Source organism: Phaseolus vulgaris, chromosome 4 (assembly GCF_051622355.1).
Source record: "Phaseolus vulgaris cultivar YP4 chromosome 4, ASM5162235v1, whole genome shotgun sequence".
In the NCBI taxonomy this organism is placed as follows: Eukaryota; Viridiplantae; Streptophyta; class Magnoliopsida; order Fabales; family Fabaceae; genus Phaseolus; species Phaseolus vulgaris.
In genome coordinates, this window is record NC_143501.1 from 47,807,450 (window position 1) to 47,878,066 (window position 70,617).

Sequence of the window (70,617 nt, forward strand, 5' to 3'; positions counted from 1 at the left end):
GTAAGTTCTAAATACCCTATTCACAAATTTCTTTCTTACTCAGCTTTATCATATGCTTTTAAAAACACTATTCTTTTTATATCCTCACACACGGAGCCTCGCAATTATAATGAGGCCTCCAAGCACGACTGTTGGCAGCAAGCGATGCAAGAAGAGCTTGATGCTCTTACTACCAATCATACCTGGCAGCTCATTCCTTTCCCCGAAGGGAAAACCACAATAGGTTGTAGATGGGTCTACAAAATCAAACACAAATATGATGGCACTCTTGATCGCTACAAGGCACGCTTAGTGGCCAAGGGTTACACTCAACTCGAAGGTCTTGATTTTCTCGATACATTCGCTCCTGTCACCAAGCTCACTACCTTACGACTCTTGCTTGCGGTTGCCACTGCTAATGACTGGTACTTAAAGCAACTAGATGTCAACAACGCCTTTTTACATGGCGATCTACACGAAGAAGTTTATATGCAACCACCTCCTGGCTTGTCTGTCCCTACATCTCAACATGTTTGCAAACTTCAGCGATCTCTTTATGGACTTCGCCAAGCTGGAAGACAGTGGTATGCTAAGTTATCCTCTTTTCTCATTTCCCATAACTATATCTTATCCTCTGTCGATCATTCCCTTTTTTTGTAGCGAGATACAAACAAACTAACTCCTATCCTTGTCTATGTTGATGATCTTGTACTTACTGGAAACAATATCGAGGAAATCAATCACATTATTGCCACACTACATCAACAATTCAAGATCAAGAACCTTGGAGATCTCACGTACTTCCTAGGACTTGAGGTTGCTCGAAACAACAGTGGTTTACATCTCAGTTAACGAAAGTATGTTATGGATCTTCTCCATGAGACAGGAATGTTAGATTCTGCTCCAGTGCCTACTCCAATGATCCACTCCTCTCGACTGAAATCTTCTGAAGGCATTCTCCTTTCTGAGAAAGACTCTTCCACATATCGTCGTCTGATTGGCAGACTTATTTATCTTACCAACACAAGACCAAACATCACTTTCAGTGTAAACAACCTCAGCCAGTTTCTCTCATCTCCAACTAAAGCTCATCAACAAGCTGTTTTTCGTGTTCTCCGCTACCTTAAAGGCAATCCGGGTTCTGGTATCTTCCTTCACCGCAACAACCCCATACATCTACGTGCCTACAATGATTCGGACTGGGCTACCTGTCCTGACACCAAAAAATCCGTAACTGGCTTCTCCATTTTTTTGGGAGAGTCTCTCATTTCGTGGAAATCGAAGAAACAACAGACTATATCCAAGAGCTCGTCCGAGGCTGAGTACAGGGCACTTGCCACTACCACTTGTGAGTTACAGTGACTTACTTTCCTTCTCCAAGATCTTGGAATTCCATACACTCAACCAACGACTGTCTTTTGTGACAATCAATCTGCTATCCAAATCGCTTCCAATCCAGTCTTTCATGAGCGTACCAAGCACATTGAAATCGACTGTCATATTGTTAGAGAAAAGGTCATTACTGGGCTCCTCAAACTCCTTCCAATTTCATCTTCTCTACAATCCAAGCTCGGAATGAAAAATATTTACTCCCAGCTTGAGGGGGTGGGGGGGGGGGGTGATAAAGTAGGTAGGTAGTTATTTTGGTTTGGGTTGTTAGGTTTAGTTTATTTCCTTGGCCCATGTCTTTGGCCCATGCTCCCTTTTTTATAAGGGTACCACTGTAATTGCATGACCGTTACTAAAGTAAATAATTATTTTCACCTTACCTTCGTATCTGTTTAACAACTTATCTTCTTCTTATGCATCTTTAGATTTAGGGTTCATCAAGACCCCTTTTCTGTTCATTCTGGTTTGCTTACAATATTGATATTGCAGCTCCTCTTTTGATCCAAAGTGCAATCGCTTTGATCCTCTACACAGACTCTCTTTTGCACCGATTGGATTGAGGCTACAACCATCTCCCGCAAGACGTTTCTTCAATCTCAGTTTTGCATTGATTGTGTTAAGATTAATAATTGTTTAAATTATTAATTTAAAGGCTACACTAAAAATAATATTTAAATAAATAATAATATAGAAAATCACATTAATAATGTATTAACTAGACTGTATTAGTAAAACTGAAGAACAGATGGCTGTGTTAAGATTTGTGAAGTGTTAATTAGAAATTTGTAATACCATGTTTAGAAACTCTTATATAAAATGTATATAATAATTTATGTAATATATATTAAAATAAGAGTTCACTTGTAGTAAGTAAAATTTCGGTCATCAAATGAAAAAAAGTTATTATTAATTAATTAATTTGTGACTCATTTAATGGTTAATTTGTATTAACTACTAGATGAAATAGAAATGGCTAAATGACAAAAATCCATTATAAAGTTAAGGCTATTTTTAATTTTTGGAAATATAGTGAAATTTTTATTTTGAACTTTGATGGAACCATGCAAGTAAAGAAAAAATAATTAAAAAAAACATTAATTATTATTAGCTTACGACATCACTATTACAAGAAAATTATGAAATAGAAACCAATATATAGATACCAAAATAGTTAGTTGCAATAATAACTAAAATAGATACTATTTTCAAGTTTTTAAATTAATTTATATTATTGTTAAATGGTTTATAAATTAGTATCTACTTAGTCGTCAAAGCTTTTCTACCAAATTTAAAAACTAAATATTTGGTAGTCAAAACCTGATTAGTAATTAAATACAATTTAGAAACTATTTAACAATAATAGAAACTAATTTATATATATTTTTTTTAATTTAAAAAATAATCTCTAATTTAATTACTATTATTAATTTCTATTTTATTATTTTATTACTTGTTTAATGTTTTGATGTATACCCAGTTTTTTTTCTATAATAGTTTAGCTGGCATGACCAAACATTATTATATTACTTCTACCTTCATGGAGAACTGTGAAAGTCCCACATCTACCTGTCAACAAAAGAGCTGAGCAGGTAAGATAATAAAGTTCCCACCAATTGTCTTAGGAACAATAATTTAGTGGATTGGTTAAATAAGTGTGGATGATCCACTATTCAAATGAAATGATATTAAGAAAGAGTGGATTGTCCACTAATCATATGAAATGGTATAAATAAGAGTGGATGATCCAATTATTAAATGAAATGTTATTGAATGATATATGATGCAGATTGTTATTGAATAACACTTTTGTTTCTTTGAGATTACATTTTTATTGTAGAACTTGTTCAAAATGATTGGTGAAAGGGATTGTCTGTGACATGATGGCATCACTGAGGAAGTGTACTATCATACCATGTTACCTAATTGTATTCATAACTCATTACAAGTCATAATATTATGTAGATAAGGTACTGAAATACAATTTCAGATATTTCTTATCAGATTGTAGAATCCATTAACTCATTACAAGATACTTAATAAAACATTCAAGTTCAACTATTGAAAACCATGAAGTCCAATGATTATGAAAAATTACTATAAATGGTGGAAATGTTGTTGGAATGCATATTGCAGTCCATTCCTCACTTGAAAATTTACAGTGCAGTGTGTGCTTGTTGTGAAGTAAAATATTTGTATTATCATTGTCATCTCCAATAGCTTGAGTAGCATCTCATAAGTGAAAACAAATAAATAGATTTGAGGAACATCATGATATAAAAGAGATGTTGGTTAAACAGAACATCACCAAATATTTCTTTGGAAGGAAAATAACCAGAAGAAATCAGAATTACAAATATCTTTCAACCATATATAACATACTTTTCCTGCCAAAGAAGGATACCAAAACTTGCATTGCTTTAATTTCACAAATAAAGTTTAACTCAGAATGTGCAACTGCAATGATATTGCACCTTCATGAGACTAAGCTTTCTGGTGTTACTGAATTATGGACTCTATCTGTGGCTTCCTTTGCCTGTATGAGTTTAAAAATAGAGGCATGTCAGTATTGAAAGGACCAAAGCAAATGAGAATTAAGAAATGCAAAGTTTCACCTGTTGCTCCCAATCAGTACGAATAGTAATGATCATTAAAGAACACACTTGAACAATTAGTGCACAAATGATCCCCAACCAGAGTCCCTACATGAAGCAATTAGTATGGAAAACAAAGATCAGGCAATTGCAATGTAAAATTGATCATCACACATTAATATCAAGGTTATGGTACAGAATGATGAACTTCTGTTTACCTTCCCACCAATATGCAATACAAAAGCCAATACAACAGCTGATGGAATTCCAACCAAATAGTATGATCCCAGATTCACAAATGCACCAATTTTCTGCCAGCCGCATCCTCTAGCAGTGCCTGAATTATTGTTGACAAAGTGAAGAAAGATTATTATACATCATCTAGTTCATTCTTGATTGATGTTCAAGAAGTAAAATGTGAGTTCTACAGAAAATTGGCCACAAAATGAACTGATCCTGTTTAAGTTTCAATTGAAAGTGTGTCTCACAAATTTAAGCAATATGCATTATAAAAGTTTAAAACTAAAGAAAGGAAAATCAAATCTTATAATTGTTTGACTGAAAGCTTTAAATTAATATTCTTATTTGTAGTTTATCTGTACTGTGCACAGTCAAGTTCCTTATGGGATATTGACTCATAAGATGTCAATTGAGTGCTAGCTAACATTTAAGTGAAACATTATATTTGAGTCTAAGCTAACACTATATGATGGGGAAAGAAAAACCTGAAAGAACACATTGGATTCCATCCAGAAAGTTGGATGCTGCTAGAATTGGCAACATAACTGCTACATATTTGACCACTTCTGTTTCATTGCTATATGCATAGCCCCAGATGTTGCGTACAAGTATCATCACTGTTCCCATTAAGATGCCCTCAATAATGACTATTACTAAGACAACATGAACTGCTAAATTTGCAATCCATGGGCGACCAGCTCCAAGTTCATTTGACACACGAATGCTGCAAGAACCATGCAAGAATTGATAAAGAAAGGAATTTTTCAAAAAGCAAATTGAGAAGTGAACAGAATGTCTGACACATGCATGCTTGAGTGAATTTCATAAGTACCAACCTTATTGCTCCACTGAGTCCAAAGGGAATCATCCAAACAGTTGCAGTAGTGTTCAAGCTAGCAAAACAAATTCAAGTGTGCAATAATGTCAAGTGGAGTGTAATACTTATGAAAATAATGAAGCATATGTAACAAATGTTAAAGAAATCTCAAATATGGAACCAACCAGATGGAAAGAACTGATGTTTCCAACTTTGGATTTGGAAGAAGACCAGAAAGGAGAACCATCATTTCGAATGACCACATTTCCAAGCTGCTCACAATAATAATGGTTAAAAAATTTGGAAACAGAATTAGGATTTCAAAAAGAATTGAAAGGCAAGGTTAGAAAAGTAACAAAACTATAAATATTGGTTTATTGTAAGAGGTGCTAAGAGAATGCAATTACCAAACCATGACAGCTGAAGGAATGGCAAGCCTTAAAAATGTGAGAATGTTATGCAATGCCTCTTTGGAAAAGCCTTTCCAAGTTTTTGCACACGAAGGAGAAAATTTGATATAGAGTGAGAGTATAGTAACATTCAACCAATAAGATATGGCATTTGCTACAGCAGCTCCTTTGCTTCCTAGTCCTGATTTGAACACCAGAATCCAACATATAAGTACATGTAGTAATGTGGTAATTCCGGAGCTGCACATCATTGGAAATACAATATTTTGTGTTTGCAAGAATCTGTTGAGGCATTGTAGAAGGCCATAGGCAAAAAGGCTTGGAAGCATAAACGTAGCATAGATTCCAGCTTCTGCAGCTATTTCAGGATCCTGGCCAAAGAAAATCAGAATGGAACTTGTGTTTGCCCAAATAACTGCAAGTGGGATGCTGACAGTCATGAGAATGAACATGGCTCTCTGCATGTGTATGCCTAACATGTGGTACTGTTTTGCTCCATATGACTGGCCACAAAAGGTGTCCAAGGCACTCGCCATTCCTACCTATTTCAACCAAAAACCAAACAAAGAAAAGAAAAATTGTTTGTAATGCAAATCATCATGTGTAATCCTTGACAAGATATGTTTGCAATATAAACCATGGACCAATCACTAGTATTTTTTTTCTGCTTAAATGATCAGCTCAATTGTTTGAACCAATAATGTTGACTTTCTTAGCCATATCTAATCATCCTATTTTCAAGCAATAGAATACAATATATAAAACCATGGAAGAATGAAACGTTTGTCTTCCCCTAACTCCTGGAATTGTTAATTCATGGCAGAGTATCAAAGCCACTCAGATAAACTGGTCTAGAATTTGATCCTCGTATGATTTTTGGAATGAAACAGTAATTCCATCAGTAAGATTTTTATTTGGATAAATTTCTCATAAACATTGAAAAGTAGAGAAGATTATTTTAATTTGTGAGTAATGAAGAATAGAAAAGTAAAAAGATGTGTTCAATTTATACTTCTAGACAGCTAGTTGAGTTGTTGACTCCAATTTGCAGATGTAATATGATTTGCAGAAAGTAAGTGAAGAACTATCTCTCAGAACTCTACTTTCAATAAGTCAGCAGGTCAATAATGACCAATTATTTTGAACTAATAATGTTGACCTTCCCTGCCATTTCCAACCCTAGAAAAACTTCTCAAGTTTTAGAGATGTACTACAGAACCATTTAAATTTGTTCTGATCCATCAGTTTAAACTTCTGGAATCATTGACACATACATGGTATGAAGGAAAACAGTAGTAACATACCAACAAACTGAAACCTGTGACAGAGGCAAAAGAAGTGGCCATGGAAGCACCAGAGAGAGCCAACTCCCCAAGATGCCCCACAAACATAACAGATATAACATTGAGGCAAAAATTCAAAAGGGTCACTGTGATCAAAGGCCCTGAAAGCCATAACTGTTTCTTCACTTCTTCCACAACATCTTTTCTTTCAATTCTCCTCCAACTGCTTTGCTTTTCGTTTACTACGGATCCATCCTTCAGCCCTGATGAATATGAGTGCTGAATCAATGGAGACTGAAGATATGCACTTTGGTTTTGGTCTTCTCTCTCCATTGTCTTCTTTCTTGCTACTCAACACACAGAACACAAAGACAAAAATGTTGCATACTTCATATTGCATGGTGTAACTAGATTATAAAAGCAACACCTTGCAGGGTTTTTCTTTTCCCATTTCACATTACAAACAACACTATTTCTAAGATACAATTTAAATTTATGATATATTAGTTAAAGATTAGATTTATATATTTTTCCCTATAAATTAATATTACCATTTTGAATTATTATTATTAAAAGATTAAAATTATTATTATTATTATTATTATTATTATTATTATTATCAAATATTAAAAGGTGACGAGTGATGATAATGACTGTGTGGTTTGAATTATGGAATGGAAGAAGAGAATTGGGGCACGTCTATCACAGCCATGTGAGGTGGAAAATTTGGTAAGTTACTATAAAAAAAACAACACCTTAAAAAATAACAAAAAATGTAAGAAAATATATCTTTTTAAATTACTCTTTTATTTATCTACCTAAGAATGAAAATTTGATGTTTTTCTTTTTTAAATTGTTGACTATTTAAATTTTTTATTTGCATAGCATCATAAATAAGGAAAAGAGTTGTTCTATAGTATAGAGACTCTTTTATTAAGGAAAACTTTTGTATGAAAAAAAGGAAAATTATATTTGGACACAAAAAATAAATTTTTAATTAAAAATGTATAAATGAATTATTGGAGAGAAAATGTACTATAATAATTTAGAGTACCACTATCTTGTTTCTTTACTTATATTAGTCTCTTTCATTCTTTTTGTACCTTCTTCCATTGTTTTTTCTTTAATGTTTTTTTTTTCTTGAAACTTGGAAGTTCCAAGAGAGAGCAAAATTCCAAAATAATTTATATTGTTGTATTTAATGATTTTTTATTTAAATTTAAACCAGTAGATATTTACAGTTTGTTAATTATTTAAATTAATGTTAATTAACATGTAAGCTCACACTTAAAAAAATAAATTATTAAAATAGAAACTCATGAGTCTGTTAAATTAGACTAAAAACAGTGATTCATTATGGTTTACAAGTTGAACACTTGGACCACCTCATTTATTGATAGCTATGTTCTTATTCAAGTCAAAATAAGAGTCAATTGTTTAACTTAATCCAACACTATTAAAATATGAAATAAGTGAAACCGAATCAAAATTGAATTCTCTTACTAATATAATAATATATTATTTTATTTCCATGCATAATTAAGCTCTAGAATAGAAAATATAAAATTTCAATCAAATTATACTTTATAATATAAACATAATTTCATTTTAGAAAAAATATTTTTATTATTATTATTGACCTGGAATAGTTTAATAAGTTGAAATGACTTCAAACAAATTCAGATTTATTTTTAAATTTACCTCTGTTTAAAATAACTTGGATTTTCCTTTTGGCAGCAACTTGTTTCTCATCTTATTTTATTATATTATATGGTCATTTATGTTGACATTTCATGTCTTGGATCTTGTGAAACTCTCCATTCAATGGTGGTGGGTAACTTTTGGAAAAAAAAATTCATGCTTTGTTTTGATCAAAAGATAAAACACTCTCTTAGATCAAGACTTTCTCACTTAAAGAATTAAGATTATGATTTTTTTTATTTCTTAAGTTTCATTAATCAAGATTAAGCAGAGTTAGTCAATGCAGGATTCATTATTCTATTTCTGGTATTTACAAAACAAAAATAGTTCATCTGAGTTTTCAATAAGTTCATGTGGGGATGATCCATACAAAAATATTTGAACCAGTTTACATCATCTTCAGTCAGAGACTTTACATGACATTCTTCAAATTCATTTTACTCTTTAAGTGATGCAAGAATCAATAACATATGAATTGGTTGATGTATTCAAATTTTTTTGTCTGATATTTATAGCTGACATGATGAACAAAATATTATATTACAGGGAATGTAGTTTTCAGCATAAGAGTCCCACATCGACCTGTCAACAAAAGAGCTGAGCAAGTAACATAATAAATACATAGCAATTTACTTCCTTGAACATCTCTGTCTTGAATCCTCAGATATGATAAGAAAAATAACAGATTTGTTAGTTAAATGTCTAAATCTCAATTATTATTGTACAGTGTCAAATTAGTTAGTTTAGGGTGTCATGTTGTGTGTGTCTTGATCGTGAAATGATTGAAGTAAACAAATCTTCCACATTCTTAACCTAAAATCTGGATGTGTGTATGTGTAAAATTGAGGTGTTCATATCATGCAAAAATAAGTCTTTCAGCAGACAGTCCAAAACCTCTTTGAAATTCTGCTGTGAAACATGAAACTCCAAAGATAAAAACATGACCATAGAGATAAAAAAAAAACATTGATGTTTCAAACTTTGAATTTGGAATAAAACTAATATTGATGTTTCAAACTTTGAGTGCATATTGAATATTTTTTAAATGGTTATTTTCTTTTTTTGTTCAGTTTAATTAGAATAATATTGGAAAGAATAACAGATTATTATGTATAAAAAAGTGAGAGTGAATATTGATGCAGTAGTTATTTTTATACTAGAGTGTATATTGAATAATTTTTATCTCAATTTATAGAAAGTTACTATTTTATTCTATTTGTTAATATATTATTTTAGTTATTAAAATGAAAAATGTGGATACACATAACCAAAACACTTCTACCAACATAACCAAAACACTTCTACCAATACAATTTTCGAACTATATAGTATACAGAGTAATATTTAGTTATGAATATTTTTTAATTAATTTTTTAAAATATCAATACATTGCTTTTTTTTTAATGTTTTTCTGATATTTAAAGTTGGACCTATCTAATAATTGTCTTGATCCAAAGAAAGATATGATGTTACAAACAAATTAATGTATTAGACATAACAAGCAGATACAATCAATAAGGACTTTTGGAACCAAAGAAGGCAACTTATTGATCAAAATCTTCTTAATAATTAGCTAATGCAATAGGTCTAAAATTCTCCATCTTATTAGCTCCAGATTATTTAGGGATTAGAACAACATTAGAGCTGTAATTGGAGGTAATCTATCATTCTTTAATAGCTGTAGTACTGTTGCATAAACATCCAGATTCACTGTTGTGCCAGTATTTCTGAAAGAAAATGCTTCCAAAATCATCAAGTTCCAGTCATTATCATCTTCCACCTTAAGAATCACATAAGCAACCAAGCCATTCTCAATGTATTCATTATCAGTAGAAAATATATTATGTAAGTATTTGACAATATGATCCTCCAATGCTTACCTTAAACCCAAGGTCAAGATAAAAGTGATTGCAGGAACTGAGTTTTGCATTGCAGAAGCAAAAATTGGAGAAGCATAGTATAATCCCAACAAGTAAATGTGTAAGGAAATGTAGTGATCCTTCATTGTCAATGTGTAAGGAAAGAAGAAAATATTATAACTCAAAGGAAGGAAATATGAGCATGGAAATCTGCAACTTGGATACATTCTTACCCCAGTAATGCAAGTAGGAAGAACTGAACCAGTAATGCAAGTAGGAAGAACTGAACCAGTAAAGAGAAAGTGAGAGGTGGTCTTTGATTCCTGATTATAAAGATATTGACATTTCTCCATGTTTTGATGGATCAATTTTTTCAGAAAGAGATTTATGTAATTGGATATCATGACCTTGAGAAGGCAATGATCACGTTATTGGCCAAAAAATGAGGCATTGAATACCATGCAAGTTAAGAAAAAATAATTAAAAAATTTAAATTCATTTTACTCCTCCATATATTTATCAGTTGTGCAGAGGGAATAAATCAGGAACCACCACTCCAGCTGGCATCACCAACCATTACTATATTACTTCTACCTTCATGGAAACTATGAGAGTCCCACATCGAACTGTCAACTTACATAGTACACTCATCATGATAATAGATTATTTAAAACTACAAGGATCAATCCATTCATCATGGAAATAAGGAATAAGGCGGAATAAGGCGTACTAAGTTCCAGACTGATAGTGAGTAAACCTGGTTTTTCGAAAACAAAATGTTTTGGCTTTTTTTTTTCTGTATCTTTTTTTTGTGATTCGTTTATGGACGAGCTTTCTTGTATGGATGCAAAGCACATACGAAAGTATTTGTGTGAATTTTTTTCAGCGCAATACGGACCCAGAATGAAATTGTAAAAATTAGACCGCAATTTCACAAGTTTCGGTAGAGGATAACCTTGGTTTGCACAAAATTTCTGAAAAATTCTCCCGAAATAGTTTTTTCATGAAATTCCACCCAAGAATCTCCACTGAATTTGGGACAAAACACGACAAATTTCAGGTCAAACGGATGAGTATTCACCCACGAAAAAAATCAAAAAGTTTCACACAAACGAACCTTCCTTTCAGCCCTGGCAGTGACGAATAAAAAGTTTATTGCCAATCTTGTGGGACGAATCTGGGGCTCAAACCTCAACCAAATCTCAATAGAAACAGCGACGAATGTGTGGTAAAAATTTCAGACCAAAATACCCAAGGAGTAAGGCGTAGTAAGTCCCAGACCGAGACTGAACAAAACCGGTTTTCCAAAAACAAAACGTCCTGGCTTTTCTTCCCCGTATCTTCTTTTTGTGATTCGTTTATGGACGTGCCTCCTTGCCAAGGTGCAAACAACATACGAAAGTTTTTGTGTGAATTTTTTTCAGCGCAATACGGACCCAAAATAAAATTGTAGAAATTAGGCCGCAATTTCACAAGTTTCGGTAGAGGATAGCCTTGATTAGCACAAAATTTCAGAAAAATTCTCGTGGAATAGTTTTTTCTTGAAATTCCACCCAAGAATCTCCACTGAATTTGGGACAAAACACGACAAATTTCAGGTCAAACGGATGAGTATTCACCCACGAAAAAAATCAAACAGTTTCACACACAAACGAACCTTCCTTTCAGCCCTAGCAGTGACGAATAAAAAATTTATTGGCAATCTTGTGGGACGAATCTGGGGCTCAAACCTCAGCCAAAACTCAATAGACACAGTGACGAATGTCTGGTAAACATTTCAGACCAAAATACCCAAGGAGTATAGCGTAATAAGTCCCAGACCGAGAGTGAGCAAAATCGGTTTTCTGAAAATAAAACGTCTTGGCTTTTCTTCCCCATATCTTCTTTTTTTGATTCTTTTATAGACGTGCCTGCTTGTCTGGGTGCAAAAAATATACGAAAGTGCTTGTGTGAATTTTTTTCAGTGCATTACGGACCCAGAATGAAATTGCAGAAATTAGGCAGGAATTTCACAAGTTTCGGTAGAGGATAGCCTTAGTTTGCACAAAATTTCTGAAAAATTCTCCTGGAATAGTTTTTTCCTGAAATTTCACCCAAGAATCTCAACTGAATTTGGGACAAAACGTAACAAATTTCAGGTCAAACGGATGAGTATTAACCCATGAAAAAAATCAAACAGTTTCATACACAAACGAACCTTCCTTTCAGCCCTGATAGTGACGAATAAAAAATTTATTGCCAATCTTGTGGGACGAATATTGGGCTCAAACCTCAGCCCAAACTCAATAGACACAGTGACGAATGTCTGGTAAAAATTTCAGACCAAACTACTCAAGGAGTAAGGCGTAGTAAGTCCCAGACCGAGAGTGACGAAAACCGATTTTCCGAAAAAAAAACGTCCAGGCTTTTCTTCCACATATCTTCTTTTTTTGATTCGTTTATGGACGTGCCTCCTTGCCTGGGTGAAAACAACAAACGAAAGTGCTTGTGCGAATTTTTTTCAGCGCAATACGGACCCAGAATGAAATTGAAGAAATTAGGCCGCAATTTCACAAGTTTCGGTAGAGGATAGCCTTGGTTTGCACAAAATTTCTGAAAAATTCTCCCAGAATAGTTTTTTCCTGAAATTCCACCCAAGAATCTCCACTGAATTTGGGACAACAGCCGAGAAATTTCAGGTCAAACGGATGAGTATTCACCCACAAAAAAAATCAAACAATTTCACACACAAACGAACCTTCCATTCAGCCCTTGCAGCGACGAATAAAAAATTTATTGCCAATATTGTGGGACGAATCTGAGGCTCAAACCTCAGCCAAAACATAATAGACACAGTGACGAATTTCTGGTAAAAATTTCAGACCAAAATACCCAAGAAGTAAGGCGTAGTAAGTGCCAGGCCGAGAGTGAACAAAACCGGTTTTCCGAAAACAAAACGTTCTGGCTTTTCTTCCCCGTATCTTTTTTTTGTGATTTGTTTATGGACGTGCCTCCTTGCCTGAGTGGAAACAACATACGAAAGTGCTTGTGTGAATTTCTTTCACCGCAATACGGACCCATGGCAGTGACCAATAAAAAATTTATTGTCAATCTTGTGGAAGGAATCTGGGGCTGAAACCTCAACCAAAACTCAATAGACACAGTGAAGAATGTCTAGTAAAAATTTCAGACAAAAATACCCAAGGAGTGAGGCGTTGTAAGTCCCAGACCGAGAGTGAACAAAACCGGTTTTCCAAAAACAAAACGTCCTGGCTTTTCTTCTCCGTATCTTCTTTTTGTCATTCGTTTGTGGACGTGCCTCCTTTCCTGGGTGGAAACAACATACGAAAGTGCTTGTGTGAATTTCTTTCACGCCATATACGGAGCCAGAATGAAACTCCAAAAATTAGGCCGAAATTTCACAAGTTTCGGTAGAGTACAGCCTTGGTTTGCACAAAATCTCTGAAAAATTCTCCCGGAATAGTTTTTTCCTGAAATTCCACCCAAGAATCTCCACTGAATTTGGGACAAAACGCGACAAATTTCAGATCAAACGGATGAGTATTCACCCACGAAAAAAATCAAACAGTTTCACACACAAGCGAACCTTCCTTTCAGCTCTGGCAATGACAAATAAAAAATTTATTGCCAATGTTGTTGAACGAATCTGGGTCTCAAACCTCAGCCAAAGCTCAACAGACACAGTGACGAATGTCTGTTAAAAATTTCAGACCAAAATACCCAAGGAGTGAGGCGTAGTAAGTCCTAAACCGATCGTGAACAAAACCGGTTTTCCGAAAAACAAACGTCCTGGCTTTTCTTCCCCGAATCTTCTTTTTGTGATTCGTTTATGGACGTGCCTCCGTTCCTGGGTGGAAACAACATACGAAAGTGCTTGTGTGAATTTCTTTTAGCGCAATACGGACCCAGAATGAAATTGCAAAAATTAGGCCGGAATTTCACCGCCTTGGTTTGCACAAAATTTCTGAAAAATTCTCTCGGAATAGTTTTTTCCTGAAATTTCACCCAAGAATCTCCATTGAATTTGGGACAAAACGCAACAAATTTCAGGTCAAACGGATGAGTATTCATTCACCCACGAAAAAAATCAAACAGTGTCACACACAAACGAACCTTCCTATCAGCCATGGCAGTGACGAATAAAAAATTTATCGCCAATCTTGTGGAACGAATCTGGGGCTCAAACCTCAGCCAAAACTCAACAGACACAGTGACGAATGTCTGGTAAAAATTTCAGACCAAAATGCCCAAGGAGAGAGGCGTAGTAAGTCCCAGACCGAGAGTGAACAAAACCGGTTTTCCGAAAACAAAACGTCTTGAGTTTTCTTCCCCGTAACTTCTTTTTGTGATTCTTTTATGGACGTGCCTTCATGCCTGGGCGCAAACTACATACGAAAGTGCTTGTGTGAATTTCTTTCAGCACAATACGGACCCAAAATGAAATTGCAGAAATGTGACCGGAATTTCACAAGTTTCGGTAGATGATAGCCTTGGTTTGCACACAATTTTTGAAAAATTCTCCCGAAATAGGTTTTTCCTGAAATTCCACCCAAGAATCTTCACTGAATTTGGGACGAAACGCGACAAATTTCAGGTCAAACGGATGAGTATTCACCCACGAAAAAAATCAAACAGTTTCACACACAAACGAACCTTCCTTTCATCCCTAGCAGTGACGAATAAAAAATTTATTGCCAATATTGTGGGAGGAATCTGGGGCTCAAACCTCAACCAAAACTCAATACACACAGTGAAGAATGTCTAGTAAAAATTTCAAACCAAAATACGAAAGGAGTGAGGCGTAGTAAGTCCCAGACCGAGAGTGAACAAAACCGGTTTTTCGAAAACAAAACGTCATGGCTATTCTTCTCCGTATCTTCTTTTTGTCATTCGTTTGTGGACGTCCCTCCTTTCCTAGGTGGAAACAATATACGAAAGTGCTTGTGTGAATTTCTTTCAGCGCAATACGGACCCAGAATGAAACTCCAAAAATTAGGCCGAAATTTCACAAGTTTCGGTAGAGGATACCCTTGGTTTGCACAAAATTTCTGAAAAATTCTCCCGGAATGGTTTTTTCCTGAAATTCCACCCAAGAATCTCCACTGAATTTGGAACAAAACGCGATAAATTTTAGGTCAAACGGATGAGTATTTACCCACGAAAAAAATCAAACAGTTTCACACACAAACGAACCTTCCTTTTAGCCCTGGCAGTGACGAATAAAAAATTTATTGCCAATGTTGTTGAACGAATCTGGGGCTCAAACCTCAGCCAAAACTCAACAGTCACAGTGACGAATGTCTGGTAAAAATTTCAGACCAAAATACACAAGGAGTTAGGCGTAGTAAGTCCCAGACCGAGAGTGAACAAAACCGGTTTTCCGAAAAAAAAACGTCCTGGCTTTTCTTGCCCGTATCTTCTTTTTGTGATTCGGTTATGGATGTTCCTCTTTGCCTGGGTGCAAACAACATACGAAAGTGCTTGTGTGAATTTCTTTCACCGCAATACGGATCCAGAACGAAATTGCAGAAATTAGGCCAAAATTTTATAAGTTTAAGTAGAGGATAGCCTTGGTTTGCACAAAATCTCTAAAAAATTCTCCCGAAATAGTTTTTTCCTGAATTTCCACCCAAGAATCTCCCCTGAATTTGGGACAAAACGTGACATATTTCAGGTCAAACGGATGAGTATTCACCCACAAAAAAAATCAAACAGTTTCACACACAAACGAATCTTCCTTTCAGCTTTGGCAGTGACGAATAAAAAATTTATTGCCAATCTTGTGGTATGAATCTGGGGCTCAACCTCAGCCAAAACTCAACAAACACAGTGACGAATGTCTGGTAAAAATTTCAGACCAAAATACCCAAGGAGTAAGGCGTAGTAAGTCCCAGACCGAGAGTGAACAAAACCGGTTTTCCGATAACAAAACGTCCTGGCTCTTCTTCCCCGTATCTTCTTTTTGTGATTCGTTTATGGACGTGCCTCCTTGCCTGGGTGGAAACAACATAAGAAAATGTTTGTGTGAATTTCTTTCAGCGCAATACGGACCGAGAATGAAATTGGAAAAATTAGGCCGAAATTTCACAAGTTTCGGTAGAGGATAGCCTTGGTTTGCACAAAATTTCTGAAAAATTCTCCCAGAATATTTTTTTCCAGAAATTCCACCCAAGATTCTCCACTGAGTTTGGGACAAACGCGACAAATTTCAGGTCAAACGGATGAGTATTCACCCACGAAAAAAATCAAACAGTTTCACACACAAACGAATCTTCCTTTCAGCTTTGGCAGTGACGAATAAAAAATTTATTGCCAATCTTGTGGTATGAATCTGGGGCTCAACCTCAGCCAAAACTCAACAAACACAGTGACGGATGTCTGGTAAAAATTTCAGACCAAAATACCCAAGGAGTAAGGCGTAGTAAGTCCCAGACCGAGACTGAGCAAAACCGGTTTTCCGATAACAAAACGTCCTGGCTCTTCTTCCCCGTATCTTCTTTTTGTGATTCGTTTATGGACGTGCCTCCTTGCCTGGATGGAAACAACATACGAAAGTGCTTGTGTGAATTTCTTTCAGCGCAATACGGACCCATAATGAAATTGCAGAAATTAGGCCGGAATTTCACATGTTTCGGTAGAGGATAGCCTTGGTTCGCACAAAATTTCTGAAAATTTTTCCCCAAATAGTTTTTTCCTGAAATTCCACCCAAGAATCTCCACTGAATTTGGGACAAAACACGACAAATTTCAGGTCAAACGGATGAGTATTCACCCACGAAAAAAATCACACAGTTTCACACACAAACGAACCTTCCTTTCAACCCTGGAAGTTACGAATAAAAAATTTATTGCCAATCTTGTGGAACGAATCTGGGGCTCAACCTCAGCCAAAACTCAACAAACACAGTGACGAATGTCTGGTAAAAATTTCAGACCAAAATACCCAAGGAGTAAGGCGTAGTAAGTCCCAGACCGAGAGTGAACAAAACCGGTTTTCCGAAAACAAAACGTCCTGGCTTTTCTTGCCCATATCTTCTTTTTGTGATTCGGTTATGGATGTTCCTCTTTGCCTGGGTGCAAACAACATACGAAAGTGTTTGTGTGAATTTCTTTCACTGCAATACGGATCCAGAACGAAATTGTAGAAATTAGGCCAAAATTTTATAAGTTTAAGTAGAGGATAGCCTTGGTTTGCACAAAATCTCTAAAAAATTCTCCCGAAATAGTTTTTTCCTGAATTTCCACCCAAGAATCTCCCCTGAATTTGGGACAAAACGTGACATATTTCAGGTCAAACGGATGAGTATTCACCCACAAAAAAAATCAAACAGTTTCACACACAAACGAATCTTCCTTTCAGCTTTGGCAGTGACGAATAAAAATTTTATCGCCAATCTTGTGGTATGAATCTGGGGCTCAACCTCAGCCAAAACTCAACAAACACAGTGACGAATGTCTGGTAAAAATTTCAGACCAAAATACCCAAGGAGTAAGGCGTAGTAAGTCCCAGACCGAGAGTGAACAAAACCGGTTTCCGATAACAAAACGACCTGGCTCTTCTTCCCCGTATCTTCTTTTTGTGATTCGTTTATGGACGTGCCTCCTTGCCTGGATGCAAACAACATACGAAAGTGCTTGTGTGAATTTCTTTCAGCGCAATACGGACCCATAATGAAATTGCAGAAATTAGGCCGGAATTTCACATGTTTCGGTAGAGGATAGCCTTGGTTCGCACAAAATTTCTGAAAAATTTTCCCGGAATAGTTTTTTCCTGAAATTCCACCCAAGAATCTCCACTGAATTTGGGACAAAACACGACAAATTTCAGGTCAAACGGATGAGTATTCACCCACGAAAAATATCACACAGTTTCACACACAAACGAACCTTCCTTTCAACCCTGGCAGTGACGAATAAAAAATTTATTGCCAATCTTGTGGTACAAATCTGAGGCTCAAACCTCAGCCAAAACTAAATAGACACAGTGACGAATGTCTGGTAAAAATTTCAAACCAAAATACCCAAGGAGTAAGGCGTAATAAGTGCCAGACCGGGAGTGAACAAACTCGTTTTCCGAAAACAAAAAGTCCTGGTTTTTCTTCCTCGTATCTTCTTTTTCTTATTCGTTTATAGACGTGCCTCCTTGCCTGGGTGAAAACAACATAAGAAAGTGCTTGTGTGATATTGCTTCAGCGTAATACAGACCCATAAAAAAATTGCAAAAATTAGGCCGGAATTTCACAAGTTTCGGTAGAGGATAGAATTGGTTTGCACAAAATTTTTGAAAAAAATTCTCCCATAATAGTTTTTTCCTGAAATTCTACCGAAGAATCTCCACTGAATTTGGGACAAAACGTGACAAATTTCAGGTCAAACGGATGAGTATTCACCCACAAAAAAAATCAAACAGTTTCACACACAAACGAATTTTCCTTTCAGCTTTGGCAGTGACGAATAAAAAATTTATTGCCAATCTTGTGGTACAAATCTGAGGCTCAAACCTCAGCCAAAACTCAATAGACACAGTGACGAATGTCTGGTAAAAATTTCAGACCAAAATACCCAAGGAGTGAGGCGTAGTAAGTCCTAGACCGAGAGGGAACAAAACCGGTTTTCCGATAACAAAACGTCCTGGCTCTTCTTCCCCGTATCTTCTTTTTGTGATTCGTTTATGGACGTGCCTCCATGCCTGTGTGCAAACAACATACGAAAGTACTTGTGTGAATTTCTTTCAACGCAATATGGACCCATAACGAAATTGCAGAAATTAGGCCGGAATTTCACAAGTTTCGGTAGAGGATAGCCTTGGTTTGCACAAAATTTCTGAAAAATTCTCTATGAATAGTTTTTTCCTGAAATTCCACCCAAGAATATCCACTGAATTTGGGACAAAACACGACAAATTGCAGTTGAAACGGATGACTATTCACCCACGAAAAAAATCAAACAGTTTCACACACAAACGAACCTTCCTTTCATTTCTGGCAGTGATGAATAAAAAATTTATTGTCAATCTTGTGGGATGAATCTGGGGCTCAAACCTCAGCCAAAACTCAATAGACATAGTGACGAATGTCTGGTAAAAATTTCAGACCAAAATACCCAAGGAATGAGGTGTAGTAAGTCCCAGACCGAGAGTGAACAAAACCGGTTTTTCGAAAACAAAACGTCCTGGTTGTTCTTCCCCGTATCTTCTTTTTCTGATTCATTTAAGGACGTGCTTCCCTGCCTGGGTGCAAACAACATACGAAAGTGCTTGTGTGAATTTCTTTCACCGCAATACGGACCCATAATGATATTGCAGAAATTAGGCCTAAATTTCACAAGTTTCGGTAGAGGATAGCCTTGGTTTGCACAAAATTTCTGAAAACATCTCCCAGAATAGTTTTTTCATGAAATTCAACCCAAGAATCTCCACTGAATTTGGGACAAAACGCGACAAATTTCAGGTCAAACGGATGAGTATTCACCCACGAAAAAAAATCAAAAAGTTTCACACACAAACGAACCTTCTTTCACCCCTTGCAGTGACGAATAAAAAATTTATTGCCAATCTTGTGGAACGAATCTGGAGCTCAAACCTCAACTAACATCATGTTAATATCATCACCACTACTAATATAATGTTATATTTAGTTTTATCTGAAAGAATATTACACATAAAAATTATCATTTGGAATTGTCATACTTGTTAATAGTAATAAAATATCTTCACTGATATTTGAAATTGCAGAAATTAGGCAGAAATTACACAAGTTTCGGTAGAGGATAGCCTTGGTTTGCATAAAATTTCTGAACAATTCTCATGGAATAGTTTTTTCCATAAATTCCACCCAGGAATCTCCACTAAATTTTGGACAAAACGCGACAAATTTCAGGTCAAATGAATGAGTATTCACCCACGAAAAAAATCAAACAGTTTCACACACAAACGAACCTTCTTTCAGCCCTTGCAGTGACGAATAAAAAATTTATTGCCAATCTTGTGGAACGAATCTGGGGCTAAACCTGAACCAAACCTCAATAGACACAGTGACGAATGTCTGGTAAAAATTTCAGACCAAAATACAAAAGGAGTGAGGCGTAGTAAGTCCCAGACCGAGAGTGAACAAAACCGGTTTTCCGAAAACAAAACGTACTGGCTTTTCTTCTCCGTATCTTCTTTTTGTGATTCGTTTATGGACGTGCCTCCTTGCCTGGGTGCAAACAACATACGAAAGTGCTTGTGTGATTTTCTTTCAGCGCAATACGGACCCAGAATGAAATTGCAGAATTTAGAGCGGAATTTCACAAGTTTCGATAGAGGATAGCCTTGGTTTGCATAAAATTTTTGAAAAATTCTCCCGGAATAGTTTTTTCCTGAAATTCCTCCCAAGAATCTCCACGGAATTTGGGACAAAACGCGTCAAATTTCAGGTCAAACGGATGAATATTCACCGACAAAAAAAATCAAACATTTTCACACACAAACGAACCTTCCTTTCAGCCCTGTCAGTGACGAAAAAAAACCCTAAACCTTAAAAAATTTGTTTCCAATCTTGTGGGACGAATTTGGGGCTCAAACTTCAGCCAAAACTCAATAGACACAATGACGAATGTCTGGTAAAAATTTCAGACCAAAATACCCAAGGAGTGAGGCGTAGTAAGTCCCAAACCAAGAGTGAACAAAACCGGTTTTCCGAAAACAAAACGTCCTGGCTCTTCTTCCCCGTATCTTCTTTTTGTGATTCGTTTATGGACGTGCTTCCTTGCCTGGGTGCAAACAACATACAAAAGTCCTTGTGTGAATTTCTTTCAACGCAATACGGACCCATAATGAAATTGCATAAATTAGGCCGAACTTACACAAGTTTCGGTAGAGGATAGCCTTGGTTTGCACAAAATTTCTGAACAATTCTCACGGAATAGTTTTTTCCAGAAATTCCACCCAAAAATCTCCACTGAATTTTGGACAAATCGCGACAAATTTCAGGTCAAATGAATGAGTATTCACCCACGAAAAAAATCAAACAGTTTCACACACAAACGAACCTTCTTTCAGCCCTTGCAGTGACGAATAAAAAATTTATTGCCAATCTTGTGAAACGAATCTGGAGCTCAAACCTCAGCCAAACCTCAATAGACACAGTGACGAATGTCTGGTAAAAAAATCAGACCAAAATACCCAAGGAGTAAGGCGTAGTAAGTCCCAGACCGAGAGTGAACAAAACCGGTTTTCCGAAAACAAAACGTCCTGGCTTTTCTTCCCCTTATCTTATTTTTGTGATTCGTTTATGGACGTGCCTCCTTGCCTGGGTGCAAACAACATACGAAAGTGCTTGTGTGAATGTCTTTCAGCGCAATACGGACCCAGAATGAAATTCCAAAAATTAGACCGAAATTTCACAAGTTTCGGTAAAGGATAGCCTTGGTTTGCAAAAAATTTCAAAAAAATTCTCCCGGAATAGTTTTTTCCTGAAATTCCACCCTAGAATCTCCACTGAATTTGGGACAAAACGCGACAAATTTCAAATCAAACGAATGAGTATTCACCCACGAAAAAAATCAAACAGTTTCACACACAAACGAACCTTCCTTTCATCCCTGGCAGTGACGAATAAAAACCCTAAACCCTAAAAATTTTATTGTCAATATTGTGGGACGAATTTGGAGCTCAAACCTCAACCAAAACTCAATAGACATAGTAACGAATGTCTGGTAAAAATTTCAGACCAAAATACCCAAGGAGTAAGGCATAGTAAGTCCCAGACCGGGAGTGAAAAAACTGGTTTTCCGAAAACAAAATGTCCTGGATTTTCTTCCCCGTATCTTCTTTTTCTGATTTGTGTTTGGATGTGCCTCCTTGCCTGGTTGCAAACAACATACGAAAGTGCTTGTTTGAATTTTTTTCAGTGCAATACAGACACAGAATGAATTTGTAGAAATTAGGCCGGAATTTCAAAAGTTTCGGTAGAGGATAGCCTTGGTTTCCACAAAATTTCTTAAAAGTTCTACCATAATAATTTTTTTCTTGAAATTGCTCCCAAGAATCTCCACTGAATTTGGAATAAAACGCAACAAATTTCAGGTCAAACGGATGAGTATTCACCCACGAAAAAAATCAAACAGTTTCACACACACAAACGAACCTTCCTTTCAGCCCTGGCATTGACGAATAAAAAATTTATTGCCAATGTTATGGGACGAATTTGTGGCTCAAACCCCAGCCAAAACTCGATAGACACAGTGACGAATGTCTGGTAAAAATTTCAGACCAAAATACCCAAGGAGTAAGGCGTAGTAAGTCCCAGACCGAGAGTGAACAAAACCGGTTTTCCGAAAACAAAACGTTCTGGCTCTTCTTCCTCGTATCTTCTTTTTGTGATTCGTTTATGGACGTGCTTCCTTGCCTGGATGCAAACAACATACGAAAGTCTTTGGGTGAATTTCTTTCAACGCAATACAGACCCAAAATGAAATTGCATAAATTAGGCCGAAATTACACAAGTTTCGGTAGAGGATAGCCTTGGTTTGCATAAAATTTCTGAACAATTCTCACGGAATAGTTTTTTCCATAAATTCCACCCAGGAATCTCCACTGAATTTTGGACAAAACGCGACAAATTTCAGGTCAAATGAATGAGTATTCACCCACGAAAAAAATCAAACAGTTTCACACACAAACGAACCTTCTTTCAGCCCTTGCAGTGACGAATAAAAAATTTATTGCCAATCTTGTGGAATGAATCTGGGGCTCAAACCTCAGCCAAACCTCAATAGACACAGTGACGAATGTCTGGTAAAAAAATCAGACCAAAATACCCAAGGAGTAAGGCGTAGTAAGTCCCAGACCGAGAGTGAACAAAACCGGTTTTCCGAAAACAAAACGTCCTGGCTTTTCTTCCCCGTATCTTATTTTTGTGATTCGTTTATGGACGTGCCTCCTTGCCTGGGTGCAAACAACATACGAAAGTGCTTGTGTGAATGTCTTTCAGCGCAATACGGACCCAGAATGAAATTCCAAAAATTAGGCCGAAATTTCACAAGTTTCGGTAGAGGATAGCCTTGGTTTGCACAAAATTTCTGAAAAATTCTTCCGGAATAGTTTTTTCCTGAAATTCCACCCAAGAATCTCCACTGAATTTGGGACAAAACTCGAAAAATTTCAAATCAAACGAATGAGTATTCACCCACGAAAAAAATCAAACAGTTTCACACACAAACGAACCTTCCTTTCATCCCTGGCAGTGACGAATTAAAACCCTAAACCCTAAAAAATTTATTACCAATATTGTGGGACGAATTTGGGGCTCAAACCTCAGCCAAAACTCAATAGACATAGTAACGAATGTCTGGTAAAAATTTCAGACCAAAATACCCAAGGAGTAAGGCGTAGTAAGTCCCAGACCGAGAGTGAAAAAGTTGGTTTTCCGAAAACAAAATGTCCTAGCTTTTCTTCCCCGTATCTTCTTTTTGTGATTCGTTTTTGGATGTGCCTCCTTGCCTGGGTGCAAACAACATACGAAAGTACTTGTTTGAATTTTTTTTCAGTGCAATACAGACCCAGAATGAAATTGTAGAAATTAGGCCGAAATTTCAAAAGTTTCGGTAGAGGATAGCCTTGGTTTGCACAAAATTTCTGAAAAGTTCTACCGTAATAGTTTTTTCTTGAAATTCCACCCAAGAATCTCCACTGAATTTGGAACAAAACGCGACAAATTTCAGGTCAAACGGATGAGTATTCACCCACGAAAAAAATCAAACAGTTTCACACACAAACGAACCTTCCTTTCAGCCCTGGCATTGACGAATAAAAAATTTATTGCCAATGTTATGGGACGAATTTGTGGCTCAAACCCCAGCCAAAACTCGATAGACACAGTGACGAATGTCTGGTAAAAATTTCATACCAAAATACCCAAGGAGTAAGGCGTAGTAAGTCCCAGACCGAGAGTGAACAAAACCGGTTTTCTGAAAACAAAACGTCCTGCCTTTTATTCCCTGTATCTTCTTTTTGTGATTCGTTTATGGACGTGCCTCCTTGCCTGGGTGCAAACAACATACGAAAGTGCTTGTGTGAATTTTTTTTCAGCGCAATACGGACCCAGAATGAAATTGCAGAAAGTAGGCCGGAATTTCAAATGTTCCGGTTGAGGATAGGCTTGCTTTGCACAAAATTTTTGAAAAATTCTCCCGGAATAGTTTTTTCCTGAAATTCCACCCAAGAATCTCTACTGAATTTTGGACAAAACGCGACATATTTCAGGTCAAACGGATGAGTATTCACCCACGAAAAAAATCAAACAGTTTCACACACAAACGAACCTTCCTTTCAGCCCTGGCAGTGACGAATAAAAAATTTATTACCAATCTTGTGGGACGAATCTGGGGCTCAAACCTCAACTAACATCATGTTAATATCATCACCACTACTAATATCATGTTAAATTTAGTTTTATCTGAAAGAATATTACACATAAAAATTATCATTTGGAATTGTCATACTTGTTAATAGTAATAAAATATCTTCACTGATATTTGAATTTTGTATATACAAAAATACTGAGAACTATAATTTCAAATCTTTAGAGCATAAATTCCACCACATCCAGATATCCTGAAGTTGTTGTGATTTAACATGGAGAACTGAATTTTAATAGCCAAGCAAGAAAAAATGGATATAGTTTCTCAAGATTCTGTTTAACATCCATAATATTCATGTATAGTTAGGGTAACATACAACTCAAAGAGTCTTGCTTGTATCATTGACATGATGCATATCATCTGATAACTATATTTAACCTTCTAATCAAATGTCAATGAATTAGCTTCTGAAATAAAAAAGAAATGCACCAGCAGGCTTATTCCTTAACCAAACTTAGCCTTGAGCACCATAATTCTAATAACTATATCCAAACTTGCACAACTTGAAATGCTACTAACTAGGACCATATATCAGTGGTTATTCAATACTTTCAAACCAGGACTAGACGGTCTGTTCCTGTAAACAGATGGACAAATCATGGTATGTCTTTGGGAGCTGCATCAATTTCTTTATTCTCTTCCTCTGCCTTAAGCAAGGGGTTTGTTAGTGATGATGACTTGGTCACCTTTTTTTCATTGTTTTTGCCCCATAGGACTAAGTATAGACCAAGCACAATGAAAATTGCACCAATAAGCCTGTAATAAAAATTGAATAACCCATTTAGGCAATTCTGCACTTCAGCCATTTCAGTAACAGGGAAATATTTCATTAATGATCAATAAATTTAGCCCTTACCCTCCAGAATATAACTGATCACCAAGAATTAGGACTGCCATGAAAGCAACTAGAATAGTTTGCACAGGCTGGAAGACAGCAACAAACACAGGGCCACCCTTTTGAATACACCATGTTTGGAGAGATATGACAACGCCAGATGCTATAATTCCCTGCAATTGCCATCATGAAATAGTGAATTGAATTAACTTCAAAATTTCCAGCACTTGGGGGATTATATGTGTCATGTAAATCATATTTAATGATATTTGAGAATTGAAGTGATGAACATTACAGCATATAGGATAATAGAAAGCTCCTCTAGTGACTGTATCTTCCAATTTTCAAAGTCATCTTCTGCAAAGGCTGCTATGATCAAGAATTGGATCAATCCAAAGAAGCATGTAAACGAAGTGAGGGTTAGTTTTGCTGGATACTTCTTCACCACAGGAGCCTGCACCAAATTTTTGCTTTTACAATTCAGGTCACAAAATTGGTGATACTGAGGAAATTAAGTAAATTTCATGAACATATGTCTGGTCACAACTACAATATATTTGTATGGATACGTTTATCTTAAGTACGAATCAACATATTGGTTATCTGAATTCTGAAATTTCAGTTTATATATTATGTCATGAGTATTAACAAGACCTGAAAAACTATCCAACCAGCCCATGACAGACAATGTCCAAGCAAGTATATGCAACCCCAAGTCCAATTTTGCACTTTTGTTGATTGATCTACGTCTAAAGTGTCTCCTTGTGTTTGGTCCATCGGTAGGTGAAGAAGAGGAGGACCTTTGTAAAGAGTAATTACTGTGGCACCCCCCACACTGGCAATGGTTCCAAGAACTTTTGCCAATCCATCTCTCCTTGTGATGTTGGCTTCCTCAAGCCTGGTACAAATCAAATGAAATCATCAAGTTGTGGCAATATTACAACATAAAATAATAAAGAATGTCACAAGGAGACTTGATTACCTTAAAGCCAAGGCCAAGATAAAAGTGATTGCGGGAACTGAGTTTTGCATTGCAGAAGCAAAAGTTGGAGAAGCATAGTATAATCCCAGCAAGTAAAACCCTTGGTTTGCAGTGATCCTTCATTGCCAATGTGTAAGGAAAGAAGAAAATATTATAACTCAAAGGAAGGAAATATGAGTATGGAAATCTGCAACTTGGATACATTCTTACCCCAGTAATGCAAGTAGGAAGAACTGAACCAGTAAAGAGAAAGTGAGGGGTGGTCTTTGATTCCTGATCATAAAGACATTGACATTTCTCCATGTTAAAATTTGAGTAAATAGTATATGAAATGGCAGTGTAAAAGGCTTTTATATGTCAATCAATTAGAAGAACTTTATTAACTTTTACAATAACTACCTTGAAAGTCATACATAACATGATTTCTAATTGGTTGACGACATAAAAGTTTTTACAATGATACTGCATAGAAATTAATCTCTAAATATATATAGCTCTAAGCAAAATGAAGTAAAAATAACAAAAAGATTTTGATAGGAAAGGTGAAAAGTGAAAACAAACTTCATCTGGAAACTCACTTCTCTAACACATAAGCAAATGGGCTTAACAAAACCAAAGCAATCAAATTTCGATAAACGGGGTAAACAACTTGGCTGACACCAATATTTAGTGCAAGTCTAGATACAATGTGATATCCTGCAAAGCAGAGCTGCAGGGTAAGTAATGCCACAAGAAGCTTTACTTTCTCTGTTGCAATAATAGCCATTGTTGTTTATGAGAGGCTGTAAGAGTGAAGGGTGCTTATATAGAGGGAAAAAGTTGATAGGAATATAAAATTATACAGCTTGCTACTGTTAATATCAGTTGTTATTTATGGTGTTTGATGTATCGTATAGCAACTACTATGATATGTAAACGTTTAACATATACTCTAAGTTATTCATGCACTACAAAATCTTGGATAATACAATATATTTTGCTCGTTGACTTTGAATTAAATAATTTAGGGAGACAGAGTCAAGGTGCATCACGTTACTTGGGTAGCTTGAGACTAACCAACCTCTATCATTTGTATGAACATGTTCCCACCATCCCTTTTTCATACTATGTTTATCAGACCGTTGTCCCAACTCTATCTCTGTGGAGATTAATAATTGCGTATCTTTTTAGTTTAAACTATTCCTTTGGTTCCTTTAGTTATTCTCATTTTAAGTTTTAATTCCTTTACAAGAAGAAAACTGTATAATTTAATCACCACGCAATTTTTTGTAACAACTTATTACTGTAAAAATTGTTTTGAAGCAGTTTTATACTGTTATAAATTATTGAGTGTTGTTAGTCTCAGTGACTAAAGATTAATTATGCATGTGTAGGACTAAAACTTACAATTGGTTTAAAATAAAGATACTATAAGACCAAAAGAATAGTATAACCTTTCTTTTACTATTTGTTATAAATCTAATCCAACAGGTGTTTGATTGCTTTTTATATATAAAATCCAGATATCAGCCATAATAATGATGATCATTGGCTGCTCCTGACTCAATGATTCTTTTGAATGCATATAAATGAGAAGGATAATGAGAATATGAATCCAAAATGCATGTGCTACTGTTTATAACCAGCATATTTTATGATTAAACTTTTCATATTGCCCTGAAATTGGCATAAATGGCAACTGAAAGTTTTTCTTTTGGTCTTCTTCATTGCAGAGTCAATCTTTTTTTTATGAATTTATTACTCATTAAGTTGTTAAATGAAAAAGGGTTCTTTAAAGAATGAAACTACATAATATTTTCATTCTAAGACGAATATCATAGCTAACCCCGAGATAGTTCAATAATGTGAAACATGATAGAAAATGTGTGGGTTCAATCCTTACGAGTTACTCCACCCTTTCTTTTTCTTTATGAGAACTTTCAGTGAGCTTTCTCAGAGTTCTTCAGTGGTAGGTACTCCGTTGAATAAAAAATAATATCTTAATCATTGCAGCAACTAGATCATGGGAGGAACATTATTGACTGCATGTACTTATTCATGAACCTATGGTAGACTGGTTCATACAAGTGTCAAGCAAAAAGGAAAAAAAAAATACAAGAACCATTTAATTGAAGAAATGTGAGAATATTCGGGATTGAGAGGCTACTTGTTGATGATACATCATGTATCTGCCACGCCGTATAGGAGAGACAACAAGATTTGTTCACTAAAATTATAAAATCACTAATTAATATGTTGTTCGTTGGTAGCAAAGTTCGTCATTTGTTGTGATTACATACTTTAATATATTATTGCATTATGTCTCTGCCAAATGCCAAATCTTCCAAACCAATTCACCTTCCATGAATCTTGTCCTACTCAAATGTAGCCCTTTGTTTTTCAATCTGTTGCATTGATCAACTCCTTCATAGAAAGTAAGACCATCTTTTCAGCATTCAATTCTAGTGTTCTTTTGCATAATCAGTGGTGATAAGGGTTGGTAGAGTCAAGCAGTTCCATTAAACTTAAAGTTTTATTTTCAAATTGGAAACTGCGCAGCAATTACTCGAATGTTACATAACTTGTCGTTTTTGTTAGACAGTGTAACTAACTCAAACAATAAACTGATTGACACAACTTCTTATCAGTATCAAATTTCAATTAGCAAAAGCATATGGCACATGTTGTGTTCAAAACACAACTTATTCAGTTTGTGATCAAATTAATGTTTATGTCCTACTCTTTATAAAAATTAACAATAATTTCAAGGGGGATTGGCATGCATTACTTTTCTGTCTCTATCACGATAAGATGACATTGAGTTGTTAACTAGTATCACTCATTATTCAAATAAGAACTTGTATTGTATCTAAGGACTTTGTTTACCTTTATTATCGCACACTATAAAGGTCGAATGAACACATGAGGGATAGCAGAGCTGTAGAAGTAATGGACTGAAATCAAAGATGCTTTTGCAGCAAATTGACCTTCACTACATTTCGACATGTATTACAATAACAACAACCAGTTTCAAAAGAGTGATAAACGAGTTGGTATGCATTTAGTGCCACCATTTGTTTGCAGTGGGAAGAAATTCACATATTTTACATTGCTTTTGAAAGCAGCATCTGAAAACAAAATCCATTTCTGTTGATATCCCAGCAGCTGGTACTGCACATGGAGATCGTACCCGGATTATTTGTGCTTAAACACAATAATAATGGCAGTGCAGTTATCTTTACAGCGGCGCTCGCGGACAGCCTCCCTTACAAGACGACGGCACACAGTGGCAACAGGTAGCCCCTCCTACAAAAGGTTCAATTCAATTTTTTTCTCATGTAAGACAGCATCTTCAATAAATGAAAGAACATATGAAAAACAAGAAAAGAAAATTCAGTGAGCCTATTTGCGAATTATGCAAGTAGCTTGATTGTAAAACTAAAAAGGGCTCGCACTTAATAAAAGAGGAGACCCTTGAATGGAGATTTTTCTCCTTTTCTGTTCAGATTTCATTCAGCAATAACAGATTCCGTATTCTCCTTTCTACCTCACATTGGTGTCGTAACAATTGTACACCTCTTTTCAAGTTGCAAGATAGGAAAATATATAACAAGCTCTTACATTGAATAACTTCTGAACAAAATCAACAGCATCACTGGGTCCAAATACCTGATACATAAACAAAACGTCATATTCATTTAAGAACAGCAAATTCAAACCAGCAAAATGAGTAAAGGAATGTCTATGGGAAACAAAGTGACATACCCCCCACAAGCCATCACATCCAAGAATGATGAAATGCTCTGTATTGGTAACTTCAAAAGTATAGACATCCGGGCTTGCAACAAGACCAACCTGCAAACAGCAACCTTACGATTACAAATATTTGTAAGCCAATAAATGCACTTTTTCTGGTCTAGTTGATGCTATAAAGAAGTTATCTTTAGATAACTAACAAAAATAATGACTAGCTTTGAATAAGAAGCAAACCTTTTTAAACTGGCGATCTCCAAAAGCTCTAGAAACTTCAAGACGCCCTAATAATCGCCCATCTGGGCTCACAAAACCCCCTGACTGTAAGTAGAAAATATCATATTAGAAAATGAATCAGATATCTGTGGAGACAAGTTCACTCTATCTCCACCCACTGATTCTAAACTAAAATGAAACACAAAGAATGAAGTTCAATCACTACTGATACTTAAAAGAACAATTCCAAGGGGCACCATACTAGTGAGAACTGGTCCTTGTATATCCTGAGTAATTTAAGTTGGGTATGAACTTTGAAGAAATAAATGCATATTCTTGTCCATCTTGAAAGAGTTTTAGGGAAAAGAAAAAAAAAAGATTGTGTTCCCATAAATAATCCCAACCCAACATGCACTCAAATTGTTGGGGTAAAATTTGTCCGCACAACTAACCATAAAATACAAGTGTTTTTAACTTAATCTCAAGATGTTCCACTTTTGCTCAATAGTGAGTGAAGAAGTATGTTAGGAAGAGTGCTGTTTGAAAGCTCTATAAAAAGAAGTGGTAATTATGGCAACTTCAATGTATGACAGAAGGAGTCAGGGTCTTATTTGCTAACTTCATGCTAAGTATCATATAACTCTGATGATATAATCAATCATCAATGAGGAATTTCATGCCTTCTGAATGCGTGTCCGCTCCAGTGGGAAGATAGGCTTGTGTTCTCTAGTCAAAACAATAGCCTTCAGCGCCTGGACACCATCTGGATTTTGAGATCCCTCAGTTGACCGAGCTAATACTGCCTTAGCATCTCCTATATGAGCAACCGCAACCTAACAAATATCAAAAGGGAAAAGCATATTAATTTTCGCAATTTTGTTGCAAGATTGCTCAAAAAAATATCCATTAAGTATACTACCTATGATGTCTATCTACAGTAAGCATCAGAAAGAAGCAGTATAAACAACTAGTATGGTAAATGGAAAATAAATAACAGGAAACTTACTCTTTGTCCCAATACCCAAACACATACGGCTGTAGCCCCATCCTGCCACCCCCCTGGAAACAGTGACTAAGCATCAGCAAGATATGAATCACATCAAAATATCTCATCATTATTAGTACAGGAATTGATAGCAATGCTAAAATCAGAATAAAGAGTGCAAATGATCTTGCATTGTGGTACATTGTTTCCAAAGCACATAAAGGGAAATTGGATGGACTTTTGAAACCAGTAAACTTTGGAATTGAAATAAAAGCAAGATTAATCCACTTATATAAACTAAGCTTACACTACATTTAGCATTTGGTATAACAGAACGTCAATAAAATTTTAAGGAATTGAATTAGAAACTTTACCTTCAGCACTTTCTTGAAGAAGAGACTCGTCAGTTTTAAGGAAACCTAAATCAGAATAAAAATACCAAATGACAACTTGTTATGGCAAAAAAACTAGAATAGAAAATTTCCATGAAGATTTAAGGCAACCAACAAAAGGAGGGAAGCAATAGGGACATCGTAAACCAAAAGCTTACCATTGAGAATAGATCGTTTAGTTGCCTTTGCATCATACTGAAATATACACAGAAAGGAAAGCAAACAAGGAAAATATTTAAAATAATGAGAAAGATAAAAGTAGATAAAAAAGAAAATTGTTTACATTTTTAAACAAATATCTCAAGAGGACACAAGAATTCTTTTCAAATGATCAGGTCATCATCGGTAAATCAGGCTAATTATTCCTTATTAGTTTAATTGAGCTCATTGCAGCAATTCAACTGAAGGAACTTTAGACTATTTTCCAAAGAGACAAGGTTCAAGACTTGCAATATGCTGCTGATCCTTTATTTCTGAAGGAAAAGATTAATTCTCAAAGTTATCGATAGTAAACTATATATAGTAGTGTAGTGTAGTAGTGAGGAGCAGCCACGGGCAACCTCAGTTTTCAAATGTGAAGCCTTTTTTAGTTGAAGCTGCAATCAGGGCCCAGCCACATCAATGAGGCTCTATTTGAAAACCCATTTTGCCCTCAAAACAGTGTCATTAGGAGGGAAAAAAATGAGATTTCTCCCATTTCTGTAATTTCAAAAATCCCTAATTTGAAGTTTCCCACCCTTTGATATACAGTAACACCCCTACCCACTGTTCGACTAACACCCACTCACCTCTGGCATTATTTCTGGAAATACTCACATTCCATTCCTTTCTCTACTTTGAACCCATTGTAAACTCCAAATTATCAGCCTCCTCTGTTCTTTTCACTGTGCAACGCCAATCCCAGCTGCTTTTCATTGAATATTAAAGATGTCTTGTATTTCAAATTAGAAATCGGATTGAATTTAGTTTGTTGCCTTGACTTTTATTATTTACTTGTATGTTTTTTTATCTTGAAACCTGTGAACTTTTACCTTCAATTAATACTATGGTAAAGTTGAGTATTTTTTTTTAGTATTTATATATATGGTATAAATTGTTCAGTCTATCTGTAAAAATTAAAAAATAACAGTCATCACACTACATCTCTGATATCATTATAGCGTGTTTGGGGTCAGCCAACTCACACCATTATTTGAGATTGATAACATGTTCTAAATCATTAACATTTGTGTCTTATTTCTTGGTGCCTCAACCAACCAAAAGATAAATAAATCTGAGTTCCAAACAATGCAACTCGGTTAGAATGGCTGTACAGATAACAACCAAAGCCAAGCAATAACTTTCAATAGATTTTTCAGTTTGCCGCGGCCTTAAGTGGCTAATTGATAAAGTATACACAAAATTAGACCAAGTAAACACACCAACTCACGTGGTAATCCTGCAGAAAGAACATTCCTATGCAAATGCTTTTGAGCATATTCTGCAGCTAACCGCCCTCCATGTCCATCATAAATTGCAAAATGTGCACATCTGAAAACCAAACAGCCAGAGTTACCAAGAAATCAAGTACACAATAAGTCCACAAGCACACATAAGTGCTACTTGAATAGCAATTCTTCCATGAGCACAACCAATGAAGAACTCATATAACACTAAAAAGAACTTCAAAAAAGGTCTTGGTTGTCTTCAACTATTATTTTAATGTACCTAGACTCTTTGATTGATTGCTCTAGCGTGCGCCATTCTCATTGGCATATCCTTTCACTCAAACTACCCAACAAATAACCAACATAAACAACAACGAAGTGAAACAAGAATTTGATATATCTAACGAGAGAAAAGTGCAGTGACAATGCACTGTTGACAGTGTAGTAAACATATGAACGTGTATCGCATGTCCTCACATTGTTAAAAAGTTCCAATCTAAAAGAAATCCCTAAATCTAGAAGAATAAAAACATCACACCTTTTTTCTCTCTCAAAAAGCAAGAAACTGGTTCTTGAAAATAGACTTCATGGAATTAGTACATGAATATGACAATAAATAAGCTTAAACAAAAGAAAAAAGAACCTCAATTTTCCAGGATAATCTAAACTTGCATCGAGAAGCACGACCCACGCATCCTCCATCGTGAGCCTGGAGCCCTTGTCTTCGGCGGCATCCGCTTCAACGAGGAAAGATGGCTCCTTTACGCCATTATCATCGGAACCCTTTGCACAAGACTCAATCTTTGGCTTCTTGGATGCAACACCATCCTTCTCGCCCTCTGAATCGGCACATTCACGCTTCTGGGTCTCTGTGCTTTCGCTCATTTTCTTCTTCCCTTGTTTTGCTACAACGAATGGGAAAGGGCTTCAAACCCTAGAAATCAAGTACTCTCATTTCTATTGGCCACTGCTGCTGTCAATCAATAACCACTCTTTACAAGAAACTAGTTAATTGCATTTTTAGTTTTTCAATGTTAATCTTAAGATTTTTTATATATTATTTTTATAAATCTAGATTATATAAACTAGGAAAGAGTATAACCTATGTAGCAAACAACCTATGTAGCAAACAGTGATACGGACACGGAGATATAGTAATTTTTAAAATGTAAGATATGGAGACACGGATCTACATATTATATAAATTGTGTGTTAAAATTTTAAAAAATTCAACAAATATTTTTTTAAATCGAATACTCTACCGATAGGTGTCTTACGAATATCTACGAATGTCGACACCGATACGTGTGTTCATCACGGATACAGTCATTTAAAAGAAGTGTCTAAGCCTCTTAGTAATATTAGAAAGTAAAATTTGTTCAACTACCTGAGTAATTAAACTCAAATTCTAGGGTTAGTTAGGGTTTCTTGACCTAATTTTACATAAACTTCATGATTATTACTTATTATCATCATTATTAAAAAAATTTGAGAAGTGAAATAAATGAAATTTATACATATTTATGAGATTTTTATCAAACTGAAATCAACAACCAAATAAATTATTTATATATTAATATAATACTAGGTTTTAATTAATAATTAATAATGATAATGCATTTACTTTTCCCCACTATTTCCTTGTTGTGTTTATTCAGACAACAAAGCAGTGGCCCCATGGCAAAAACAAAAATAAAAAAATGTTTTTTATGTTTCCAAATTCATTCACTAATTAGTTCATTTATAAAACCCAATCACTTCTCTTAATAACTCTCTCATCTTCTTCCCCCAACGTAACTCAACAAAACCCTAATCTGCAACTCCGATTTCGCTTCTTCTCCGACAAAACCCTAATTTCCCTCCGCTCTTCCCTATGCCCACCTCGTAGCTCACTTACCCCGCTCCGAGGATGTCGCTACACGGCAGCGACCGCCGTGATACGTCGAGCGCCGGCGGAAACGGCACCGTGGCGGCGGCGAGCCTGAGGCTGCGGCTGAACCCTAACAAGGAGCATAAACCAGATGGCTACGAGGACCTGCAGTTGGATTTCAGCCCTAACATCTTCAGCTCCTTGGAGAGGTACCTCCCTCCGAGCATGCTCAACGTGCCTCGTGACGATAAGGCCAAGTTCATGCGCGAGATTCTGCTCAAGTATCTACCCCTCGGGGAACGCAGCAGAGTGTGTTTCTCATTTTGGCCTTGATTTCTTTTTCCATTGCTAGCAGTTGTGAATTTAGAAGTTGTTTTTGGTTTTAAATGTTTGTTTATTTGTTTGGGAAATGGAAGTAAATTTGTATAAATGAGGTGAGGGATTGGGGTTTTTAGTTTTAGGTGGGGGAATTGTTACTTGTGTGTCAAGTTAGGGTAGTTTATGTTAACATAGTAGAATGATTTCTTAGATCAGTGATCTAATTTGTCTCTATAATAACACATTTGCCCACAACAGCCAATTTGTTCCATTCATTTGGGCTCACCTATTTGACTACTTATTTAATTATTATAATCCCCCTAATCAGCGAATTTATCTGATTTAAATCACTTGACTTACGAATTCTCTATATGATTAGGTCAAAATTTCTCCACTATTATATTATTGATTATATAGAATTTTTTTATCTTTTAGTTGTTTTATTAATTTCTTACTCAACCATTATTCTAAATCTAAAGTAAAATCTTCTAAACCTACATGTATTATTGCATATATATGTGTTTGTATGGAGATTTTTAAAGTATTGTGATTTTTCAGTGTGTGTTTAGTATACAATTTATAGGTTATAAATTTTAATTCTTAATATATACCAATTCATGCTATTTAACTAGTGACTCACGGGTTCTACCATTCACTCAACCCCTTGACCAGAGTGAGTGATCACTGGTCTGAGTTCTGACTCTAATACTTCAAAATAGTGGCCATGCTTGAGTTGTGCATACTCATTTGGAAACTTAAAAATGCTTGTAGCTGTGTTTTATAATTAGCTTTTTAATTTTTTTTATACCAATAACTGTTGAGGGAATGTTACAATTCTTTGATAAATTGTGGCGTTTTCTTATTTAAACTACAACTTATGATCAATACTTCAACTTTGATTCCCTCTTTTGATTCTGGATTTGCTTGTTACATTAATTCTATATTTTGTATTGTGGCAAGTCTTGTTTTGCTATCCTGATGTCTGCATTGTATTTTGTGTCGTTGTGATTTCTAGTTAAATTCTGAAAATTGAGGTTAGGATGATGGGGAGGAAGAACAACTCATGGGAATGAGAAGTTTTGATAACATTTTCATGCTATGCTGTAATGGTTTAGTTTATTAACTTCCTTATGTTATATTTACGGACAGGATTTGAAGAAAGAGTCTTTGAATGTTTTTCCATTTATATTAGTAGGTTTAATTTCTTTAATATAAAAAAAATAGAGTATGCAAAAGCATCACTATATAACATATGATCCCAACTAGGTTGGCATCCTATCCTACTATTCTAAACCGGCTATCTGTAATTCTATCTGCCTTAAGTGTTCTAATGGCTTTAGCTTATGTAGCACCGGGTATTCCTTACACTTCTTTTTTCTAAGACCAGCTTCTATTTGCTAAAGCTTCACTTGCTCAAATTTGATCAGACTCTTGTAAGCAGCTTTTTTTGTGCAACATCAATCATTTGCTGCATATTCAAAGAACATAAAAATAATGAACAGAAATACAAAAGTGTAGAGGGATTATACCAAACCTACCCAAGAAACAAACCTATAGTAGGGTTGAGAACACCTATTCCTATAGAAATCATATATGTAAAAATCTGGGATGTCATTCCACCATTGCTTACATCTTTCTTTTACACCAAAGCATGCAAGCTTATCAACACAATGATTCCTTCCCTATAAATATGAGAAACATGAAATCTCATATTTTTACATTTAAGCTTCATATTGTGCTATCTAGATCGAATTGAAAACCAAGAAAAACAGAAGAAAATAAGTCTAAATTTGTTTCACCTTATTTTGAAGAAATAATTGCATATCTTGTCCTGCTGTCTAAGAGAACTTTTGAAAAATAATTGATCATTTCTGAAAAAATAATCTTTGTCTTAATCATTATTAACACATCCTTGTGTCTTTTTGTTATTTTAATTCGTGTTTTTTTATATGATAGTTTCTCTGTTACTTTGGCAGTCTCAAAAGCATAGAGAATACAGACAGAAGATAATAGAAAATTATCAGGTACGTAATAACACAATATGTGAAGTATGATTATTCATAACAATCTTTCCCTTGTTTATGCCACCTCCTCCTTTCTTGTATTTCTTAGAAAATCTTACAGATTCTTAAACACAATTTGCAGCCTCTTCATCGGGAGTTGTACTCTGTGAATCCTGCTACATTCTTTGTCCCTTCATTTCTGAGAGCAATTAATGATAATACTGAGCAAAGCTTTAGAAGTATAATGTCTGAACCCTCTCCAGGCATTTTTTTATTTGACATATTTCAGACCAACTTTTGTGAGTTATTGCTATCTGAGGTACCTAATCATTTTAACTGTCATTACCTATGATATAAGCAGTGGGTTATCTTTTAAATTGGAAGGTTTAAAAAGATGACTGTGTTAAAATTTATTTGTTGTCTCCCTAGATTGAAAATTTTGAGAAGTGGGTGACTGAAACAAAGTTTCGGATCATGCGTCCCAATACAATGAATAAATATGGTGCTGTACTTGATGACTTTGGACTTGAAACAATGCTTGACAAGCTTATGGAAGGTTTTATTCGTCCTTTATCCAGAGGTAAATGAAGACTGTATTATAATCTCATGGAAGTTTGACATTCTTTTCATTCACATAAGACATTTCAGTCACTCTATTATTTGTTATACAGTCTTATTTGCGGAAGTTGGTGGGGCAACCCTGGATTCTCATCATGGTTTTGTTGTAGAATATGGTAAAGATAGAGATGTTGACCTGGGTAAGATTTCTGATTGATGTGTTTGTTTTATCATTCCATAGGTCATTGCATAATATATAATAAATGAACCCACATCATGGTATTATTATACTATGGGGTTTTGTGGTTAATAATCAAATTAGACAATTTAATACTTCTTTTGAAGCTTCAAATTCAAACTAAGCTTGGATAGAGACCATAAATGCTTTACTATGGTAACAAATATTTTGATGATGATGCATTCATATGATATACTGGTTAATACAGCTGCATGTTAATATGTCTCATGTATTTTACAATTAAGAGTCTCTTGCATCTGTAGGTTTCCATGTGGATGACTCAGAAGTAACCTTGAATGTTTGCTTGGGTAAGCAATTTTCTGGAGGGGAATTGTTTTTTCGGGGCATACGATGTGAAAAACATGTAAATACTGGAAGTCGTCCAGAGGTGAGTCACAGTGATTGAATAATATAAAATTGTATTGGTCTTAGGAAGATTTAATGCCTGATATTTCTTTGTAACTGTTAGTGTATGATGATCTACTTTCTCTAAACAAGTAATGCTCAATCAGCGAGAAGATTAACACCTGTGTGTCAACTATGCATGTTGTCCTCACCAAGATGCTTTAGGTGCTAACTTTTGTCACCCTTACATCATATTTCTATTTTTCCGTTTAGTTTTAGCAGTATATATAGTGAAAGCAAATCCAAATGTTCTGTGTTTGTTTCAATTAAGCTAGTTAGTGTTGTCTGTTTACTATTGTAAGGAGATTTGTGGACCATTGCTTCTTGCTACATTTCATAGTTGGTTGTACACTTTTCTTATGGAGTCCATTATTTGAAAGTAGGAGATCTTTGATTATTCTCATGTTCCTGGACAAGCTGTGCTTCATCGTGGTCGTCATCGCCATGGTGCTAGAGCTACAACATCCGGTAATCGGGTCAACCTACTTCTGTGGTGCAGAAGGTGATTTACTTTTTGCTTCAGTTTGTCTAATGATTTTGAGTTTGCTTCGTATTAAATTGCTCTGGTCTACACACTAGTTTCAGAAATCACACGTCTGATTTCTGTTCATTTTCTCCATCGGTAAATTAAGTACGAAGTTTGTATGTTGTTTTAGTTCTGTCTTTAGGGAGATGAAACGGTATCAAAAAGATTTTTCCAGCTGGTGTGGCGAGTGCAGTCGTGAGAAAAAGGAAAGGCAACGCTCAACAATTGCTGCTACCAAATTGGTAAGTCTTTATTTAATCTGAATGTTTAATGCATGTGCATTAAACACGGTCGAAGATGCAGGCTGTGTTGTTTTTTTCTTTTTCCCTCTCTACCCATCTGTTTCCCCATTTTCTTTGTAACCAATTTCCATCTCAATTTTTATGGTGGCCACTTCTTCCTCAGCATCAATGACAGATGCTTCTCCTTGCTGCTGTGCCTGAAAGCATCATTGTTGTACCTTATTTCCTGCTCGCCCGTTACTCCCTCAAGCAGTGAACATGAATCAATCCAGATCTGTTCCAACATAGCACATAATTCAATATTACCCCACTTCCACAAAGTAAATTTCAAGGTTTTGTTTGGTTTCCTTGTTGACAGATTTTTTTGGGATTCAACTTGCATACAAGCCAATTGATCAACCCTCAGTGCTTTTGTTGAGGAAGGGAAAACCTTTTTTAGCCAGAGAAACTTTTGTGTTTGGTTGTGTTGCAGTGACGAGGAGGGTGTGGGATGTCTTTGATGTTCCTGCTTTGCTTGTCAACGTTGTTACATTTTTTTTTGTAGAGTTGTGTGTATGCTTGGAAATTACATAGAAATAGAAAATATGGGGAACAAAGTGAAGGAAGGATAGACAAGGGGGAGTGCTGCGGCCTATGGCTTCTGTCACAGGGACGTTGAGGGAAAAGAAGAAAGGAGAAAAACAACAAAGGGATAAGTAGAATGGGAAAGTGATAACTAAATAAATAATTGTTAATGAAATAATTTATATTATCTGTAAGGGTGTAAATCTCCTCTCCTGCAATGGGAGACATGATCTACTCTCCTACTGAAGCCACTGTCATAAGCAAATGCCAATTCACTTGACTTCCAATCTTGTGTTGGCAAATTGCTCCTAGATTGCTAGCTGCTTACCAAAGTAATAATACTTTCGGATTACTTGAGATACAGAGGAACTGTCAACTGTGTAAAACTTGTTTAAATATAGGATTGTAAAAGACAAATTGAATTAGAATTCATATTCTTAAAGTAAAAGTCGTGTACTTTTTTCACCACGGGGTTTAGTCATATATTGAAGTTTAAGGATTAAAGCAAATTGGACTTTTCAAGTTTTCATGGTTAGACTGAGAAGTTTTTCTGACATAAGTTTGTTCTTGTTCAGTATGCTTAAAAATGCATACCCGAGGTTGTGGAATATAACTTTGATCTGATGGTATTACAGGAGTTGTTCAGGAGGGAAGGTGAATCCACTGCATAATCTGTTTTACTCGGTGGATCATTGTAAAAGTGTTGTACCTGCAATCATTTGTTAATACTGGTACGCTATATGATTCCTGATCCAGGTGTTTGTACAATATAGCTGCTGTATTTAGATAGTTTTCTGAGTAACCTTGGAGTTTTCCTTAAAAGTTGTGCGGTTTTTCGGATGCCTATTTATTGTCTTCGAAGAAAGGAGGAGCTGATTATATAGGCCATTTTTTAAATGCGTTAAACCGCAGAAACATGTCCAGAAATGTAGATGTAGACTGTAATTAGTGTATACTGAAATCTTTCTGAGGTTCATTGGATACTGTAGCAGCTGCATTTTCTGTTTTTTATTTATTTATTTATTAATTTTTGGTAGAGTTGAGGGTGAGCCATGGGTGAATGGTAAGCTTATTCTTAGCATTTAAGACGTGTTTTAGCTTTAAAAAAGGTGATTTATGTTTTAGAGACACATTTTTTATTTAGTTTTTCCATTATGAAATGACACATTTTACTTTAAAATATAATTATAATTGTAACTTATATAACTATATAAATGGTTTTTTTTTCAGGAAGATTATACTTTTCTTTTGCTTTAAATTTTTGTTTCTAAATGTAAATAAATATGTAACTTTTTAGAAGTGGTTTTTCTTATATAAAGAAGGTTGAAACAATTGGGTTCTTCAGAAATGAGGATTCTATTAATGGTAAAGACATGTGCAAAGGACTTTTTGATCATTCAGGAAAGATGCACCAACTATGCTTTATATTTCTCACTCCCCTATGAAAAAGAAGGAAACAAGAAAGAACTAAGATGTTTTCGTAAAATTCCTGAAAGCACTTCCCTTCCAGATTAGAAATTAAGAGAAATAAATTATATTTTTCACCTTTTTTAATTTTTAATTTCATGGTATAAATAAGTTATGAAAAGAATAAACATTTTTAATAAGCATATTTTTATAGTTAATTGATTAAAACAATAAGTCCGTAACATTAGGTTTACCTACTAGCTTGTTTAAGATCATATAAAAAAATTACTTAATTTACAAATCATATTTTACTAATTTTTTTGTATTTTAGATTTTATGAAGGTCACTTTTATATTCATGATTAAAAATTCAATTTTTACCTTTTTTTATGGTGTTGGTATTATATCGGTATGGATTATTCATCATTAAATTATCTTTTAGTTTTTTATAAGATAAAGGGTTTGTTATTTTATAATTTTAAAAATCATCATTTAAAGACTGGTAAGATATCATTCCGCTTTTCAAATAAAATAAAAGCATATATTTATGGACTGTTATTTTAAATCAGACTTTTCTGTTATTTATATTTTTTGTACTATCTCACTTCCTTCCGCAACTGTTAATATCTAAAATTATTTTCTTAGAAAATATTTTATCATATATCAATTATAATATCAATATTGACTACAAATCAATAAGTTTATATATATAAAGTTTGGTCTCAACCACATGTTACAATATTTTTTTTTTTTTTATTTTTTTTTTTTTTATCAGCCCACATGTTACAATATAAATTCGTAATTTCAATAGAAGAATTTAAAATTCAGTTAAAAAAACATTTCAGAATCCTAAAATTTTATAGTTAGTTAACAAACAAATTTTAACTTCGTTATAAGAAAATCTTAAATTCAGCAATAGATCATATCTCAATATCAAAATCATAATAAGAAAATCTTAAATCCAACAATAGATAATATCTCAATATCAAAATCATAACAAGAAAATCTAATATATAACCTCTATTTGAAAACAGTCAAACCTTAAAGATCTTGTTGGGACACATTTTATGAACATTGCAGAGCCAAATATGGTGTTTTCCACTCTCATGAAGACATTACTAGGAGCTGCAGATTGCAACTTTGGAAAATCGTGTGAAAGGTTTCAACAAAATTATGATCTTCTGTGGTTTAATAATCTCTTCTGCCCTCAGATCATTCCCTTTACTCAAGAACTTCATGTCATCAACTCCAACCACTCTCAAGAGACATTTTCTAAGAATTCTTTAGACACATTGCCTTCATTGGTTAGCCACAAAACAACCCAAAAGAAGAATATAACCCTTGTTCTTGATTTGGATGGTAATTTTCCTCTATCTTTAAACTCTAGGGTTTCTCATCTATTACAATTTTGTTTTTTATATACCATCTCTGAGATTAATCTCTATCAGAAAACCTAGCTAGTTAGGTTTTGTGGTGTTCTTCATAACTTCTCACTTTTTTTCCCATCCAAATTACTATACAATCTTATGATATAAGGGTTTTTCTTATGAATGTTATCAATTTTGTTGCGGTTGTCTTGTATAGGGTTCATTTTTTAGTAGTTGTTTTGAATGTTGTTAGGGTGTGTATGTTTCTTTGTATATTTCTTTGTATATGAGTTGGATCATTTGTTGATAAAAGAAACAATGTTATGATATATATGTGATTTGTTTGTTACACTGCTGTACACAGAAACGTTGGTTCATTCTTCTTCGATGCCATGCAATGCTGACTTCGCATTTACAGTGTTCACTGATAGAGAGAAGACTGTGTATGTTAGAAAGAGACCTTATCTTGAAAAGTTTTTGGAAAAAGTATCAGAGATGTTTGAAGTCGTAGTCTTCACAGCAAGTCAAAGCGCATATTCTGCAAAATTGCTTGATATTCTTGATCCTCATAATAAGTTTTTTGCGCGAAGAATGTACAGAGAATCATGCAAATGGATAGATGGTCGCTGCTTCAAGGATCTCACACTTCTTGGAATTGACCTAGCCAAAGTGTTCATCATTGACAACACTCCAGGGGTATGTTATTTCTTTCTTCCTCTTCTGTTCATCTTTTTTTCTCTTCATTTTTTCTTCCACTGTCATAATATCTACCATGCAATCTTGAAAGTGTGTCAAAGTGTATGTGCTGTTGACATTTTTTTCTTTACAAAAAGTGTTTATTTTAGAAAATCCTAAACCCTATACTGAAACTTGAAATCTGTTCTTATGACAGGTATTTAGATTTCATGTTCACAATGGAATTCCTATCAAAAGTTGGTACTGTGATTCAACAGATCATGCTCTGCTTCATTTGCTCCCATTTCTGGAGAAACTGGTTGATGTGGATGATGTCAGACCCATTATTGCAGCAAAATATGGGAAAGGAATGATTAATTGTGAATACTCTTCCCTTTCCCCACCTCAAACTATAAGAATATAGATCCTTTAACCAAACCCTACTTAATTTTCATATATGACTAGTTAGGGTTTTTGGTTATTTTAATCTTGATGAATTTTTATACAAAGGGCTATATATGTATATATGATTCTATTATAGCCAAAGTATACCTTTATGATATATAAAAGAGGAAAATTATACTTTACAATTTGCCTTTTGTTAAAAAGTTTGTTGTTTCATGCATTATCTTTTGAGCTATGTTCACCATTTGGATTACTAATATTATTGTGTTTAGTGTGTGATAGGATTTGTACAAAAAAATTGATTAAAAAGATTATTTAATAAAGACTAATTATAAAACTAAAAATAAGTAATCATTATATTAATTAAATTAAATATTATTTTATAAATAAATATTATTGATATTTAATTTAATTAGATTTTATTATTAATAAATAGTTTTTAAAAAATAAAATTTATTTTGAATTATCAATTTACAATTATCTTGACACTACAAGAAAAAAAGGTTTTAATGTTTTACCTTCATTAAATTCTAAAGGTTTATTTTAAAACCTTAGTAAGATAATGGAGGTTTTTTTTAACATTAGTTAAATTTCAAAGGTTTATTCTAAAACCTGAGCAAAATAACATACACTAATACAAAATATTTCATTAACGATTCCCTTAAAAGACTGTTTGGAGACAACCATTGTAAAAAACGAGGCGGTGGCAGTTCCGTAATTTTTTTGAATTTTCTTGCATTTTTGCATTTTTTTTGAATTTGTTTTGCACTTTTATGGGCAAAACACTTTGCCTTCCTTTCTCATTTTCACACAAATCTCACTTCTTTCTCACACTCTCATCTTCATTCTCACACTTTGCCTCCCTTTCTCATTCTAGCACCGTCCGCTCCGTTGCCAGCACCGCGTCCTGTGACCGTCGTCCAGCGACCGCCGCCCCGCGACCCACGCCCTGCAACCGCAACCACCACCCTGCGAGCCGTGCCACCTGCCCTCGCGATCGTCACCCCTACCACGCGTCGCCCTTTGCGAGTCCCGCGACCACACCCCTTTTGAGGTTAGTATATTTTTATTTATTATTGAATTATATATTAAATATTATTAACTATATTTTGAAAGTGTTTGTTTTGAGTTAGATATTGATTCTATATATTGAACTATAGTTAGGTATGGATAAGGAGGCATAGTTAGGTATGGATAAGGAGGCATGGAATACATATGGTGAGCTACAACAATGGTCAAAGAGCCTAATATAGCTAGATTAATAGATAATTGAGCATGCCATGACGTTGTTAGGATCTCATATAGACCTTTATGACCCTGGCCTATAAATGGACCTTTATGTGCCTCTAAAATGTCTTTTATATTGTGACCAATACCCTAATTGGTTCTATACATGTGACCCGTATTACAAAGTGGACTTTAAGCCTAACTCAACCCCATAAAACCGGTTCAATGGGGTGAGGTTTGCACCCACTTATATACAATGAAATGTCCTTATCTCTAGTCGATATGGGATCTCCAACACACCTCCCTCACGCCGAGAGTGATAGATAGAAGCTCGTGCGTGGGACTATATATTTTGGGTGGTCCGATAGCGGCCCGATAGCGGGTGGCACGATAGGCCCAACAAATACTCGCTAGGATAGGCTCAAAATGGCTCTGATACCATATTACAAAGTGGACTTTAAGCCTAACTCAACCCCATAAAACCGGTTCAATGGGGTGAGGTTTGCACCCACTTATATACAATGAAATGTCCTTATCTCTAGTCGATGTGGGATCTCCAACACACACCCCTCACGTCGAGAGTGATAAATAGAAGCTCGTGCGTGGGACTATATATTTTGGGTGGTCCGATAGCGAGTGGCACGATAGGCCCAACAAATACTCGCTAGGATAGGCTCAAAATGGCTCTGATACCATATTACAAAGTGGACTTTAAGCCTAACTCAACCCCATAAAACCGGTTCAATGGGGTGAGGTTTGCACCCACTTATATACAATGAAATGTCCTTATCTCTAGTCAATGTGGGATCTCCAACAACCCGCTATCAAGAAAAGAATTACAATAGCTAAATGATGGTGTCCGACCTTCGACAATTTTGATTTAATTTTCAATAATTATATATTGTTTTGACATATTGAACGCACTGGTTCTGAGTCCGGAGGTGTCCGACCTTCAGCAATTTTGATTTATTTTTAATGATTTCATTTTGAACGCATTGGTTCTAAGTCCGCACTGGTTCTTAGTTTAGCAGTTCTATGGATCGAAGTTGGATTAATACACCACGGAAAAAAAAAATTAAAGGTTTATTCAAAATAAATTTATTTTGAATTATCATTTTTACAATTATTTTTTACACTAAGAAAAATTCTTAATGTTTAACCTTCATTAAAATTCTAAAGGTTTATTTTAAAACTTTAGTAAGATAATGAAGGTTTTTTTAACATTCGTTAAATTTCAAAGTTTTATTATTAAAATCTAAGCAAAATAACAGAGATTTTTTTTTACTTTCAATAAGTTTCAAACTTTTATTCTACAACCTTAGCAAATTAACGCAAGTTTTTTCAACCTTTGTTACATTTCAAATGTTTATTTAAAATCTCAATAAATAAAGGTTTTAGTAACCTTCATTAAATTTCAAAGATTTATTGTAGAACCTCAATAAAACACTCCACATTTTTCAAACTTTAATAAATATAATTGAATCTATTTATAAATAAATAATTAAAAACTATATAGTTTTAATATATGTTATAACTAAATTCTCTAAAATTTTGAAAGCGTAACTCTACATTACAAATAAGTTTTCTAAAGTTTCATAAATTTATTTCAAAAATTCAACAAAATTACCTTGGATAATAAGTATTTCAACAACTAATCTTGGATAATAAGTATTTCAACAGTATTTGCATTTTTCTTATGATTGATGGTAGTTAGCTTATATGATTATATTTTATGTGCAATTTTACTTTTAGTTATAATTGTTAATATTTAATTCTCATAATTTTGAAACATTTTAAATTAAGGTCTTTATTTTAAAATGTATCTAATAATTAATTGAATGTGAAAATGAGAAGTAATAAAGTTAATTTCTCCTCGCAATATGTTCTTGCCATCTTTAGTCAAGAACACACATGGTTTAAAAGCCCACATCTAACTGATAATGCAATTATTTAGGATATATAAAGTACTGATAAACATTAGTTGTTGTCGAGCTAGATAACAGTGGCTTGTGACCCAAGTTGGGAAAGTAAAGTGATGGAAGAAGCAATATAGGAGTAAGAAGAAAATAGTTGTGTTATTTAGTTTCTTCTATCTAGTATAATAAACATAAGTGTGGCTGAATTGTGATTTTTTGTTATGACTGTCGTCAACGGCCATTGAGTCTGTATTGGAGAGTAGTGTGTCTGTGGTAGAAGAGAGAAGTTATGATGATCATTAAAGATGGTGGAAAATGGAGTTGAAGGGTTATTTCAAACGACAAGTCATTTTATGAAAATTTTGAAACTCGTGGTATTTTATGGAGGTTTTTAAACCCATGATATTTAACAAAGGTTTTGAAACCTATGATATTTTATGAAGGTTCTTAAACCATGGTATTTAAAAGGGGTTCCAAAAGACTTTACTTGTTACTTGTTACTTGTTACGTGTTACCTGTTACGTGTTACGTGTTACGTGTTACGTGTTACGTGTTACGTGTTACGTGTTACGTGTTACGTGCTACGTGTTACCTGCTACCTGCTACCTGCTACCTGCTACCTGCTACCTGCTACCTGCTACCTGCTACCTGCTACCTGCTACCTGCTACCTGCTACCTGCTACCTGCTACCTGCTACCTGCTACCTGCTACCTGCTACCTGCTACCTGCTACCTGCTACCTGCTACCTGCTACCTGCTACCTGCGACCTGCTACCTGCTACCTGCGACCTGCTACCTGCTACCTGCTACCTAACATACCAGTTAGTTAAACTGCTACTCAAGATCGTACCATTGTGTATGAACCCTGATTACCTCCTTCATCTTGCATTCACCCAGTGTTTCACGTTTCACTCCTTCGTCTTTTCAAGGGACCAATACCTTTCCCTTCCCCAAACCCAAACTCTATTATGGAACATAACTCAATTACCCCCTTAAGTTCTCCAATACAACCCTCACATGACTTTTTGACTACATTGCCCTTTCCGACCTTTCAAAATGGGCCAACTCATCTACCGCCAATTGTTTCCCACTGCCCAAATATCGAGCCCCATGCCTCACCTAATCTTCAAAAATCCCCAAGTACATGTAACCCTATTCCTAATTCATTAACTCATGCACCCAAATCAAACCAATTAAATCCAATAGTCCAATCATAGAAACTTGTTCCTCACCCACTCCCTATAATAACCCATTAAGACATGCCCCTAAACCAAATACCATAAACCCCAACGGACTCATAAAACCAAAAACACCAACAGGCCCAAACGTCAGATTAATAAATCTAAATGGATGGAAGACTTCTTAGTTTAATGGGAATATATGATTGTTTAAGTTAATTGTTTTTAGTTTTAATGTAAGGTTGCTTACAAGGGTAAAGTCCATTGTGGCCCTTTCCAAACCCTATTTTAGTACCACTCACTTAACTTTTAGGTTTTAGTGTGACTGTAGCAAAAACCTATCATTGGTTGCTACTTGCTACCTGCTTACATAGTTACATGTTACCCTTGTTACCTGTTACATGTTACCCATGTTACCCATGTTACCCTTGTTACCCGTTACATGTTACATGTTACCCATGTTACCCATGTTACCTGTTACATGTTACATGTTACATGTTACCCATGTTACCCATGTTACCCTTGTTACCTGTTACATGTTACATGTTACCCATGTTACCTGTTACATGTTACATGTTACATGTTACATGTTACATGTTACATGTTACATGTTACATGTTACATGTTACATGTTACATGTTACATGTTACATGTTACATGTTACATGTTACATGTTACCTGTTACCTGTTACATGTTACATGTTACCCATGTTACCCATGTTACATGTTACCCATGTTACCTGTTACATGTTACCTGTTACCTGTTACCTGTTACCTGTTACCTGTTACCTGTTACCTGTTACCTGTTACCTGTTACCTGTTACCTGTTACCTGTTACCTGCTACCTGCTACCTGCTACCTGCTACCTGCTACCTGCTACCTGCTACCTGCTACCTGCTACCTGCTACCTGCTACCTGCTACCTGCTACCTGCTACCTGCTACCTGCTACCTGCTACCTGCTACCTGCTACCTGCTACCTGCTACCTGCTACCTGCTACCTGCTACCTGCTACCTGCTACCTGGTACCTGCTACCTGCTACATGGTACCTGCTACCTGCTACATGGTATGTTACCTGCTACCTGTTACCTGTTACCTGTTACCTGCTACCTGCTACCTGCTACCTGCTACCTGCTACCTGCTACCTGCTACCTGCTACCTGCTACCTGCTACCTGCTACCTGCTACCTGCTACCTGCTACATGGTCCCATCTGGTACCTGATATCTGCTACCTACTACTTGGTACCTCCTACATGATACATGATACCTGCTACCTGCCACCTGTCTGCTACCTGTTACTTGTTACCTGCTCTCTTCACTTGCCACCTGCCACCTGCTACCTATTACCTGGTCCCATTTGGTACATGATACCTGCTACCTACTACCTGCTACATGTTATCTGCTACCTGCTACATATTACCTGCTACATATTACCTGCTACCTATTACCTGCTACCTACTACCTAGGTTTACCTGTTACCTGCTACCTAGGTTTACCTGTTACTTGGTACCTGGTACCTGGTACCTGGTACCTGCTACCTGGTACCTAGGTATCGCTACCTGGTACTTAGGTACCGCTACGCTACCTCATACGTATTACACTTTTTTTCGTATGATATTAATTATTTTAAATTTAAACACGTTGCAGTTTTAAAATTAGGCAATTTCTTCATGCACCATATCAAATTTAACCTGCACCTTATTATTTTTTTAAATTCCCAAAATTACCCTTTTTCTGAATTTTAAATTTTGGAATAGTAAATATAATTAAAAAATAAAAAAATATATTCTAGATAAAAAAATCTGGAACACAAAATTGAAAATGCAGCATAAAAATTTCCAGAATTTAAAAATATGTTCAGATATCCAAATCCAGAATATTGTTGATTAAAAGGTTTCAGAAGTAATTTTTATTTACATCCTCTCCTCTTTTTATTTAAGGTTATTTTCGTAATTTTGAAGTGATATTTTGATATTTTCAATAATAGGTTGGGTGGATGTTGAAATTAATATGGTGGAGGAGCATTTGCCTTAAAATTATAATTGGAAAACTTTATTATTTCCATAATAGTTTAAATTAATTTCTAAATTCAATTAAATTACTCAAATTCAGTTACAAATTTCAATATTAAAATTATAATCATGAAAAAATAAATCCAATTACGGATTGCATCTCAATCTCATAGTTATAACAATAGAATTTTAAATTCAATTACGAACACATCTCAATCTCCAAAATATTACTATTCATATCTCTTAAACCAAATATATTCATATAAAATATAGGTTTAATAGTTTTTTCTTTATTTATAATTTTTTTCAATTTTAGACAATATATTACAAATAGCACCGTTAAATCACAACACAATTAATTTTATCAACGTTACACAACAATCAATTTTGCTATTATATGAACGTTAACATTAACAGAAGAAACTATTTCATTAATTTTAATAAAATTAAGATTAAATTAAAAAAAAATAACAAATAAAGAGACAAAAACTATTAAACCTTAAATATATTAACACATTTTTTCTCATTTCTTTTAATTAATATTATTCCAAGGTTTTGACATCTATATAATGTCACTGTCGGTTCATTAAATGCTGTCTTCTAAACTATTTCCAATTTGTTTTCTTCTTTCCATGTGCTATGTTCCTTTATTTAAATTATTATTATCTTTAATTTATTTTCTTTCTGATCTAATAAAGCATAAATGTTCTTTAACACCAACATTCACAAGGCAATCTTTTAATAATAATTCTCTCACATTTTTTTATTACTACCCTCTTATTATAAAGTACAAATAACGTGGTGTTGGGTGGGAATATTATATATGACTTGGTAAAAAGAAAAACTTTATGAACCATCATTGTTCTTTAATCTTAAAAATTAAAACTAATGTTTAGTTGCAAGTTTAGTTGACTTTTAATGTCATTCTTCATCACAAAATATTTGCTTTCAATGCAAGATTATGACATTGTCTAAACTATTTAAATTTTTATAATAAATTTGATTAAGATACTCATATTTACTTTTCCACAATTTCTTAAAGTCAAATATATATTCACTTCTTAAACAACTGACTAATTTTAAGTTTTTTTATATATAATTTTAATAAAAAATTATTAAATAAAAATAAGATTTAGAAAAAAGAAATTATTATATTAACTAAATTATAAATAAAATTTATAAACTAATTTTAAATTGGTTTTAAAAAAAATATCCACATCCATCTTCTATTTTCAAGGACTTTTCTATTGATAATTTTAGTTTTGTAGTAATTTTTTATTTCAGAAAATGTAAGAGAATATGATAATATAATTCCTCAAAATACAAAAATCCACTGTTAAACAAATAAAGATAAAATGAATAATAAAACTTAAAAAAATTATTTGCTGATGAGAGAAGAAACAGTATGCATGTTGCTGTACTTTAGAATATACAAAAATGTGTCACACTCAACACCTTAAAATCTCCAGTTGTTAAGATTCTTCCATCCAATCCAAATCATTGTTTTTAAAAATGGAAAATACTAATATCTCTCTAAAACTAGTTAGAATTGTTCAAAAGGTTTTTTTAATTGAAATAGGTTAAAATGTATGATATTTATAATATTAAAAAATATTTACCTAAGATACCCATTAAAGAATAAAAAAACTTAGTTTTTACATTCTTTAATTGGCATCTCAAGATATTACTCCCTGGTGTTCCAAAACAGTAATATTTTAATGTTTTTTATTCTGATTAAGGAATATTTAATTTATACAAATTTAAGAAAAATACTGCTTTAAATAATTTCTGTCGCTTTCTCAGTTACAAACTAATTATTCTTATTTATTATAGAAATATTATAAGAACAGCAAGTTAAAAGAATGTCGTTTTAAGTTGAAAGAGGTATTTAGTATTATTTAAGTGAAAATTTTATTCTGTTCTAATTTTTTTTAATATACTCATATAACTTTGAATTGTTTTTTTTTTTAATTTATTAATCTGGGTTTTTACTATTAGTAATGAAAAAGACCTTTGAACAAGAAGAAGATCTTCACCATCACACATGTGCAGTGGTGAATAACCAAACACCAAATACACATAACAAACACACACTTCCATTAACAGAGACAAACAATAACAACAACATAGAAAAAACAGAACAAAGAGAAAGAAGATGCATGCCAAAACAGATTCTGAGGTAACAAGCCTTGCCGCGTCTTCTCCCACGCGCTCCCCTCCTCGCCGCCCTCTCTACTACGTTCAGAGTCCTTCCAGGGACTCCCACGACGGCGAGAAGACTGCCACGACATCGTTTCATTCCACCCCTGTTTTGAGCCCTGTTGCTTCCCCTCCCCACTCGCGCCACTCCTCCTCCACGCGCTTCTCCAAGAAGGACCACAGCCACAATCTGAAGCCCTGGAAGCAAATCGATATCATTGAAGAGGAAGGCCTTCTCAGAGGTGATGATCGCCGCAATGGGCTCCCTCGTCGCTGCTACTTTCTCGCCTTTGTTGTTGGGTTCCTGCTTCTCTTCTCCCTCTTCTCGCTCATCCTCTGGGGGGCTAGTAGACCCATGAAGCCCAAGATCTCCGTCAAGGTCTATTTCCATTTTGTCTCTGCTTCTTTTTGGTTTTGATCCTTGGTTTGAGCTTTTCAGGGTGGATGGTGAGGTGGGGCATGATCAAGTTTGAGTTTTCAGGATGGAGTCTGAGATGGTTCGTGGTCAAAATTTCATTTTTACACTGGAATACGAACTGGGGCTTAATGGTTTTTCAATTTTAGTATGAAATATTACAGTCAATTTCGCGTTTTTAGGATGAAATCTGATCTGGGTCTTCCTAGTTTTTGAATTTCGGAATGCAATCTTAACTGGGTCTGGATAACTTTTAAACTTTAGAATGAAACACAAAGTGAGTCTTGATCGATCTCGTGTATTTAGAATGAAATCTGGAGCGGGTCAATCTTTTAATTTTACAATGAAACGTGAACTGGATCTTGGTAGTAATTTTTCTCTTTTTAGAATGATGTATACGAGCTTGGTGATGATCAATTTTGAAGTTTTAGGACGAAATCTGAAGTGGGCATAGGTGAAGTTTTCAATCTCAGAATGAAACATGAAGTGTGTGTTGATCAATACGAAATCGAAAGTGGGCCAAGTTGTAGTTCGAAATGTCATTTTTGGAGTGAACAGTGTAGCTCTTGATTAATTTGATGTTATTAGGATGAAATCTGAAGTGGGTCTATTTTTTGGGTCATTTTGCAGAGCATAAAGTTTGATGATGTTAGAGTACAAGCTGGTTCAGATCCAACTGGTGTGGCCACCGATATGATCACAATGAATTCCACTTTGAAATTCACATACCGCAACACAGGCACATTTTTCGGGGTCCATGTCACAGCCACACCCGTGGAACTCTCCTACTCAGACATCGTAATTGCTTCTGGCAATGTAAGATTCATGGAAACCAAGCAACACAGCACAGAGATGTTTGGTGTTTCACTTTTTCTAACGTTGGAACTGGTTGTTGTTGTTGTTGTAGATGAAGAAGTTTTATCAATCTAGGAGGAGCCAAAGGTTGGTGAGTGTAGCAGTGATGGGTAACAGGATTCCTTTATATGGAAGTGGTGCTAGCCTTAGTAGCACAACGGGTATGCCCACAGTGCCTGTGCCATTGAACCTAAAGTTTGTCCTACGATCTAGGGCTTATGTGCTTGGGAAATTGGTGAAGCCTAAGTACTACAAAACCATTCAATGTTCCATCACTTTGGATCCCAAAAAGCTCAGTTCTCCAGTTTCTCTCAAAAAATCTTGCAGACATGATTGATACATACACATGTGGTAGAGATTATGTGGAATGCACATGCAAAAGAATTATTTGAAAAGATAAAATAAAAATAAGAACATTATTATTCTATGTTCAATGGATTCTTCTGATGTTTGGGAAGAAATGGAGGTAACAGCTCAGACAAGGACGCGTTTTTGGGAGTATTTGGCTGCACAAATTGCCTCAAATTGCGGAAAGACAAAGACATGATGTTGGGTTGGGTAGAGAAATGTGACATTGTGGATTTGTGATTGGTCATTTCAAGAAGACTTTTTATGTGTGTGTGTTGATTATTTGTCTGATTTTAATCTATTAATTGTAAAAGTGACAGGTAATTTGAATTCATTGAGTCTAATTGTTGTAATTGCATCTTTGTCCTTGTAATTATGGTGTAATTATAGGTTTTTGAGAGTTGTTTTTATCTGTTAGGTGAGTTTTATGATGGTGGAGTCATCATGGTTCAGTGCATCATAAAGATCAATTCAATGGGTCTTCTTGGATCTTTCAATTCATCATTACTCAAGAAGAGAATTATTTTATATCCTTTTTGCAAAATATTTACTTACTTACTTTTCATACTTATCTAATATATAAAAAAATTGAATATATTTTATGTTTCTAAAACATTAAATTTATTTTTAAATTTTTATTAAAAACAACATTATAATTTCTATTTTTTTTACTATTTCTAAAAATCTGTAATTTTGGTCTATATTTTAAACAATAAATTATTATTATTATTTGTAGTTATAATATAAAATAAAAAATTTAAATTAAACTATATTTTATAAATAGATGTCTTAAAATTAATAAATTTACTATAAATATTATATAAAATGTTTTTAGTAAAAATAACGCTTTATTATTAATAGAAAACAATTTTAAAAAATTATACTTTTAGGAGAATATTAAGACAAAATAAAGTTGGAATAGTTTGAAAAACACCATAAACTCTTCTAAAAATATATTAAATTTATAATAAATTCAAATTCATCAAACTCAACTTTAAACTAGGAAAGAGATTATTGAGTTGGATGATGCTCACCCATTAATGTTTTCTTTAGAGATTGCTAGTTCTCACATTTGTTTGAAAAATGATTCTTTCACACCACATAAAATAAAACACTCCCATGACCTATTTTAATAATATAATACTTTATATTGAATATAGAAAAATATGATTAAAATAAGTGGAAGTATTTATTTTAGCAGTGTCAAACTATTTATTTTGTTTTTTTTATGAATAAAAAATTTAAAGAATTTAAGAGGTAGAAAATGGTAATGGGGGTTAACATGGGAAAAAATGAGGAACATATAGATGTCTCTTTCCATTGTTCCATAGTGATATTTGTGGTCATTTTTACCTCTTAAGTGTTATGTTTTTTTTTATATAAAAAGAAGTGTTAATTAGTTATTACTCTAGATTATAGTTGGAGATACTCCAAATACACTTTTTATAATTTATACTGTTTAAGAACAAGGACAAAAAATGTGTAAGTGGATGGAAGAAACCTTAATTGGTCTGAAAGTGAAAGGTTTTGTTGGGAAAATGGTTGGTGCATGCATGTGTCTTCTTCAACACAAAGAGATAGATTGTGTTTGTTCCCCAATCTATGAAATATCAATCTCTTTGCACCATGGAATCATTACTTTTCCTTATCAACTTTGCCTCTTTATTCTACTATTTCAACCACATAGATTCAATTGTTTGCTAACTAAACTAAACATTTAAGCATATGAATATATTAATATGGACTTTACAAATGTACTATTTGCATGAAGGATGATTTAGTGAAATTCAAGGATGTATTATTGTTATATTTTACAAAATCTCATTTTGTACTTTAACATAAACAAATTTGTGGTCGTTTAAATTAGGTTAAGTTGGTAATGTTCCACTAACTATGATCCTAAGTCAATTTTAAGTATGTTAAAAAATCCCATTTGTTTATTTTTCTTTGAAGTTCCTACAACCTAACCAATTGCTTTAAGCAAGTACCCTAATTTACATCTTTTGTGCACACAACTACAAATTCGTACTCTTGCATGTATACAACTTCAATGCCAAATTTGATAAATAATTCAACAAATATTTCTAATGCGAATGCACTTAGATAGAGTTAGTACAAAAATTAATTAAATCAACTCTAAGTTGAAACTAGAATAAAAATAATAATAAGATTAAATATGATAAATTAAGTTGGTTTAGCCGACTTTAAATTTAAGTATTGCTAATATTTTTTTTTTTAATATTTATTTAAGTTAGTGTAAGATAAATTTACGTTAGTCTTACAATTTGTATCTCCATGTGACTTTAAATATGAATTGTTGATAACTTTTAATTTACGGCATTGATTTTGGTAACTCCTATCTTCAATTTGAATTTATTTATTTTGGGTACTGATCTTGCAGGGGATTCAAATGTCGAAGGATTCGCCTCGTCAAACTCTATCTTCCACCTCCGCAACCGTGACAAGTGCAAGAACGCTCCAAGAACTCTACAAGAACTCCAAGCAAACCTGCGAAACACACCAATCAGCGCCTCTAGCGGCCGGTGGCACTCCGATGCTCAAATCAGCCTTACAAAACCACCAAAGAACTAAGAACTGACTCTCTGCTAGACTCGTGTGCACTCTGTGATTCTCTCTTTGTTCTCTGTGTGTGTGTAAACTGGTAACTTGCAAGAATGAATCTTACCTTCCCTCTGCATGAGCGCGGAATGCCCTTTATATACTCTGGTCGAACCTCTCTCCAGATGATGACACAGGGAAACATGTGACTCACATCTCACCTTACACGTGGCACCATCTGAGGGTCAAAGCGCACCTCTGATGCGCGCCTAAATTATCCGTGCATGAAGTAACTTAGCGCATTTCTTCAACTAGGTGCCTCGTGCAACCTCAGTGTGAATACCAAGTGTGGCTTGGCTAAGCGCACGCACCAGGCATTACCTACTGTGCGAACGATCACCTCTGCTTTGCACCATGCATGTTATGGGTTAAGAGAGCACCAATCACCGACTGACTTACTAGCTCTCTTAGGCCACTCTCATGCACGACACTACATAACTTCTCTCCTTTCTCTGATACTCTTGTCACGCAAGGCTCGTATGCAACGCTCTCGCTGGGAATCACCCTTCGTTTCCAACTTAACTGCGTGTAACATGAAAACCCGATGATCATCGCTCACACCAGATGACCGATCGATGCACCATAGCGCCACGCCTTCTGCTTCCAGGCGCTTATCTAGGCGCTGATCGCGCATCCTCTCTGACCACCGCCCCCTGATCACCGATCACCACCATGAGTGACTTTCTCAATGACTCATCTGCTTCCCTGGCCCACGTGTTCCACTAAGAACGGTCCACGTGGTTATCTGTTGTTGATGTCACCGACTACCGATGACCGACCGAATCAGGTACATATATTATAATCACTTTAATGAAAAAAAATCGCAAAAGAAAATGGCAAAAACAAATTCACCAACGTTTGGGTTTCTAACCTTAGATCTCTAAGCTCATTCCATTATAATTGATGATGTAGAAAGGCTTCTGGTTTAGAGTATCGTTGGTTCTCTTACTTGTGACTTCGTTTTCTTATAAAAACATTGATTTTGGTAACCCCTACCTCCCCTTTGAATTTATTTGTTTTGGGTACATATATTATAATCACTATCATGAAAAACAAAATTGCAAAAACAAATGGCAAATGAAAAAAATAAATCCATCAACGTTGAAATTTTTGGGTAGACCTCTAATCTTATTCCATTATAATATGTAGAAAGACTTATGGTTTCGAGTTACATTAGTTCTCTTACTTGTGGCTTTGTTTTCTTAGGCGATGGTGGTTTCCCTCATATTCTAACACTTTTTTTATAAGCACATTTGTGGGCTAAATAACACACAATTAAGTTTTCATCTAATTTTAAATTTTTTTATGACATAAATACATAGAGTCAATTTAACTAACATTACATAATCTTGGCACGATGTCACGCTATAAAAAGTCAAAATTTTAAAATAAATTATAATTAACTAACATGTAATTTTATAGTCAACCATATGCAACAAAAATTTAATGTTATTTATTAATTAGCTTCAATTTTTTATAGCTAATATCAACTTTTAATAAATATTAATTATTTCAAAATACAGTAAAATAATTAATAATAATTTTGTATGTATATAAATATGTTCTACTAACATAATTATTAATATTAGTTTAACTTGTTAGTCTATCACACCAAACAATAAAAAAATATTAAAAAATTAAATCATTTTAAATAAATTTAGTTAAAAAAACGTTATACATACACTCACCCGTGCAAACACACACTCATACCCCACACACACATGCCTACACACTCATACATATCCACAATCATTCACACTCATGCACATGTCAAACACAACCACACTTTTCAAGAAGTATACATAATTTTTTAAGAATTTTTAAAAAACTAAAAAAAAACTAATCTCATGTATATGTATTTAGACACATTAATAATATATATATATATATATATAATATTAAATAAGCAATAAAAATTTAAAGATAACACTAATTTACATTCTCATGATAAATTTTTATTTAAGTGAGATTAATATTCATAATCTATTTTAACTTCTGCGTAATTTATAAAAAAGTAAATTTGTGTTAATAAATTTATTTATTAAATTATAATTAATTGTGTAAATTTATATTATCTAGAAAACATAATTTATCTTTCATATTTTTTTAAGAGTTTTAAAAAAAACATAAAAAACTAATGTAATGTATTTAAACATTAATACTATATATAATACATATTAAAATATTGAATAAATAATGAGAATTTCATAAATGTAAATATTTTTTTTTCAAAGTTTTGTTATCATAGTGATTCTGATTTGATATTAAATATTCTTTTACACTGTTAGAAAATAATTAATTAGAATATATGTATTATTATGTAAAATTGAAATGTAAAAAGTGCATAGGTATAGGTGGATGTATATGTGTATTTTGAATCTACTTTTTTTTACAAAATAATTATCTTTTTATTAAATTTGCAGAGTTTAGTTTTATATTATTATTATAGAGTCACATCTAATAAAATAAAATCAATTTAACTAAGATAAGGAGTCAGCTTAACTCATGCTAAAAAAGAGACAATATTATAAAATTGATAATAATTAATTAACATATATAATTTTATAGTCAAACAATCTGCAACACAAATTTAAAGTTATTTATTAATTAATTTCAAATTTTTATTGTAATGTCAACTTTTAACCGACGCTAAATATTAATTATTTTAAAATACAATAAAATAATTAATAATACATTCTTTTAAGTATAAAAAAACATGTTCTATTAACATAATTATGTTAGTTTAACTTGTTATCTATCACATTAAACAATAAAAAATATTAAAAATAAAATCAATTTAAATGAGTTTAGTTAAAAATGCTGATACACACTCACTCACACACGTGCAAACACACACTCACACACCCATGCACATGCTGCCACACACACCCACACTTACTCTCTCTCATATATATATATATATATATATATTCCTTAGTTTTAAATAGTTAATTAATAATTTTTATATGTTAAACTTAATTAAAGTTAATAAAATATAACTTAATTTATAAATGTTCACGTATTCAATTACAAACTTGCATATCCACATCATTAAAATACACAACACAAAAAAATAAATATATATATAACCTATTAAATTACAACATTCTTTTATTTTAATTTTAACATTTATACATAAAATATAAAATTATATAATCTTTCCTTACCACATTCTCCATAATTTGGTATATTCATATCTATTTCAACTTCTATCTAATTTATAAAAAGTAAAATTTGTGGTAATTTTTTGAATAGATAACTTGTTTATTGTAAATAATTATTTGAATTTTTAAAAAAATTATTTGAAAAATATAATTATAAAAAATTGTGTAATTTTTGTTTGTCCTATATTATTGATATTGATAATAGGTACATTACAAGTAACACAGGCCTTAGTAAGATTGGTTTATATGTCCTTTATGTTCATTGTCCCAAGTGTTTCATCAACACCAAACTGTTACCCAAACCATATCCAGGCTTTCCCCTTCTCTCCGTAAGCATTTTTCTCTCTCTGCAAATTTTTTATCTTTCTGAAATGTATTTTTTAATTTATATGATTAAATATGTAATAATTCAATATATATTCTGCAATTGAAGCTTTTGGGAGGTTCAATTCGACTGTGGTGGAAGTGGGCATCCTCAAGAATTCATCAAGTGGAAGTCTTTTCAGTTCTGATTCATCTGGGTCATCTGGGTCTCGCGATTTCTAGGTTCTTATTTAGTACTTTAGGGTTTCAAGATTTGAAGTCCCGTAGAAGTTTTGTACTCTGTCTAGGTTTTCTTTTGCAATGAAATGCTTCTGGGTGGCTTTGTAATTTCTTGCTCGCTTATTGTTTCGTGTTTTTGTGGTCAAAGTTCATGGCTTTGAACGGTTCCCCCAAATAGTGTACAATCAACAATTATCACAGCGGTGTTATAGTGTTTTTTTATTTTTTTATTTTTTCCTCTTCTAGTTCTTTCATGTTTTATTTGTTTTCTTTGAAAAAAAAATGAAAATAATCATCAATAACTGGTAACTCTCACAGCTGCTCCCCCTATCGTTGAAAAAAAAAAAAAAAAAGATATTATTATACAGTAAAAAAAAGGGAAAAAAAAAACTGTCCCTGTTTGTTCATGGGGATCCCTGGATTGAGCGATCAGAATAATGGGCAGCAAAGATTAGGCATAACGGAGCCGATTTCATTGGCTGGGCCAACTGAGGATGATGTGATCAAGACGCGCGAACTTGAGAAGGTTATGTTTGCACTTATTTTGGATTCATATATGTATGTTTTAGAGCTTTTTGAGTGTTACTTTATGCTGAATATGGATTCTGGGTGTTCAGTACTTGCAAGGTGTGGGATTGTATGAGAGTCAGGAGGAGGCTGTTGGTAGGGAGGAAGTTCTTGGCAGGCTAGACCAGGTTGAATTTGTTTGTGTTTGATGCAATTTTGTTTCATTACTTTTGGCCACCCCAAAAAAATGTAGTGCACATCCTTGTGAGTATTTTTGTACTGACTGTGCCGTTGTGACATAATTTAGACTGTGAAGATTTGGGTTAAGAACATTAGCCGAGGAAAGGGGTTCAATGAACAACTGGTTCAAGAAGCAAATGCCAAGATTTTCACCTTTGGTTCTTATCGATTAGGGGTATGAAGCTATTCTTATCTTCCTGTCTTTTGAATTAGTGCGTAAGCACAATATACTCTTTCTGCGTTGCATTTTTATTGCATCCAAGCATATAGCAGAAAAATGATCTGGAACTGTGAATTGTTAACCCTCTATATATTTCACAATCATTATTTTATATGTTGCATTGAAACTTTTAGAGAAAACAAATAGCTTTGACCTGTGATGACGTGAAAACAAGGATCTGTCACGCACATGACATATAATTGTTGAAATTTCATTCTAAGTCTCTAGCGTTAAATGCCTGCCAAAGATGTCCACACCAGAAAACAGACACTTCATAACAGTTCCATTGAGTTTTTTTTTTTCCGGTGTTTCTTGAATCGTTGGTAATGGGTACTGGGTTGTAAAGAGAAAATTTGCTGAGGTTCTGGGGGGCAAATATAATCCATCCCTGAAGCAGAGTGAAAGGCAGAGAAACAACGAAACAATATGAAATTAGGACTAAAACTGAGATGAAAGGCTATGCAATCCAATATATTGCGCCATTTTTTGTTTGTGTTTGTGTTTTACTGAAATTTCCCCTCCAAATTCTGTAGGTGCATGGCCCTGGAGCTGATATAGATACTCTTTGTGTGGGACCTAGACATGCAACCAGAGATGTATGATAATTCTTGCCATTTTATTGTGTACATACAGTTTTCCAGGTCATATCTTGTATCAGCTAAAGTTGTTATTATATTGGCCTCAGGAAGATTTCTTTGGTGAGCTGAAGAACATGCTATCTGAGATGCAAGAAGTAACAGAATTGCACCCTGTGCCCGATGCTCATGTACCTGTCATGAAATTCAAGTTCAATGGAGTTTCGGTTGATCTCCTGTATGCAAGATTAGCTTTGTGGGTTATTCCTGAAGTAAGTAATTTATATTTTATGCAAAAACCAATGACACTGTTTTAAGTACAATTGTTGTTCCTGTATATGTTTTTTCTCTATATCTCCTTCCCAGAACTTTAGACAATTTGAAAGCATTCTGTATTGAAGACAATTACAAAATATGAGAGACGCTCGGTGTTTTAAATGACATTTTGATAGTGTCCTTTTTTTCTCCCTGAACCGTTCTGGATTATAGTAGATATTTCACCAGTGATTGCTATTAGAGAAGCAACTATTATTTTTTGGCTCAATAATAGAACATTTAGGTGTATCTTGATTGTGTTTTTGTTTTTTAGTTTTTAAATGCTATTTTATAAAACAACTTTTAAAATCTATTTTTCGGAGAGTAGTAGGGAAAGATGTGAGGGTGCAAGGAACACAAGTCACGGAAAGCTGAAAATAGAAGGCCAAAGCAAATTTGAGTTTTTTATTTGAAAAACTGAAAGAAGAGAGATATTAGTTTTGATAATAGTTTTCAAAACCTACTCTTCTAATTGTTTTTTGTTTGCTTTTTTTTTTAAAAGTTAAAACAGAATTTAAAATCAGGAAACAAAGACCCTTTAAGGGCTGTTTACGTGAAGAAAAATTTCCTGTTTACACTTTTTACTTTCAATTACAAAATGCTACCCTGTTTTCACTGTTTCCTGTTCTAAAAGTTTGAGGAAACAGTGAAAACAAAGATGTGGACACTTCTCCCTTCCCCATTATGTGTTTTGTTCAGGCTTTATGAATCTTAAGTGTAAATTGTATCTTGCGTTTAGTTTACCAGTAATAATGAATTTTTTGTGCAGGACTTAGATATATCACAGGAATCAATATTACAAAATGTTGATGAACAAACTGTTCTTAGTCTTAATGGTTGTAGAGTAACTGATCAGGTCCTGCGATTGGTTCCAAATATTCAGGTGGTGGATATAAAGTTTATACCCCCATAGATTTTTGTGTTCAGCTTTTCCTATGACATTATTATCATATTGATTGTATTCTGTTTCTGAAATGCAGACCTTTCGCACAACATTGAGATGCATGAGGTTTTGGGCAAAGCGACGTGGTGTTTATTCCAATGTATGACATTATTGCACATGATGGCTTGTTTGCTGTTCTAGATTTGTTCACTATTTTTTGGCATACTCTGCTGATTTTCCTAATTCATTCTCTTGCTATTTCTTGGGCAGGTTGCTGGTTTTCTTGGTGGTATAAATCTGGCATTGCTTGTTGCTCGAATATGCCAGTTATATCCTAATGCACTACCTAATATGTTAGTGTCTCGATTCTTTAGGGTATATACTCAATGGCGATGGCCAAATCCAGTCATGCTTTGTGCTATTGAAGAAGGATCTCTTGGACTATCAGTTTGGGATCCTAGAAGAAATCCCAAGGATAGATATCATCTAATGCCTATAATTACTCCTGCTTATCCTTGCATGAATTCTACTTACAATGTGACATCAAGTACATTACGTGTTATGTCAGATGAGTTTCAGAGGGGAAGTGAAATATGTGAGGTATGGTTTCATGATTTTAAGAATGTTTCCTTTGAAAATTCTGGAAAAATCTCAATCAAGTGGTCTAGTTCAGTATATACAAACATGAAGCTTGGAAATCGAAATAAATTTATTGTTTTTCTCTTGTTTCATCCCATTAACTGTAAGGGGGACTTCACATTGCTCCAATATGGTTTGACATATGGGGACTTGATGTTAGATTTCCCATGATTGGATGATTTGGCAATGGGGCAGTTATATTGAAGTTATGCTAGATATCTAAGGTTAAATTAGCTTGTTTAGAAAGTTTGCATATACTTTAGAGTTAGCAGTAATAGATGGGTTTATATTTCTTTTATCAGTATTCAAGTTTTAACAAAAGGAGTAGTTATTGATCCATGTTTGATGGGATAAGGCTGGATGTTGGTCGGTTGGTTGAAGTTTTCTTAAATGAAATGAATGTAGTCACTGAGGAAGCAACAGTATCTTGTAGGAATCAATGTTTGGTCTTTGAGTTTTGTTAAATATAAATTTTTTATATATTGTATTTTGTTTTTTATGATGGTATTTGGATAGCATAAGTTTAATGTTTCTGGTAATTGTAGGTTATGGAGGCTAGCAAGGCCGATTGGGATACTCTTTTTGAGCCTTATCCCTTTTTTGAATCTTACAAGAATTATCTACAGATAGACATAACAGCAGAGAATGCAGATGACCTTAGACAATGGAAAGGCTGGGTAGAGTCTCGTCTCCGCCAATTAACGTTGAAGGTATGGCACTGTTAAACTCAAGGAGTTGCATACAACTGTGTATTGTGTGTTTCCAATTCATATACAACTAATTTGGCTGTTCTTTAAACTTCTAGATTGAGAGGCACACTTATGGTATGCTTCAATGTCATCCACATCCTGGTGAATTCTCAGACAAATCTAGACCTTTTCATCACTCTTACTTCATGGGTCTGCAGCGTAAGCAAGGGGTTCCAGTGAATGAAGGTGAACAGTTTGATATAAGGCTAACTGTTGAAGAATTCAAGCATTCTGTCAATGCTTACACACTATGGAAACCTGGAATGGATATCCATGTGTCCCATGTGAAACGCCGTAACATACCTGCGTACATATTCCCTGGTGGTGTTCGACCTTCCTGCCCATCAAAAGTATCTTCCGAGAATAAACAAAGTTCTAAACTAAGGGCTTCTGGTCATGGTCAAGCTGAAAAACCTCAAGGAGGTAAAGGAGTTGCAGTTGGAGCAGATGATGTGAAAAAGAGAAGGAGATCAGAGGACGACATGGATAGTATTTCAAAGAATTCCAAGTCCCCTGTATCTTTACCTCCACCTAGTAGGGAAGTTAATGAAGATATGCCTTCTATTAAATTGGATGAATCAGAAGTCAATAGTATTGACGGACAAAAGAGCAAGAAACTTTGTCTGAGATCTCCCGGGGAGATTCCTTTTGGGGATAGTGTGACGGATGAATCTGTGCCAAGCAACCAACTAGTGAACCCTATACTTGCTGCTACTGATATGTCTAGTTCTAAAGAAGAAGAAAAACTAGCCATTGAAAAGATTATGTCCGGGCCATATGATGCACATCAAGCCTTTCCAGAAGAACCTGAAGAGCTTGAAGATGACACTCAGTACAGAAATCAAGTCAAAGATACTGGTGGGAGCATGAAAAACGTTACCGAATCTTTAGTCCCGAAGCCTGCAGTGGCAGAAGAGCCAGCTGTTTCTATGAAAACTACTTGTTCAACTAGTTTATGCTCCAATGAGGACCTGGAGGAGCTTGAGGTTTGACTCTTTTTATACCTTAAATTCGGAAAAAACTTGTTAGATTCTTCAATAGAACATGCAGCATTTGTAAATTGTAGATGTCAGAATTCCCTAACTTGCTTGCCATTTTCTGTGCTGAAGTTGCTCAAAACTCAGTCCAATCTGTATAGGAACTATAATTTGTTGGACCCGTTTTCATGCCTTCTGTAGTACAGCTGCATGCACAAGTCTGATTCCTGCTGTTGGTTGTTGTTGTACTTTTATGACTACATTGTAGAGAGAATTTTGCTTACAATTTTCTTCAATGTTATGTAGTACTAGTATCAGCATGATATATGTTAGTATACAAATGTTTGATGAGGTTATCTGGAGTCCATATAGATTATATGATATATGTCACATGAATCCGATAGGTTCTTTTATGAATTTAGATAAGTGTCAAATTGTTATTTTGTTCCACACATCACAAATATATGCATTTGATGCATATTTTATTTGTTGACTTGACCACTCCTATTCATTACCGTAGCAGCATGTTTATGAAAATATCAAAGTTAGTAGCATGTGGTTTTCTGACTATTCTTTTTTTCTCTATTCTGTCTCTTCCTTTTGGTAAAAGTCTGCTGAGCTAACAGCACCATTGTTAACTGTGCCTCCTGCACCTGCACCGCTGAAGAAGCCTCTTATCAGGTACATTCCATTATCAATATTGTACTTGTCATGGTTTCCATATTCCTACTTTTTGTTCATGTTGACTCATTATTTTCAGGTTGAACTTCACCTCCTTGGTAAAAGCTGCTGACAAGAGTTCTTAGACACTTCAAAACTTAATCTGCAGCTATCTGATATATGTAAAATTGACATTTCTAGTTCCTCGTTTATTTATGTAACAATTATGATGTAGTAAATAAACCTGAGCTAGAAAACCTTCAATTTTCATTGATATGTACATGAGAATATGTTGCACCGGCAAAATAAAAAAGATTTTGATGAGTTATGTGCAGTCTATGGAGAAAATCCAAATCCCACATTGACTAAGATAGTGTTAAAATATCATATTGAACATGAGTTCAACTTAATCTATATCATAATATCTGTTTTTTGGATCTTGTTGTCTAAAAGCTTTCTTGATCGTGGAGTTGTGGCTTCTTTGATATTTATCCAAGTCATGACATGAAAGTCTTGGGTTAATTTTATATTCATTAAAGATATGATTAAAAATAAAATATATTAGTGAAACATAAATATATTCATTAAAGATATGGTAATTGGATTCAAATACTTTAAGGTGTAAATTTTCCTCAATTTTTTCATTATTTTCTCATCTCCTTTTCAGCAGCAGGCTTTGATTTTGGTTGTGGTAGCTTTACAACTTTAGGTTTTGATCTTTAATCTTTGTTTTTTTTTATCTTTCTATTTCTATTAAATAAAAATTAATTTTAAAGATCAAAATAATTACTATTGATATCTAAAATAATTTTTATCAATATAGTTTCTATTATTAATAAAAACTGATAAAATAATGATTTTTAATTATTAATTATTAAAATTTTAATTATTAATTATTTATGTTTTAAATTAGTTTTATAGAGACTAATTTAGAATTTAAAATATTATGAATTAAAACTGTGATAACAAATTTATATACTAAATTAAAAATTATTTTATAATATTTTATTAATCATAAAAATTATTATTATTTAGTTATTATTTAATGATTTTCTAATCTCTAAATTTAGTTATTATTTAATGATTTTCTTGTAATGGTTGTTTTTATTTTTATAACTTTATTTCATTTTGATTTCAGTCTTAAACATACCAAATAATAGTCCAAAAATGATTAATCTTACAAGAAAAAATGTCAAGGCACATTACTGAAAATGGGGCTATTGTAAAAGTTATATAAAAGATTATGTTAATTCATAATTAAAAAAGTTATTACATTCACTACTCATGTCTTTTAGATTATATCAGTAAAAGCTCATCCTTTTTTGACCTCTTTACACGTTTATGTCTTTTCTATTCCATAAATGCATGAAGGAAATTTGTATTAGGTTTTGTCCAACTATTTTTAGACCTTTAAAAAACATTTTCGTTTGAATTAATTTTTGTTGTCTTGAAAGCATTTCAAATCGATAAGATTCCTCCACTATTCTCTTTATGCTATAGTTTATCTCTTTCAACGAATATTTCTAAATTCTCCTACTAATTCTCCACTATTAATCCTATATAATTCTTTGTATAATAAATATTCTTGGCATTTTTAAGAAATATTTTTTTTAATTGAATATCTTTTTATTATATATATATATATATAAAGATTTATAAAAGAATTAATACAATGATACTCTCTTTTAAATAGTTTTTTCGAACTACCACACGCAGACATGTCACATGTTTCATTTATAGTAATTGTATTTCACTTATTTGAATTCTATAAAAAAAATAATTATAAAAATAATAATAAATAAATGTGAAATATTTTAAAAATGTTTAATTCTAAGATTATGATGTTAATATAAGTTTCAAAAAAAGTTTAAAACATTACATATTAACCTAAAGATGTTTATGTTTTTCGAAATTTGCCTCTATCTCTTAACATAAGACGATCATTAATAATTTTAATTAAACATTAGTAAAAATTAAACAGCAACGAATTTAAAAAAATATCTAATAACTTGTTAAGAATCCAATAATAAAACTAGTTGAGATTTATAAAAGAGACATATTTTTTGTAAGAGTAACTCTAAAGGCTACTTGCTCATCTTAATCTTAAAAAAGAGAGTTTATAATCATTAATCAATAAAAGCTGATAAATCATTGAAATAATTTGAACTCTTCTCATATAATAATAATAATAATTAAAAATATGAAGTTATTCCAAGAATGGTAGATAGATATAAGAGATTACTCTTTATTCTTTTAATTTTTTTTTTCTGAATGTAATGATGATAAAAAAGAATTTATGGAATAACTTGTTAATCTGGTAATAGAATTTTTGGTGGCATCCATGGCTTGTATGTTAAAAGAGCATATATATGCAGGTCAATGATTGAAGTTGGAGAATGGGCAAAACCCTTTTCAATTATTATATTATTCACCATATGAGTGCAGATGTTAAACCAGTAGAATCTGTACCATCGCCAATTTCCATGGCTGCTGTGAAAATAAACTCTTTGTATATTCCAAATATTAGATACCCTTATCATCATCATCATCATCATCCATTATAGCAAGTTTTTGTTTGCCCTAGAATATGGCTGCATTCATAATGATATAGATCACTCAAATCTTCCAAACCAGAAACTTGCACCCTTTTTTCAAGTCTTCTTTTGCGGCTTATTAATACCACCTGCAACCATGCCATCTTTCTGTCACTCTTCCATTTTCTATATACAAAGTCTTCACTTAGACCAACGTGGATTTATATATATATATTTTGTATATAGTGATCATTTGATTAGTATATGGTACAATGAAGTTTCGTAATCTTTTATGTGTTAATTAGAGAAAATTTAAACTTACATTTTTTTTTTCTTTTGGTATAAATTATTATATTATACTACTACTACTACTATTCTTTGTTGATAAAAATTATTCTATATTTAAACTTATATTATAGTGATTGTTTGTCGATTAAAAAATTTATATACTACTATTATTGTATATAATTTACTATTTATAATTGCTTCATTCATATGGTTATATATTTGTTTTTATCTCAACGTATGTGAAGATTCCACCATTGGTGATCTTAATTTTAAGATGAGGTTAAGTCTCATCCCTTAATATTTTCCACACAAAATTCCTTGTCTGATCTTTTGTTAGAATTGGTGTATTCTTTCATCTCTTTTAATAAAAATATTTATACGATATATATATATATATATATATATATATATATTAATAATATACATTCTTTACTATTTTAGTTTTTTTAAATAATACAAAATTATAAGAGTCTACTTCTTAATAAGTTTTAACCAATAGAAAATTACGTATTGAAATTTTTTATTTAAGAATGTGTCAAGATAAACTTTTATATGGATTATTTTAAATTTTTGACAACGATTGTAAAATGATTTCAAAAATAGATCATAATTAAAATTGTTGTATAAAAATAACGGTGATAATCGCAATTGATATAAAAAAGTAATATTTTACGTTGATTGATTATAATTAATAAATAAGTTAATTTTTATTTTAAAATATGTATTTCACTTTTATCATTTTTCCCATTAAACAAAAACTAATTTGGAACTTAACTTTACAAAATATTATCCTATTATGAATGTCAACGCATGCACAAAACAAAAATCAATACAATAATTAATTTGATTTTTACCTTTTTCATCCTGTGATGTTTCTCTTTTATTTTTATGTAATTATAATATAACAATATGGCCACTTAAATTTATCAGATAAAAAAAGGCTAAATAACTATTTTAAAACCAACATGATAGCAATTATTTCTTAAACTAACCATAATGACAATCTTTAAGATTTTATGTAGAAAAAAATATACCTAGCTCAAAGTTGTGAAAAAGGTATAAAGAAAACATGGTAAGACAAGTTCTGAAGTAGTGCAAAAATTAAATAAACTATCTGTGTTTTATGTTAAGGTGACTAAAGAAAAGAAGTCGAATATCTTGAAATATTCCTAAAATAATATTTATTTATTTTGTATTGATAGAAAAAAAAAAAGTATGAAGAAGAAGATGAACTAATGATAATACTAATTTCAATAGAAGGAAGAGAAGATAAAATAGTAATGAATACAATAATAAGAATTTTAAAAGAACTTTAAGTAAATAAAAAAAAATTAAATTAATGTATGGAAGACAAATAATTTGACATAAACAATTTTTTTTTCTAAGTGTTTAACAATTTTTTTTATCAATAAATAATAAACAAAATAAAAAAAAAACACTTTAGACGTTTCAACCTTTATAAATAAATTGATCAAGAGTTGAACTACTCAATATCTAACTAAGAAAAAAAAATTTCATTAAACTCTATAATCACTAAACCAAACATCATAAACACATATATAAAAAACACAAGAAAACTACAACAAAACACTAAAACATTTAAAAAAACAAAACACTAAAACATTAAGTGTTTAGCATGAATACAAGAAAAAAGATGATGAGTAGTGAAGAGGTTGTTGTACTTTTATGGATGAGCATGAAGTTAGAAACAGAGACACATGCACATGATAATGGGCCA

The 70,617-nt window shown here is 33.7% G+C and overlaps 7 protein-coding genes across 10 annotated transcripts; 4 read left to right on the top strand and 3 right to left on the bottom strand.

The window, feature by feature from the left end:
* Positions 1-3,623: 3,623 nt before the first annotated feature.
* On the bottom strand, positions 3,624-7,218 carry LOC137837966 (protein DETOXIFICATION 16). The gene is made up of 8 exons (XM_090301258.1): positions 6,731-7,218; positions 5,424-5,968; positions 5,202-5,288; positions 5,036-5,092; positions 4,685-4,923; positions 4,178-4,296; positions 3,981-4,067; positions 3,624-3,901 (listed from the first exon to the last, which is right to left on the bottom strand). The coding sequence occupies exons 1-8, from the start codon at positions 7,040-7,042 to the stop codon at positions 3,842-3,844; spliced, it is 1,506 nt and encodes a 501-aa protein (XP_090157384.1). The 5' UTR covers positions 7,043-7,218; the 3' UTR covers positions 3,624-3,841.
* A 17,513-nt stretch (positions 7,219-24,731) lies between these two features.
* On the bottom strand, positions 24,732-27,331 carry UMAMIT4 (nodulin MtN21 /EamA-like transporter family protein). The gene is made up of 7 exons (XM_090301109.1): positions 27,068-27,331; positions 26,700-26,762; positions 26,490-26,606; positions 26,162-26,405; positions 25,803-25,961; positions 25,529-25,680; positions 24,732-25,428 (listed from the first exon to the last, which is right to left on the bottom strand). Exons 1-7 carry the CDS (start codon positions 27,253-27,255, stop codon positions 25,269-25,271), a joined length of 1,083 nt encoding a protein of 360 aa, XP_090157235.1. The 5' UTR covers positions 27,256-27,331; the 3' UTR covers positions 24,732-25,268.
* Positions 27,332-29,423: 2,092 nt separating this feature from the next.
* LOC137817739 (Protein phosphatase 2C family protein) lies at positions 29,424-34,271 on the bottom strand. 2 transcript variants are annotated; one of them, XM_090301479.1, is made up of 10 exons: positions 33,885-34,271; positions 33,244-33,344; positions 31,973-32,009; positions 31,797-31,841; positions 31,444-31,496; positions 31,118-31,270; positions 30,459-30,542; positions 30,234-30,323; positions 30,090-30,137; positions 29,424-29,774 (listed from the first exon to the last, which is right to left on the bottom strand). In XM_090301479.1, the coding sequence occupies exons 2-10, from the start codon at positions 33,289-33,291 to the stop codon at positions 29,664-29,666; spliced, it is 669 nt and encodes a 222-aa protein (XP_090157605.1). In that variant the 5' UTR covers positions 33,292-33,344; positions 33,885-34,271; the 3' UTR covers positions 29,424-29,663. The 2 variants fall into 2 exon arrangements, with proteins under 2 accessions (XP_090157605.1, XP_090157604.1); XM_090301478.1 differs by having other exon boundaries at positions 33,236-33,344; positions 33,885-34,257.
* A 692-nt stretch (positions 34,272-34,963) lies between these two features.
* Positions 34,964-40,941, top strand: LOC137837968 (2-oxoglutarate and iron-dependent oxygenase domain-containing protein CP2). Of its 2 annotated transcripts, XM_068647157.2 has the most exons (9): positions 34,964-35,420; positions 37,406-37,453; positions 37,575-37,751; positions 37,862-38,012; positions 38,104-38,190; positions 38,492-38,616; positions 39,017-39,135; positions 39,290-39,401; positions 40,601-40,941. In XM_068647157.2, exons 1-9 carry the CDS (start codon positions 35,151-35,153, stop codon positions 40,634-40,636), a joined length of 1,125 nt encoding a protein of 374 aa, XP_068503258.1. In that variant the 5' UTR covers positions 34,964-35,150; the 3' UTR covers positions 40,637-40,941. The 2 variants fall into 2 exon arrangements, 1 of the variants encoding a protein (XP_068503258.1); XR_016520403.1 differs by lacking the exons at positions 39,290-39,401; positions 40,601-40,941 and adding an exon at positions 38,698-38,798 and having other exon boundaries at positions 34,970-35,420.
* Positions 40,942-42,326: 1,385 nt separating this feature from the next.
* On the top strand, positions 42,327-44,001 carry LOC137837970 (uncharacterized). Its single transcript, XM_068647159.2, has 3 exons — positions 42,327-42,730; positions 43,103-43,434; positions 43,631-44,001. The coding sequence occupies exons 1-3, from the start codon at positions 42,439-42,441 to the stop codon at positions 43,835-43,837; spliced, it is 831 nt and encodes a 276-aa protein (XP_068503260.2). The 5' UTR covers positions 42,327-42,438; the 3' UTR covers positions 43,838-44,001.
* Positions 44,002-52,178: 8,177 nt separating this feature from the next.
* LOC137837962 (NDR1/HIN1-like protein 13) lies at positions 52,179-54,496 on the top strand. Of its 2 annotated transcripts, none has more exons than XM_068647148.2 (3): positions 52,179-52,727; positions 53,394-53,579; positions 53,671-54,496. In XM_068647148.2, the coding sequence occupies exons 1-3, from the start codon at positions 52,305-52,307 to the stop codon at positions 53,953-53,955; spliced, it is 894 nt and encodes a 297-aa protein (XP_068503249.2). In that variant the 5' UTR covers positions 52,179-52,304; the 3' UTR covers positions 53,956-54,496. The 2 variants fall into 2 exon arrangements, with proteins under 2 accessions (XP_068503249.2, XP_090157983.1); XM_090301857.1 differs by having other exon boundaries at positions 52,200-52,845.
* Positions 54,497-60,645: 6,149 nt separating this feature from the next.
* LOC137837971 (nuclear poly(A) polymerase 1) lies at positions 60,646-66,385 on the top strand. The gene is made up of 12 exons (XM_068647160.2): positions 60,646-60,818; positions 60,910-60,987; positions 61,107-61,214; positions 61,793-61,855; positions 61,945-62,106; positions 62,919-63,032; positions 63,130-63,192; positions 63,303-63,632; positions 64,217-64,381; positions 64,477-65,406; positions 66,008-66,078; positions 66,158-66,385. The coding sequence occupies exons 1-12, from the start codon at positions 60,699-60,701 to the stop codon at positions 66,201-66,203; spliced, it is 2,250 nt and encodes a 749-aa protein (XP_068503261.2). The 5' UTR covers positions 60,646-60,698; the 3' UTR covers positions 66,204-66,385.
* The last annotated feature ends 4,232 nt before the right edge of the window (positions 66,386-70,617 follow it).

Bases quoted from the DNA above. Each gene is read 5' to 3' on its own strand.
- LOC137837966 (XM_090301258.1), bottom strand. From the start codon at position 7,042: ATGGAGAGAGAAGACCAAAACCAAAGTGCATATCTTCAGTCTCCATTG. The intron at 5,093-5,201 runs GTTGGTTCCATA...TTGTTTTGCTAG, and splicing joins ACATCAGTTCTTTCCATCTG to CTTGAACACTACTGCAACTG. The intron at 4,297-4,684 runs GTTTTTCTTTCC...ACAATAATTCAG, and splicing joins AATCCAATGTGTTCTTTCAG to GCACTGCTAGAGGATGCGGC.
- UMAMIT4 (XM_090301109.1), bottom strand. From the start codon at position 27,255: ATGGCTATTATTGCAACAGAGAAAGTAAAGCTTCTTGTGGCATTACTT. The intron at 26,607-26,699 runs GTAAGAATGTAT...TTGGCAATGAAG, and splicing joins TTCCTACTTGCATTACTGGG to GATCACTGCAAACCAAGGGT. The intron at 25,681-25,802 runs GTAATGTTCATC...TGGCAATTGCAG, and splicing joins TTTCTATTATCCTATATGCT to GGAATTATAGCATCTGGCGT.
- LOC137817739 (XM_090301478.1), bottom strand. From the start codon at position 34,126: ATGAGCGAAAGCACAGAGACCCAGAAGCGTGAATGTGCCGATTCAGAG. The intron at 31,842-31,972 runs GTAAGCTTTTGG...ATTCTGATTTAG, and splicing joins TAAACGATCTATTCTCAATG to GTTTCCTTAAAACTGACGAG. The intron at 30,324-30,458 runs GTTTGCTTCTTA...TGCTGTTTGCAG, and splicing joins GAGATCGCCAGTTTAAAAAG to GTTGGTCTTGTTGCAAGCCC.
- LOC137837968 (XM_068647157.2), top strand. From the start codon at position 35,151: ATGTCGCTACACGGCAGCGACCGCCGTGATACGTCGAGCGCCGGCGGA. The intron at 35,421-37,405 runs GTGTGTTTCTCA...TTACTTTGGCAG, and splicing joins CCCTCGGGGAACGCAGCAGA to TCTCAAAAGCATAGAGAATA. The intron at 38,013-38,103 runs GTAAATGAAGAC...TTTGTTATACAG, and splicing joins TATTCGTCCTTTATCCAGAG to TCTTATTTGCGGAAGTTGGT.
- LOC137837970 (XM_068647159.2), top strand. From the start codon at position 42,439: ATGAACATTGCAGAGCCAAATATGGTGTTTTCCACTCTCATGAAGACA. The intron at 42,731-43,102 runs GTAATTTTCCTC...TGCTGTACACAG, and splicing joins CCTTGTTCTTGATTTGGATG to AAACGTTGGTTCATTCTTCT. The intron at 43,435-43,630 runs GTATGTTATTTC...TTCTTATGACAG, and splicing joins TCATTGACAACACTCCAGGG to GTATTTAGATTTCATGTTCA.
- LOC137837962 (XM_068647148.2), top strand. From the start codon at position 52,305: ATGCATGCCAAAACAGATTCTGAGGTAACAAGCCTTGCCGCGTCTTCT. The intron at 52,728-53,393 runs GTCTATTTCCAT...GTCATTTTGCAG, and splicing joins AGCCCAAGATCTCCGTCAAG to AGCATAAAGTTTGATGATGT. The intron at 53,580-53,670 runs GTAAGATTCATG...TTGTTGTTGTAG, and splicing joins TCGTAATTGCTTCTGGCAAT to ATGAAGAAGTTTTATCAATC.
- LOC137837971 (XM_068647160.2), top strand. From the start codon at position 60,699: ATGGGGATCCCTGGATTGAGCGATCAGAATAATGGGCAGCAAAGATTA. The intron at 63,193-63,302 runs GTATGACATTAT...TTTCTTGGGCAG, and splicing joins GACGTGGTGTTTATTCCAAT to GTTGCTGGTTTTCTTGGTGG. The intron at 66,079-66,157 runs GTACATTCCATT...CATTATTTTCAG, and splicing joins CTGAAGAAGCCTCTTATCAG to GTTGAACTTCACCTCCTTGG.